This window comes from Zootoca vivipara, chromosome 3, assembly GCF_963506605.1.
Source record: "Zootoca vivipara chromosome 3, rZooViv1.1, whole genome shotgun sequence".
NCBI lineage: Eukaryota > Metazoa > Chordata > Lepidosauria > Squamata > Lacertidae > Zootoca > Zootoca vivipara.
Genome location: NC_083278.1, coordinates 72,809,840 through 72,872,836, shown reverse-complemented (window position 1 = coordinate 72,872,836; position 62,997 = coordinate 72,809,840). Strand labels below are relative to the sequence as shown.

The following is a 62,997-nucleotide window of genomic DNA, read 5'->3' as shown; positions in this document are numbered from 1 at the left end:
GCATATATAGAGTTTCACTCCAAGGAGAACAGGTCTTTCAAAACAGAGGTCCTACTTACATGCTCCTTTGTGAAGAGAATCATGTAGCAACAACAAGTGCTTTTTTCTAAAAAAATGTTTAGGGGTACTCTCATTTTGACTCAAGAAAATCACCATTAATAGTTCAGTTAAGGAAACATAAATACAGTAAATGGACAAAAGTACAAAGATTCACAAAATGTTTAGGGGTATGCGTACCCCTGCATTCCCCCAGAAAAAAAGCACTGGCAACAACCCATTTATGAAGCCCATCGGGGGGCTACTCAGTTGTGTCCATCATATTTTTAAAAAACCACGTTATCCTGATAATTTGCTTTGCTGCATCAGCATTTATATGTGCCAACAAATCACGGTCATAATCTTCCATCTTAATAGTGCCAAAATTATGTTTGGACATAAGACATGTTCAAGCATGAGGCGCCCATGCCAATAATAGCCAATGTGGGTAGAAATGAAGGAACTAGAGGTGTGCATGCCATAATATGCTTGGGGTCACCCTAAATGCTTGACAGAGTCTTGCATCCAAAGCAAACAGAGCAGGTATCTTCAACCTTTGCAGATCCATGACCCACTTTTAACCCATATATTTGTACAGTGATAGGGCTCCAGTTGCGACCCACCTTAGGTCAAGCCGCAACCCACTGAGTTCTGACCCACCAGTTGAAGACCAGTGTCATAAAGGACATTCTCCCGAAGGTGAATGTACGCTTTGGGAAACCAGGAAGATTGCTGTTATGGTCTGGCTTGACTTTTGTATTATTAGTGCTAACAGCACATACCTGTCATTCTGAAAGCACAGTTGCATAACTCAGTATGCGACATGCCTAATAAATCAAGCCCTATAAAAGCACATTTGAAATTAACAGCTTGACTTTCTGTCTTGGTGTGTGTGTGTGTGACCTTCTAATTAGGAAAACTAGATGGCAAAGTCTTGGCAGTGGCTGTAAAATTATGGTTGGTTAATAAACCTACTTTCAATCTACTGTAAGGACACCAAACACCCCCCCCAATATTGCAATTAAAAGTTCTAGTGTTTTTTAAAAATACAAACGCTACAATAATCTAAAACAAATTATGCAAAGATGCATGACTTACATAGTATTGAATGGAGTTTGGTCCCAAGGCTTGGTGGTTGTAAATTGGTACGAAGGTAATAAAATTGTACAACAGTCAACCTATGCAAGCTACAACAGATTTTGCAAGGCGTTAACTTATGTACAGTATGTGTAAAACAAATAAGTTATACAGATTTAAGAACATTTATAAAGCCCCTTAGCTTAGAATTGCTTTCTTCTTTTGCTTGAAAGTCTTAGGTAGACCACACACTGCTCAGTACCTGAAAATGCCAGGTTTTTCCCTAATGGATCAACCAATACATAATTTTTTTACATGTGATAACTAAAAGGGAAAGGAAATAAATTTCCCACCTACAAAGCCTATTGAAAAATGCTTACCTTGCTCCACAAATCGTCGCATACAACCAAGGAATATGAACGTAGAACTCTATGCAAAACAGGCGATCAGCATGATGGGAAATCATAATTGGCGTAGTAGAGACTTGGCTTAAACATTTCTTATCAGTATAAATATGTTCAACCTCAACTACTGAGGAGTTTCTGTACCTGGAGGGCTATTAGTTGGTGAGTAAGCTGACAGCCATTCCTACTATTTGTGGCTTCTAGCCAAAAACATTTTTTTAATTGCAGCTGAAGAGTAGTCTGGTGGGACAGACCCTGGCAGAGATTATTTATGCATTTAATGACACCATCACACAGGAGTTCCGTAATAGTACAGTTTTAGAGTTTGGCACAGTACAAGCAATGTGACATCCAAGACAATGGCATCCATTTTATGTGCCTTTAAAAACCCCACAGCATTAGCAACCCAGCTGCAACGGGGTCAAATTAGGCCCTAAATAGTTTGAGAATGTTTTCTCCAAGAAGCAGAACATGAAGCTCAATACTCCCAAAAGGTATATATTGAATGTGATGAACATATATTTGTGTGTGAGAGAGAGGTTGGGGGGGGGATAGTGTTTTTCCGTGTACAAGACGACCCCTATTTTTTGAGCCCAAAATTAAGAAATAAATATTTTAAACATTCCATGTATAAGACGACCCCCAATTGCAAACTTAAAAAATTTGGGGGGGGGGATACATGGAAAAATACAGTACTTTATCATTACGTTGATACAAGAAGATAGACTACCCGGAGAGACGATGCCCCTGTGATTCGGGACAAATAGAAACGGTAGAGCAGGCATAGGCAACCTCGACCCTCAAGATGTTTTGGATTTAATGAACATATCAGAGTGCTCTGTAGATTGATCGTCTTTTATATATCAACCTTTTATGCTCCTCCACACCCACCCAATGCTCCTATCCCCTCTTTTAGATTCTCTTAAATTCTTATAGGTTTTTATATTTACCTTCTGTTTTAATACCTTTTAGCTTTCCAAAAAGCTTTTTAGATTTTAAATGACTGTATCCCACCTTTTTATGCTGGTCTATGACCGTAATAAAGATTTGTATGTTACTGATATTTTAACATAATTTGGAAATGTCACAAATGGTCGTCTTAACTTTCCAGAGCAGATTTACAGGGGGTCGTAGGGATCTGAGGGAGGGCAGTGCTGAAGATGGCCTCCCTCCAGGGGCGTACCCAGGATCAAAACTGGGGGGGGGGGCAAGAGAGGAGAAGAGAGAGGGAAGGAAGGAGGGAAGAGAGAGAAGGAAGGAAGGAAGGGGTGGGTGGGTGGGTGAGAGAAAGCGAGAAGGAAGGAAGGGGTGAGAGAGAGAGAGAGAAGGGAGGGAGGAAGAGAGAGAGAGAAAGGAAGAAAGAAAGAGGGGGGAAGGAAGGATGGAGCTCCCGTCCGCCCCGCGCCCCCCCCAGCTCAGGCTGCTCCTCCCCACTCCCACGTTCCTGTCGCTGGCTGCAGCCGCGGAGAGGGCGAAAACAGCCCAATTTCCATAACCCGCAGCGACTTTTCCCTTTCAGTTTTCGGAGGGAAAAAGTGTGGGTTATGGTCCATAAAATACGCTAATTTTTTTTTTTTGCTTCGGGGGCAGCTGCCCCCTGCCCCTCGCTGGGTACGCCCATGCCTCCCTCCCCTTTCTGCTGACAGTAACTTTTGCATGATCCCTTCTATTAGAATAGTGAATAAAGTGACACAGTCCATATTGTTGTTTCTTTTCTAAAAGCCAGCAACCAAGGAAATTATTTTTAAAACGTTAGTAGTGGCTTGCAAGATTTGAACCAGCTTGTTTCTCAGTGCCAAACAGGAAAGCAAACACCAACATACTGCTAACCAACCTTACTGTTAAGAGCTGGGTGATCTGCTATGGTTGAGACCTGAGCAATTTTTATCCCTACTATGGCACTCTGGGCAGGGAGGTCTAAACCTGCCCATTCCATGTGACACGAAAAGGAAGGCTGCTCCCCTAACCAACTGGGGTGAGTGTGCCTGGAAATAGAGGGGCCACAGCTTGGATTAGGGCTGTGTGTTTGCACGCCACCAAGTTAAAAGGTTGTGTTTTATCAGGTTTCCGCTTCTGGTTCTCCCCCGCATTTTAACAGAAAGTATTTTTTCCTATGGCACTGCAATTTTAAATTCTTCTAAACTGCCCTGAGTAGGGCATAGGAACTAGAAAGGTGGTACATAAATGTTTATATAAGAAAATACAATAAATGTAGACCATTTGATCAAAATTTGATTTGGAACAGAAACACTCTGGGCTGAAATTTTAACTCCAGTAACTATTTTTTTGGTGTCCACTGAGAACTTGGCTTTAACATTCTAAGAAATGGGTCTGAAATGTTTGCTATTTAAATTATGCTTGAGCCTGTAGACAGACACCGCTTCTGTAAAAACCCAGGGGACTGAGAACATCAGTATCATGCGCTTGCAGAAGAGCTCACCTGCCTGGCTCATGCAGCAGACAGGTGCAACCCACAAGGTAAAAACTTTTTATCTGTTTATGGAAGTCTAAAGCCCATTCAGTTCCACACAGAGATACTAAACCTCTTTAAACTAAATGCTTTAATAGAAAAAAACAAAAATACAAAATCTCTTTCCGGAAAGCAGAAATATTCAGTCTTCTTAGAATGACAAAATTTAAGAGTTTGCTTTCTCCAACCCCAGGTTTTGCATGCGCACACACTTGTATGAAAACTTCATGAAACAACTTAATAGTTCATTAATCAGTGGAAAACATTGGAAGTTGGCAAAGCTGCATCTTCTCAAAATTAATAATTTAGTAATACTACTTTTTTTTCACATCGTCTGCACACCTTTGCCCATATTTATCTGCAGAAAGTATTTTTGGTGAAGTGAAATGTGTCCCTTTCTATTAGGAGTCCAAACATGCTACTATAAAGTCAGCCATATTTTGCTAGTTCTTTTTGGAAGGCAAGCTAGTAGTTATCACCCCAGCCATCTAGTATTCTGCATCACCAGTGCAACCAGATTTGGGGGGGAAACCCACAAATTTCTGATCAAGAAAGAGCTAAAAACATTATATCTAATGGAAGATACCAAATCCAAATTGCATCTTTTTTGCAGCCACTGTCACATTCAAATCACGTTTTTATAATTCAACGATAAAAATAAAAATACTATGCCTTTTATATTAGCAAGCTGGAAACCTGCCTCAATGTTATTTTAAACATTATTTTAATGTTACTTATATTTGGGAGCATCCCTATAACAAAATACATTTTTCTTTCCAAGACGATGGCAAAGATTCTTGTGCCACAGAAACTTCGGTGGGGAAGTATGTAGGTGGAGCTGAACAGCTAAAAGACAGACATATAAACTCCCGGTAACAGTTAAGCAGGATATGCCCATTAATTGCAACACATTCAAGTCAATGATCTGAGTTGCTTGGACTGAGTTTTGGCTATCCCTTCAGAAAAATATTATGTGTAGTTGGTTCCCACCCCCCACCCCCCAAATAGCTTCCTGCCCTTGCAGTGAAGTTCTCCTGTTGTTCTCCCTTTCCTATCTTTTTTGTTTTGTTTTTTGCAACAATACAATACATCTTCAAGTACAGTATTTCCATCATTCTGGACATGTCCACCAATGGGAAAGAAAACATTTTTTTCACAGTCAATTATATATAATCTTAGTTTATAACAGACTCTGGATTTCAACAACACACCCATTTTTTTTCTTTTTTTCTTTAAAAAAAGGTTAATGTTCCTGATTTTCTTGTGCAATTCCAGTCACTAAAAGGAGGTTACAGGCCATGAACTGTACACTCAGTACATTATTTATCTGTCCAGTATATACACCAACCAGTTCACTGGAAGAACCATCGACGGGAGCATTGCAGTAAGTGTTTCGAATATCCCAAACCCGAACAGAATTGTCCATTGATGCAGAAGCAATCAAGCTACTGTCTGGACTGAAAGTAAGGCTGGTGATATTATCCGTGTGCCCTCTTAATTCTTTGTAAAGCGTGCCAGATGCCAGGTCCCACAGCTTTAACCGCTGGTCTTCCCCTGCTGAAGCCAAGTACTTACCATTTGGAGAAAACGCAAGCGACAACACAGGGCCCCGGTGACCTGTAAACAGGCGCACTGTGTTTCCTTGCTGTGTGCTCCAGAGACGCACAGTTTTATCTGTGGATCCTGTTGCCAAGTAGTTAGAATTGGGGTGAAACTTAATGCAGTCCACGTCTGCCAAATGGCCTGCATATATCCTCAGTGGGTACGTCCGATCAAATGACCAGAGTCTTCCTGTGCGGTCATGGGAGCCGCTGGCAAAGTACAAGCTACAAGGACTAATGTCCAGATCCCACACAGGGTAGGCATGCCCTTGGTACAACACAGTGTTTGTGAAACATCCAAGGTCCCAGTATCGGATGGATGTGTCTTCGGAACATGACAGCAGTCCTGAACTGTCCGACAGAAACCTTGTGCTATACACTGGTCCGCAGTGCCCTCTTAGTATCTTCATTTCTGTTCCCACATTGTTATCATCATCTTCACCCTGCAAGGAAGAATAAAGAAGTCAAGTTTGTTCATCTGTTCAGAGGACATATCAGTGAACATTTGAGATATACACTCGAGAGTAGCAATAAGAACATACAAGTCAACAGAGGGGAAATTTCAGGGACCCCCAAGGCTCCACCAGCTTTAAGGGCAGCAACAAACTTTAAAATAGGAAACAGATTAGAATTGCAATATTTAGATGTTTAGGACTACCTATTTACCCAAGACGGTAAATATTCTATTGCAAGTAATGAAGGGCAAACTTATTGCAAGATGGTATAGACAGCAAAAGATACCAGTTAAAATTAACAGCAATGCAAATCAGTGCCACTAAAATTGGTGGATGACTGGTGTCACTCTGTGAACCATTGTCTGCTGGTCCCTGCCAACTCTGCCACAACCCACTACCATCTTAGTAGCTGCTTTTATAACAAAACTAACTAAAAGTGACATATTTGCTGGCACTGCTCTACACTGTTCCCAGTCTGCAGAAAAGAAGGAGCAGGACCAGTTAAGACCCAATTAATATTTTAATGGACAATGGAAGGCTTGCAGTCCTGCTTTTTATACAAGCAGTCTAGGATCTGAAACCTCCCTTTAGGTATTAATGGGGTCCCCAACCCCGTAAACAACTGCAGAAGACCTAAAATCAGTGGTTATAGTAGTTTTACCACCAGCGCTGTTGCTCTTAAAATGTTTTTAAAACTTTTCTAAGAGACATCTCCAATTGCTGCAGCCTTCTTACTCCATCCACAAAAGCTGCAGCTGGTATTCACTGAGAGCTGTGTACAAAAAGCAGTAAGAACTAATATTCTGCTTCTGGATTAGATTAGCAGCTGGATGAATAGGCATTAAATTACATTCAAAATGGCAATAGGTTTGAGTCCTGTATCTTTGCCTGTAGATTCAGGCTGGAAATACTATGGCTGAAAAATGTTATTTACTTAATGTTTCTGCAGTTTCATCTTTTCAGAATAAGATTTGTAGGTAGTGAAAGCACCAGCTAATCAAAGCTTTGCAGCAGTTAGGGTGAAATAAAATATCCCTTTACTTTCAGTGATTTTTCCAAACAGCAGATACTGTACAACTGGTGAAAAAACTACATATCGCTGAACATTGAGAGAAGCTGTCTTCTATAGTTACTGTGGCTGTTATTTTTTTAGCTTCAGAGTTCATGGTTTAAATTTATAATACTATTGTTAGTTATTTTATAATGCCATATCATTTAAAAATTAGAAAGGCAAAAGATGATAAATCTGTTAAAAATGGTAAAGTCTTGACTGCAGGCACTGCACTCTCTCTCACACTCTCTCACACACAATCCCTATTCAAACTAGGTTGTAAAAACAACTTTTTTGAGCACAAACAACTGTGCAAAAATGCATCACAGTGACCCGGAAGTGGCAAGAAGAGAGGATGGAGTGGGGTGTAGCAGACTTATGCGCACTCCGCTATTGCACATGATGACTTGGAATGCCAAACTCTGTGCTAATTGGGGGTTGCCTGTACTACAGAATATGAACACATTGTTATACCAGCTGGAAGCCCAGTAGCATATAATATTTGGGAGGGTTTCTCAGGGGCCACAGAATTGTTTAGATTTTTTGGCTCCAGCAGTGCACTGGGGGAACTACTCTTGGAGAGAGAAATCTAACTGCACAAGCCTTGCATTACCCCCCCTCCCCCCAGTTTGTTTTTTATGCTGAAACAGTACACGGACATGCTGGTAGAAGATGAATCTATAGCCGCCTAGAGTGGCTGTGGAAACCCAGTCAGATGGGTGGGGTATAATTTTTTATTATTATTATTATTATTATTATTATTATTATTATTATTATTATTATTATTGGATCCAAAGCCCTCCTATTCTGCTAACATGTTCCAAGAAGGGAGGAAAATTGGGGGCTGTACCCAAAGCTAGTCATCCTCAGAGTAGAACCACTGAAATTAATAGACACTACCAACATAGGTCTATTAAGTGAAATGCATCTACGTCAGTGAGTAGAATTTACTTCCCCTTTGTCCATGCGGTGTTCTTCTCCAACTATGGCTGTCCCACACTTTCCCCTTCCATAGATCTGGAGACTCCTATGCTTTGAAAATCCAAATGCTACATCAATTGCATAGAGAATCTCTGGATTTAGGGAGGAGAAACTGTAGGACAGCAGCAGTTGGAGAAAATGGTAATTAAAGCATACACAAGGGGTTCACAGTCTGCATTAAGCCAAAGTATCGAGTGGGCCACAGTTCACATTCCTCTGCCTGGGAGCAATGGGAGAGAAGTGTTTTTTTAAAACAACAACAAATGGCTATAGAAAGCCAAAGGTAAAAAGCTGGGCCACTCCACCTTTTGACCTGCTGGCAAGAAACAGAAAAACGTGGTTTATCCTTGCCCTATCACTTGCAGCAGGGATGTCCAACTTCCAAGAGACTGCGATCTACTCCCACTATAAAAACACTGGCAGTGATCTACCCAATGGATTGACCAAAGTTGGGAAGTTAGACCCAAAGTTGTTGAGCTTTTTTTGGGGAGTTGTTGATCTACTACCCTACTACGGGGGATGCTTCAGCAAAGTTCTTGACCTTTTTTTCCTTTTCCTTTTTTGGTCGCTCAATCGACCAGGAATGCCCCCCCCCCCGATCAACAGGTTGATCACAATTAACCTTTGGACACCCCTGACTTACAGCATCCATTAGCTATCCTTAGAGGCTTATATGCACTTACATATAGTTTTCTCCTTGCCTCATGCAGTTTGAACCCCATGATTACACACCTTGGAAGTCAGGGTGCATTCATGTACATGCATTAAGGATGAAGCAGCTTTCCAAAGGAAGGCCCTGGCAATTCCTAGCAAAGATGTAAATACATGTCCATTCTAATGGTAAGAAGCAACGAAGGGCTGATCTGTCACGTTGCGATCAGCACGACAAAGAATAGCAACTAAGCCTTGCATGAATCTTTACCCAGCAAAAGCTGTTGCTCCTTATCACTTTCACCTAGCAGTTACAGCTGATGGGCAGAAGGTGGTGGTGTGTTTTTTCCTGGCTGGAGAGGCTACAGCAAGCTTTGAGGATCTCTCATGTAAAAAATCATTGCAATAAGAACATAAACCAACTCCACCCAAATGTATACTGATAGCAAGATACTCTGACCTCCTCATCCAAGATATCACAAGCCAGGCGGATTCGAGATACGTCTACCAGATGGGGCTCAGATTTCAGCTTTTTGGACCGCAAGCTCCACAGCTTTACACAGGAATTGTCAAAGCCAGCTGCAAGCAGCTTGCTATCTGGCGAGATCTCTGCAGTGTTCAGCAACTGTTCAGTGTTATAGAACGCATAGAAACATATGGTGGTGAGCGAGGGCGGTCCATCTTTGACTCTTTTAATGCTATCCTGCAAGATGTCCAAGGCTGCCTCGTTTTGCAGGATGGAAGCAGGCATGTCGGTGGGCTCCAGGCCATTGCTCTCACTGCGTGAAGAGCCACCACTACCATATAGCTGGTAGTCCATCCTCTTGGCTGGCTGCACATCTAAGTGAATGTGCAAGGAGAGGACTTTGCAAAGAGCATTGTTATCGTCACTTTGGAGGTAGCGAAGGAGGAAGTTGTAGCTGTCTTCTTGAAGGCGGATGACATATTTGTTGTCTAGAAATGCCCGGAGCTGGAAGTTGGATAGGATGTCTTGAATCGTTAGTGTGGTCTGTAGCTGCTCAATGATATCTTTTTGGCTGGCATTCTGCAAGAACATCCCATGAAAGCGACTATAGAAGCTGTCCACTGTGCTCTTTAGGCCATTTTGGACCATGTTAAGATGGAGGTAGACAAAGAGGGGATACAGAAGAGGCATCACTTCATGGCTGTGCTGGGAATCTGAATCTAAACATACAGAAAGAGAGAGAGGGTTCACTTTCTCAGCAGGTATTATTATGGAAGCAAGATAAAACATATTCTAAGGGCACTTGTGACTTCTCTTTCTGTGTTTTAAAAATGCACATCTCATGCCATTCAGTGCAACTTTCACCCCGTCAAAGGATATCTAGCTGCTCTGAAAGTCCTAAAAGCCCGCATTTGTTTTGCTAAGCCATACTTCATTTTAAATTAGGCATGGGGCTCTCCCTCAAAGAAGAGCTTTAGAATAAAACTAGCCCATTTCTGTTAATGCATCATTTAGGAACACACACATTTAGGGACATGGTGTTGACCTGGGAGTGGAGGAAAACACACAGACTAGCAGTTTGGGAAGTACCATAACATGCTAGGCTCTTTCTTCTTCTTTTGTACTGGTTTGCTTGTTTTCTGCTTTTTGGCCAAACTGAATCCCAATGGTAATTTCAAGAGTACATCTGAATATATTATTCCATGTCATATGTAAAACTACCATACCCCATTCGGCCACCTTCCTGGAGCTATTTTTCGACTCTATTCAGGAATAGAGCATATTCCCATTCAGCATAACCCATTCAGGAGAGTGAAATTCAGGCACTATATTTACAAAATGGGACCCTCTCTCCCATTGTTACATGCACCAAGGATGCAGAATTTATAGCTTCATGACTGATGATCCAAAAGCCATTTGAAAAGACCCAGTGAGGGTCAGGGGAGATATGGCACATATGTTTATGAAACTCACCTGTAAGAAAGTTGCGTAATCGCCCAAACTGTACTTCATATTGTTGTGGTTCTGCTAGGCAGGGTGCAGCAGAGATAATGTTGGCACTACCTGATTCAGACTGAACTAAGGGAACAAACAAAGGTTTTAAAAATAGTTTCTATAAAGCACTGGAAGCTGCAACACAACACACCATTCTCACATTGAAACAGATATTTGGAGTGTTTTGACAGAGTTTTTAAAAAGTGCCAAATCACCAACATCATTAGAGCAAACAAAATGTTTGTGCTAAATGACCAAAAGTAATCCTACACTTGATGCACATATATTAACTTTTACATTCAAGACAAGATTTGTGAAATCACTGAAGCAGTCTAGTCCTGCTTGCCTCCTCCCTCCCTCCCTCCCTCCCTCCCTCCCTCCCATAGACATCTTGTTGACCAGTGTGAGAACAGAATGCTGGACTAGATGGGTTACTGATTTTATCCAGCAGGCTTTTATTATGTTATGTATTATTCCTCTGTCAGTGAATGATGGAGATGAACCACTTGTTCATCTTGATACCACAAGCAATAGGGCTACAGGTGCTCAAATAATATACGCTTGTGACAAAGGCATTTCTAGACAAATATCTTCCCTTTAAAATCACACACTGGAAATGGGGATACCTGTACAGTGGTACCCCGACTTACGAAGGTGATCCGTTCCGTAGTGCTCTTTGAAAGTCGAATCCTTTGTAAGTCCATTTTGCGCATGCGCAAAGCGCAATTTTGTGCTTTGCACATGCGCAGAGGGCGTGCGGAGCGAAAATACTTCCGGGTTTGCAGACTTCGTAAGTCGAAACCTTCGGAAGTCGAGGCATTCGTAAGTCGAGGTACCACTGTACAAGTGAATATGTTGCCATTCTACTTCCATGACAGGAGTGAATTCATTACCTGTAGCTGAAATCACAAACCAATGCCACAGAGATTTTGTATCACCTGACATCACTTCAAAAAAACACTTTATTTCAGACTTTGTTCACTCGTAAGTCCAGCGAAGAGACAGCAAAGCAGTATGAGAACCTACTTCTACAGAATGTCAGAAACCTGAATTACCAGACCAACAGTGCAATCGTATGCTTGTCTACTCAGAAGTAGGCACCATTGAGTTCTATGGAACATGGTTATAGAATTGCAGCCTTAGCACTTTAATGCTACATTCTGTGTGGGCAATTGTGCTTTGAAGTATTAGGTACCTCTAAAGTTACACATGACTGTTTGTATTAAATATAACTTCTAAACAGTTCAGTTATGTCTCTGCGGGTCTCCTCTGAATTGATTTAACTTTAACTTTAACTGGGCTTTCAATTAGTCGGAAAAAAACTGATAAAAATAACACATTGCTCTGATGCTTATTGTAAAACATCTAGAACCACAAAAAAGTGTCAGGGCTGTAGAGTTCTATATATAAAAGTTGAATTATTTAGCAGTAATAGTTCTCGTCTTGGCAGAGATGAGCTAGAGAAGGTCTAAATCAGGCATCCCCAAACTTCAGCCCTCCAGGTGTTTTGGACTACAATTCCCATTTTCCCTGACCACTGGTACTATTAGCTAGGGATCATGGGAGTTGTAGGCCAAAACATCTGGAGGGCTGCAGTTTGGGGATGCCTGGTCTAAATCATTTAGCTTCATCTCAGTGAAAAGGCTGTTCTCCTTAAAAACCCCAAATTTACTTATTTAAACATAATTTGTCTGTTAAAGTTACAGGTAGGCAGCCGTGTTGGTCTGAGTCGAAGCAAAATAAAAAAATTCCTTCAGTAGCACCTTAAAGACCAACTAAGTTTTTATTTTGTATGCCATCAAATGCCAACAGTGTCCTTCAGCTCTCTATATTGGACAAACAGGCCAAACCCTACGCCAAAGGATAAATGGACATAAATCTGACATCAGGAACCACAAGACAGAGAAACCAGTAGGAGAACACTTCAATCTCCCAGGACATTCTATACAAGATCTCAAAGCAGCTGTTTTATTACAGAAAAATTTCAGGAACATACTGGAAAGAGAAGTTGCTGAATTGGAACTCATTACCAAGCTTAAAACCATGGAGCCATCTGGGATGAACAAAGACATTGGATTCTTATCTCATTATGCATGATCAAGCTTTCTTTAGCGCCTCAGCCCTTGCTTTTCCCCCGCAGGACCAATTGCAGTCATCAGTCGTTAACAGCCATCTACAGGTTTACCACTCCCATCAGCCCATCACCCATTCCCACCCCCCCACCCCCACCCTCTGTATATACATAAGGGACTGACTTCTGTTTCAAGTGTATCTGAAGAAGTGTGCATGCACACGAAAGCTCATACCAAAATAAAAACTTAGTTGGTCTTTAAGGTGCTACTGAAGGAATTTTTTAAATTGTCCGTTAAAAACACTTCCCAAAAATATTTGGCAGCCAAATCATTTCAAAATATTTGGAAATGGCAGCATTCCTGCTGCACTTTTCATTTTTATTTGTCTTATTTGGTAAATTGCCAGATTACCTTCTTGCTTGCTTATTTATTTGCTTCCCAGCCTTTGGACACAACTGGGTGTTACAGGATCATGAAGCCATTCATGCTTCAGACTGTCCCCAATTGATTGCTTAGAAGTTTCACTCTTTAGTAACTAGAGATTTGCACTTTACTATAAACCAGAAGTAGCCAACAGCGTGTCTTACCAATGTTGCTGAACTACAGCCCCTCCAGCAAGGACAAATTTTAAGGATGATAGGTTTGTAATCCAATAATATCTGGAGGGCACATGTTGGCGACACCTGCAATAAACTCATTAAGAAACTTTAGTAGGTACCTGTTAGATTAGCTGCCATTTCTTCCGCAGTCTGGCATAAGCGAAGCCCTTGTTTCAGAGGACCTTCTGAGTCTACATACTGCCTGCGTTTGAGGTAGCAGGAAACTGCCATCTGAATCTGTTCTGTGCGTACACGTTTCATGACCTCAAAAAGAAAAGGAAGCGCATTTCTTAAAACATGATTTTTGAATTAGAAACCTGTGGGAAACTGACACTCATTACACATTCCAAAAGCTGATACAGTAGAAAATGCACACCTTACTTATTCAATGAAATACCTGCTTATCACTCAGATCATAAAGCATCAAAGCACAGAAGTTTGCAAGGACTGAGGTTCTTTTAGGATTGCAGAGGTTTAGGTGAAAATGGTGCATGTTTCATTAGTGACTTCTTCAGGGTTCTAATGGCTGCTGTTCTCCTTCACTTTTTCTATTTTTATTCCCAAGCACAACAGCAGTGTTTTTAAATATATTACACTTAAGCCTACTTGAGAGGCACTATGCCATCCTGCATAGAACCCGATTAGTGTGCTGCAATTAATAATCAAATGTGATTTTATAAAATTCTACTCTGCACTCTTAATACAATTTTCTGTCAAACATATGAAAAATTAGTTTCAGTTTCGTTTCACTTTTACTAGAGTTAGCTGTCAAAGGCCAGCTATTTCCAGATCATTCTTTTACTTGACATTCTGCCCTACCTTTATACCTAATAGTGCATAACAGCAGTCATCCCTGTTGACTGGAACATTAGTGTAGAACCTTAACTTTTTCCTCAAGCATGGTAGAAAGGCACAGAGTAAAACTCAAAAAAGTGCTGGTTACAGGTAGGTAGCCGTGTTGGTCTGGGTCGAAGTAAAATAAAAAAAATTCCTTCAGTAGCACCTTAAAGACCAACTAAGTTTTTATTTTGGTATGAGCTTTCGTGTGCATCTGAAGAAGTGTGCATGCACACGAAAGCTCATACCAAAATAAAAACTTAGTTGGTCTTTAAGGTGCTACTGAAGGAATTTTTTTATTTTACTTCAAAAAAGTGCATAAGTGAAATAGAAAAGCATTCTGGGTGTTGGTTACCTGCTAAAATCTCTGCTTACTCACACTGATTTATTACATGCATATCTTGCATTTTCTTTAGGAAGATCAAGGCAGCATCCCATCGAAGCACAACAGACCCAAACCTGCCTAATTTCAGAAAGGCATCTGCATTACATATGTACATTGGACCATGGTTCTTATGTAAAAGAGGAAAACACAGAAATACTGAGGGTTTGTTAGCCCCATTGGGAGCAAATCTGATTTCAAGTAATAGCTCATAAAATATTGCTGAACAAAGCTGAAGTTCCAATGAAATAACTTACAGTAGAACTCACCTTTTTTTTTTACTACTACTAGTTGACCTTCCTACCGGTAATGTATTTTAAAAGCATCAGTATTATGAGGTTCCTTGAAGCTTTTCATGCAAAATCAATTAAGGTAGTAGCATCTGCAGAGTTCTGATGTTCACTTTTGTTCCACACAAATGATTTACTACTCTACCAACTGTATTACTTATGGGGGGAGAGGGGAGGAGAAGAAACCCCATGATAGGTATAATTATGCCTTCAACACTCCCCTACAAAGGCAAAAGAGATTTTAGGCTGAATTTGCAATAATTAAGAAAATACAGTCTGTTCCCTTTGAGGATTTGAAAAATACATGCAATTTTGTAAATGTAAAACAAAAATCTTTGTCCACCAAAGTGTGTATATGCAACCAAGTGAGTTATAATTCTCTGATTACTACCAGAGACAAGTCAGCAACGACTGACTTGGGTACATTCTCCTTCAGAGATATGGTATAATACCAACTGTATTTGTCTGTATTTTTAAAATGATGTTTCAATTGTGTACTTTCAAAGGTGGCACAACATTTGCTCATATACCACAGTTGCTATAACTTCTGCTGATAATTGCTGTAGTACATACCTATTTAATTTGTAAACTCTGCATGGGAAGGATAGAAATATCTTGCTTATCCAGCCTGATTAAAAATTCTGCAGAACTTGAAAGCTTGTAACATTTGGGATTTCTTTTTCTTTTTTAAAATTATCATGGACCAAACTACCTTTAAATATATGTGTGTGTGCATTAGCCTGCATAGCAATGATATTCAATTAATGCCACAACGGTAATGCAAACTAGTCAACCCAAACTATTCCAAGTAACTAAGTACAGGACGCCTCACTCTAAAACTCTAAAACGGACCCACGCGGTTCAAGAACTCGAAGTCCCCTTTTGCTCCAAACTTTACCCCATCAAAGCTGCATTCGGCACCAACCCCGCTAATGGGAAGCTGAAGAGGAAGGATGCACAGAGGCAGATGAAGCCTAAGGTCTTCCTGCCGGCAGCTGTATGGGAAAGGCAGATGCGGCGTGAGGATGGGCGGGGGGGGGGGAAGGGAGAGGAGAGAAGACGACGACGCCTCCACCCCGGGAGGGCCCTTCCGCGCGCCACACTTGGCGTAGCCCGTCCTGACGCTCCACCCGCCCGGGAAAAGGAGCCGCCGCTGTTTTGTTGCTGCATGCCGGGGAAGTGGGGCCGGTCGGGCGGGGGGGTTTGAAAGAAGCACTCACTGAAGCATCGCAGGCAGAGGAAGAGAGAGAGAGGCGCTGCGTATGCGCGCGCGCGTGCCTGTGCGTTTGAGCGACTCCCAGTGCAGGCACGAGACGGAATTCCTGGGCTCGCGCCGTCAGTCACTTGCTCCCAGTGGCGCGAGACGCCGCCGCCGCCGCTCCAGCCGCTCGTGCGGATCCCGGCGCGCGCGCGTGCAGCACCTCCTCGCTGCTGGGTCTTCCGCCAAGGAGGCTGCCTTGGGCGTCCCGGGCCGCTAGCGCTGGGGTTGCTCCTGTTATTGCCGCCGCCGCCGCTGCTCCTGCTGCTGCCGCCGCGGCTCGGAGGAGCCGCTCCATGACTGACGGCACTGACACAGAGAAGGAGGAGAGCGGGGCCGGGGGAGGAAGGCGAGCGCGCAGGCGCAGCCTGCCAGCCAATGAGGAGGCTGGCCCTGTCGGCGCTCGGCTAGGAATGCCTGCGGAGCTCTTTTTGCTCTCGCTCTCTGTCTCCTGCAACTCGCTGGTTCGGGGAAAGGTTACGCCGAAGGAAGAGGGAGGAGGGGGGAATCTGAGGATGTGCCGGAAGAAGCAGCACGTGCGCGGACGGACCGGGAGAGGGGGCGGGGCCAGGGCGAGAGCGTAGTGCTGCGCTTAAGAAGCGTCGCCATCTGCGCGTAAGTCCGGGGCTCGCGGGGGGTTTTCGTCCACGTGGTGCTTTTCGGCGCAAGATGCGCGTCTGAACGAACGGGAACGAGAGGGCGGCTGCCGCTGGTTCGGCAGCGCGATCCTCTGCATGCGTTGTTGCTGTGGCTGTTTAAATAAGCAATTCTCATTGAGTTGAGTGAGACACGTTTTTTTGCTGCTACTGCTACTCTTATTTTTAAAGGGAGAGGTTGGGGGCAAGCGAAGAGAGGAGGTACAGACCAGATCTCAAGTGAGATATCTTTTATATACCGAGCCTGAAACTACTGAATGGGCTTCACTGTTAAGAAAGCGTGCGACCTTAATAGCACGCGTGGCACTTGGTTGTGAGGGATCTGTGTCAAAGTATTTAGGATCTTTTTTTGAACGAGAGGTGCCAAAATTTCAAGTTTCCCTGGAAGTCCTGTCATTGCCTGCTTCTTGATTTTTCATACGGCAGGATGTGGTTTCTTGGTAGTGAGGGCTGGATCTGCATTGAAGTCCGGATGTTAATGCTGACCCTTTTGTAGTTGCTCCTTGAGAACCATAAGCAACCCATAACCTGTTCGGAGTGTTGCTTCTGTGATCCTGGGGAATGGAAGGCAGCCTTGCTAGCAGTTGCTATGTTTGGGGAAGATGTTGCGGTTAGTGACATCTAAGCGAGGCCACTCTTAACCCTTCATTAGATCTTTCTTCATTGATGGCACAAAGCAGAATGAATACAGAGAACCTGTGTTAAGGAAGTGCACCTGCATAAAATAATAAATTGTGGACTAGTAGCGCAATTAATGCATACTTCAAATGTTCCTTCTCAAAATATTTTATTTTAGATATTATCTTCATGGCTGCAATTTACTCTGGCATTCACCTGAAGCTAAAAAGTGCAAAGACATCATGGGAGGACAAACTCAAGTTGGCTCAGTTTGCATGGGTTTCTCATCAGTGCTTTCTTCCAAACAAAGAACAAGTAATGTTATTCCAATTTTTTTTTTGTATATAGAATGCCTTGTTTCAGCACAGATAATGTTATTCAAGCCATTTTTTCATATCTAGCTAATACCCAGCTCTAACTGGAAGTGGCAGGGAGTACTTTGGTACTTCATTTTGTTTATTTTTTCATAAAAGGCTGTTATTATTTGTTTGTTTATTACCTGCCCTTCACCCTAAGGTTCAGGGCAGGTTAGAACATTAAAAACAGTTTAAACAACTTACAGTCATACAAATAAGATTTATTACAAGAATGCCATCTTTGGTACATCCTTGTAAATATGTGTATTCTCTCAAGGAAATATGGGTTTCAGTAAATACGTAACAACTACCATATTTTTCACTAGTTTTCGTAGCAGCTGTACTGTCTTGCCTTTCCAAATAATGTTTCATACACATCACAATGGGGGTACATTCTACACTTGGATTTCCAGAGTAGTGTTAGCACGCCTTGATTGCTATTTTATTTCCTAAAAGCCTCAGTCTAGACAACCTTCTAATCTCAGTGGGAGAGTTAAGCACCTGCTCAATTCTCTTGCACTGAAACTAGTGGGACTTGAAAAGAACTTTACTGCTCCTGAAGAGTCCTTTGAGACATCAAAACCTATGAATCCTCAGAGTTGATATGAGGCTTGTTGCGTAAGCTATCAGGACTCGTTAAGTGAATCCTGCCCATAGTTCTGGAGCATATGCAGAATTCCAGCTGAAATTGGAACTTCTTGTTAGCACTCTCAGAACCTTCACTGAAACTCCAGAGTAGCTTACACATGGTTTCTAAGCATTCCGCCCCCCCCCCAATCTGTGCATTATGTGGTCCTCACGCCCTTTCCTCCCTCCCTCCACCCCACCCCATCCCGCCTTTTGTCTTTAAAAGATGTAGAATGGCTATTACTAATGTATAAATATATTTGTGAACACAGGTCTTGCTGGATTGGGTGTGCCATACCCTGGTTTCCTGTTACAACAAGAAACTTGAATTGCCCAATGATATTGTTGAGAAGCTTTGGACGTACCTGGACAACATCCTTCATAGCAGGAAGCTGCAGAGTCTCTTCAAGGATGGAAAGACAATCACCCTACGTTTTTCAATTGCACAGGTAACGATGTACAGGACAGTATGACCCAGTTTATCAGTGGGTAGTGTATAGTCCACGCTGGGCCTTTCTGACTGTCCACCTCTTCCATCATAAGTTCCCCTCTAATTTTCTCTGGTAACCTCTGCTAACTGTTGGCAGCTGTTGCTCACCCTGACTGCCGTATTCCTCTAATATTGCAAATGCGCATGCTGCCATATTTATATGTATTGGCTGCAGCTTGTATGTATATAATTCTCATGTGCATGCGAGAAACTTGGTATAGCTTCCAGTGAGGTCACAACTGCTTTGTTCCTCCCTGGTCTTTTTAAATCCTGTGTTGTACTAGCTAAGACAAGGTTTGACCTAGCATGTTGTCTCTCCTTATGAACCACAAGCTGTCGCCTAAGATTGTCTTACCTGGATGTGTATATTTATTCAGAAGCAAATCCCACTGAATACATTGGGATTTAACTCCCAGTATGATAGGGTTTTAGGATGCGGTGGCGCTATGGGTTAAACCACAGAGCCTAGGGCTTGCTGATCAGAAGGTCGGTGGTTCGAAACCCCGCGACAGAGTGAGCTCCCGTTGCTCGGTCCCTGCTCCTGCCAACGTAGCAGTTCGAAAGCACGTCAAAGTGCAAGTAGATAAATAGGTACCACTCCGGTGGGAAGGTAAATGGTGTTTCCGTGCACTGTTCTCCATTCTAATAATTCTGGTATTTTATCAGTTTTCCCATTTTTCACCACTACGATTCTGGCTGCCGCGGTTGCATAAAGGAATACCGTACATTCCTTTTATCCTTGGGGATGTCACTCATTACTAAACCCAGCAAAAATGCCTCTGTTTTTTTAGAGATTGAACTCCTAAATATCTTTTTAAGCTCTTCGTGTATCATAGTCCAGAATTGTTTCACCACTTTGCACCCCCACCACATATGATACATCGTCCCCACCTCTGTTTTGCATCTCCAACAGAGATATGATTGTTTTTTGTACATCTTTGATAGTTTTACTGGGGTGAGGTATCAGTGGTAAAACATCTTCATTATGTTTTCCTTAATCAAATAGCACGCTGTAAAATTTATATCAGTTTTCCATAGCCTTTCCCATCTGTCTAAGTGAATTGTCTTGCCCAACTTTTGTGACCATTTTATCATTGGTTCTTTTATTACCTCATCTTTCAGTTCCCATTCCAGGAGCAAGCTGTATATTTTCGATATTATTTTCCTATTTGGTTGCAGAAGTTCACATTGTAATTTTGATGTTTTCTGTTCAAATCCTCCCCCCCCCCCCCATCTTGGTTGAAGATATGCAATACCTGGTGATATTGTAGCCAGCTGTTAGAATAGTTCTTAACCTCTTCATAAGCTCTTATTTTTACCTCACCGTGCTCTTTTATTAATAGCTGTTGATATGTTGGCCAGCCTTTCTCCATATTTACTCTTTTCACTGCCAATACTTCACTTATAAATAGCATAATAGAGTATCATTTCTATGTAGAAGATTGACCGTGAATTGTCTTTGCTTCTTGCTTACTCTCCAGGTCATGAATGAAAAGCTTTCCACCTCTTATGCCCAGAAAACCTTGAGGGACGTTGGCACTGTGCTAAGTTGCTGTAGCGGCATCCTGTCTGTGCCCCCTCTCTCGATAGTTTACACTGCAAAATTTGAGCTCCTGGTGGACCTTCTGAGCAAGTTGTCCTGGCTGGTGTGTTGGCAGTTGTCATCGGAAGAGGCCGTGTCACCCCAGTTGCTCGAAGTCCTCCAGCTGACCTTCCGGCAGTACCTCCTGATTCAGAGGCAGCAGGCCAATGCGAACCGCGTATTTGGGCAAGTGACTAAGCAGCTGCTTCAGCCATGCCTGCTGCTGAGGCATTTGCTCACTAGCGGGGCATGGACACAGGCGGAAGACGGCCATCTGCGTCAGCATCAGAGCAAGGAGATCCGGAACAGCATAGAAGCCCTGCTGGTGGCTGGTATTTTCCGGCCAGAACTTTTGTCGTCTTACAGTGAAGAGTTGCTGCCGGAGAAGGAGCCTCACGCCGTAAGAAAAGGGGGTTTGAAACATCTCCTGCTGCCGGCCAGCACAATCCAGGCTAGATTAGAAGATGCTAGTTTTTGTCCTCCGGCTCTTCATGGGAAAGTGGTAGCAAACTCAGTGCCTCTGCTCTTTAAGTTGTTCCTAGAATCCTACAATAAGGCCGAAAACCACCTTGTCTGCTTCCACATGCTCACCAGGCTTTATCGCTGTCTAAGGATTTCCAGCCTGCAAGAGGATCTTTGGAATAGCCAGTTTTCTCCGTCAGAATGGACCTCGGAGCTCCTGGCCATGGAGCAGCTTTTGAACTCGGTGCTGAGCAACGGCATCTATAACGTTGCCGCGGATAGGATTCGGCACAAGGAAGTGCAGTTTCGCTTTTACCGCCAGCTGGCACAGATTCTGGTGAGCCATTCCCAGCCTGCCATCCCTGCCTGGTTCAGGTGTCTCAAGGCCTTGATCTCCTTAAATCATTTGATTGTGGAGCCTGATTTGGACGACTTGGTGGCCTCCGCCTGGATTGATGCAGAGGTGTCTGAGCCGCGTACGAAAAAGGCTCAGGAGACACTGGTCGCGACTCTCTTCCACACTTACGCCAAGTTGCGCCAGTTCCAAAAGCTCTTTGAAGAGGTTCTGTCTGTCATCTGCCGTCCTGCTGCAGAGGAGCTGAGGCTTCCGGTTCTGCCCGCAGGCATCCGGGCCAAGCTCTGCGAGTGCCTCCTAGACCTGCCACCGAATCAGATCCTGGACATTGTGGCGCTCATACTGGAAAAGTGCCAGACTTTCCTTATACCTGATGTCAGAGGAGACTCTGACGTGGCCTCGAAGCTCCAATCCATGAGCTCATTGCTGCACTCTGTTCTGTTCCATATGAGGAGCTTAGATGATTCCACCCCGTTGCCTGTTGTGCGTCGGACTCAGAATCTGATGGAGACCATGCAGAGGGAGGTAATCCGAGCTTTGTTTGACCTGCTGACAGATTGCCAGGCAGAAGAAGCGGAGCTGGAGCTTTGGGCAGAGAAGGTTGGTGGCTCTGCTCTCCTCTTTGCTTGCACCTGGGTAGCGGTTGATACTCTTTTCAGTTTAAACTGCCCAAAGTATGCCTCCCCAGGAGGCAAAACCGCCTTGGCTCTTACTGATTCCACCGTAAGCGACTGGGACTTCTCAGCTGTCCTCCCTGGTTTGGATATGCAGTGCTGGGGGAAGATCACTAAGCTCTTAAGCTGTTCCTGCTCAGGGAGCAGATACTGTACAGAATGGCTGGTGCTTCAGAAAATGAAGATGATGCTGATGCAATCCAGCTCTCAGACAGAGGCATCCCATCGGGCTTTGCAGTGTGCCGGAGCTTTCATCCTTCAGTCTGGAAGATGTTGCACGAATGGAGAAGAGTCTGAGCTCTGGGATGGCAATGCAGGTGCAATAACTAGCCTCACTTACCCTACCGCTCATTGGCACCTCATAGTCTCCAACCTTCCCATCCTGGCCCCCTATCTATCCATGAGCGATACATGGTACATTGCAGGTGTGCTCCTGAAAACACTGTTGGCGAACCAAATGCAGGCAGCCCCTGATGGCGACGGCAGCTCCTTAATCACCGTTGGAAAGGTGTCTACAGATTTGCTGCATAGTCCTCTTCTTCCGGAACTGCGGGCGCTACACTCCTCTTTCCTAAGCCACCTAGTCCAGCACTGTGCGAGCATCGTTGCCAACCAGCCTCTTCAACAGCTGTCTGCAGAAGATGTGCCATGGTGTGAGTTTGACCCTTCTGGTCGCAGTGCCAGCACAGGGGCTAGCAGTGAACCTTCCATGTGCTGGACAGCGATGGAGAAAGCTGCTCAGATTATACTATCGTCAGCAAAGGGGAGGGATTATGTGACCTTGGAAGAAGAGCACCTCCATAGGCTTTTGGCTTTGCTGGATATAATTTCGGCGTTGAATCTGGACAGCCTCTTTCCTCTGGGCCACACGCGGTGCTTCCTTTTGCTGTTATCTTTGGCTGCCAACACCAAGGCAAGCATCACTTGCAGCGAGACCTTGTCTCTGAAGTTCAGGACAACCTGCTACCATCTCCTGGCCTGCCTGCAGACAGGCAGGAACGCAAATTCGTCCTTCAAGGTCCTGCATGCCAGCGATGTTCTCGAAGCCGCCCTCTCCTCTGCGTTTGCAGCCTGCAAGACTTCGGCCGGCGTTTCAGCAGCTGCTCCGTGGGATGAATTTCTGTGCGGGGTCCAGGTCTTTTTGGAGCACTACCTTCAGTTCACTCTCGAGAGGAGGCAAAGTGTGAAGCTGAACCTGGAGAAGTTCATGTCGTTCCTAACCACTTGCAAGCCGTGCGCAGCCAGCAGCGAACATGATGAGAGTTGGAGCCCTGCTGCTGACCAGCTCCTCTTGGTGGCAGTAACAGCACAGTGTCAAGTTCTGGCTTTGCACCTCCAGCACCAGCAGCAGCAGGGGAACTATCAGGCTTCAGGAACGCTGCCTGCTTTGCTGGAACAGGCAGTGCTGCAGACGGGAGCTACCATCCAGCTCTGCCTTAGAAACCACACAAAAGGCCAGCCGTTGCCTTTGGTGTTCCTGCCGTGCATTACGACCCTTCTGAAAGCAGATTCTTTTCTTGCGCATTCGGTGATGGGGGAGAGTGTGCAAAGAAGCCCCGCACAGCCGAGCAAATGCCAGCAGCTGTCTCACCGCGAATTGTACCAACGTTTTTACATCCAGCTCTTGAGAGAACTTGACTTGGCTGGCGGCAACGTCCGGTTCCTTCGCTCCGCGCTGCAGTTCCTAACTGCCTTCTGTTCCATGCCGGAACTGTATCCTGCACAAGCAACTTCCATTGCTGCGTTTCACTCCATCGGAAAACTACTTGCAGGTAACAACTGGTTATCCGTCCTGCTCTCTAAACCCTTTGTTACACATAGAAGCCTTGAGGAAGTCCGTGAGTTACAATGTTGGTACAGACATCCAGCTCGGGGATGGGGAACCTTGAGCCTTCCAAATGTAGATGGACTACAACTCCCCTCAGCTCCAGCCACTGTGCCCTACAGTCAGCAATGATGGGAGTCGTAGTCCAACAGCATCAAAGGGCAGCAATCTCTTTGATGGAAGCTTGTGTGTGATGCCTGTCAAGCCTCTGCTTAAAGACCTCCAAAGGAGGAGACTCTACCACACTCCTTGGCAGCAAATTCCACTGCCGAACAGCTCTTACCGTCAGGAAGTTCTTCCTAATGTTTAGGTGGATTCTTCCTTCTTGTAGTTTGAATCCAAGAAAGAAGATTCCACCTAAACATTAGGAAGAACTTCCTGACGGTAAGAACTGTTCGGCAGTGGAATTTGCTGCCAAGGAGTGTAGTGGAGTCTCCTCCTTTGGAGGTCTTTAAGCAGAGGCTTGACAGGCATATGTCAAGAATGCTTTGATGGTGTTTCCTGCTTGGCAGGGGGTTGGACTGGATGGCCCTTGTGGTCTCTTCCAACTCTATGAAAGATCACACTGGGCAGGAGTAAGCCCTACACAAATAGAGTGGAGTCCCTAAGACGGTTGGATAGCACCTTGTACTCCTCCTTCCAGCAGCTCCTGCAACCAAGCTGGTGCCAAATGTATTGTTCTGTTTTACTTTGGACCATATCAGTGAGCAGTGAGGAGTCTTGCCATCTGAGCAGCCATCCATACATACACTGCCCAGGCTTGCATCCCAGAGAGATCATTTTGGTGCTGCTAATGCAGCAAAAACAATGCGGGAGGCAGCAGTTGTGGGTCTCTGCAGCCCCAGCAGCCCCAGTGATTCTCCAGCAGTTTCATTTCACCCTCAGAGAGGCACTCCATTGTCTCTCGAGACAGATGGATGCCAAGAACTTCAGCAGAAGTTCAGAAAAGCGTTACAATTCATGCAAACCCCTGGAGTTTGGATGATAGTGTCGTCTTTCATTATTGCAGGTCCTGGAGTCACCGTCCAAGTGATTCGAGATCTGGAAGTGCAGCTGACAGAACTGATGGCCCAGCTGGTGGAGAATTGTACCCCTGACGACTTTTGTGCCATGTTGAGGGTGGTGCTTGAGGGATTAGATGTTCGCAATATTTGGAAACAAAATCATGAAGTAGGGGGAATTTATTTACTTACCTTTAAAATTTCTCGTATACATCACAACTGTTCGTTGCCCATCCTACTCCTTGCTATGACATTACATAGCTGCCATATGATAGCAAGCACTTTTTTTTTTTACTACTCTTATGTGGAAAGGAGGTATCGGAATGCGTAGCATTGAAACTGACATGTTTGGGCATCTTAGGCTGGCTTCTACAGAATCAAACTATTTAATCTCAGGATGAGGAACAACCTCTGGTCTTACAGATATTGTTGCTCTCCTCTAACTTCCCTTGGTGTCGGGGATGATAGGAGTTGTAGTTCACAAACATCTGGCGGGCCAATTCCTGATTTAACCAATGTTGCCTTTTCTGTGTGGCGCTGGCTCTCCCAAGATCTTTTCTCAGATCTTTTCTCAGATCTACTGCCTGATGTTTGCTTTCTTTGGAGATGCTGGAAATTGAACCTGGGACCTGCTCAGGACAACACGTATGTTCTGCCCATTGAGTTATGGCCCTTTCCCAAAAGCGCTTTGGCCTTTCATTTGTAAATACTGTAAATGGGGAATTGGACCTCTAGTACAGATCCTACTCTGTTTATGTGCTAATATCTCAAGTCTTGAAGGGCTTGCGCTTGCATTACTAAAGCCACAGGCACAAGAAAAGTGTTGGCAGAGTTGGGGGCAACCTGTGGGGGTTGCAGAAATTAACATATTTAGGGAAAGGAATAATACCCTAAAAGAGCCCAGTAAGGACAGTGTTCAGTGGCCACAGGAGGGAAAGCCTGAAAACCAGTGTGTCTGTGTGGAGAAAGATAGGGGGAAATGGAAATGGAAAAAGGAGGTCTGAGGAAAAGACATATTAAACCAGGCATCCCCAAACTGCGGCCCTCCAGATGTTTTGGCCTACAACTCCCATGATCCCTAGCTAACAGGACGAGTGGTCAGGGATGATGGGAATTGTAGTCCAAAACATCTGGAGGGCCGAAGTTTGGGGATGCCTGTATTAAACAATATTTTACATGTCCAGAAAAAAATGTGTAAAGCAGACTCTGAACATTGATGGACTTAAATTTCTTTAATTTCTATGGAACTGTGATTGTACCTAACTTTCCCGGGGTTGCACCCTTTCACCTTCACGTCTCCTGTTTGTTTTTCTTTTGTGCAGGAAGCATTGTCGGCTGTTACTCTGGTCAAAGTGCTGCTTGGCTGCCCTTTAAGCAGAGAGAAAGAGAAAGCGTTCTGGTTTTCCAGTCCCCGGATAATCACTGCTTTAGTTGTGAGTATCTCTGTAGCCAGAACTGTGGTGCTTCAGGGCCTCTCTGTGCTACCAACACTAATGCACTCCCCACAGGTCTTTTATTCCCAAGGAGTGTGTGGTGGGGAGCTGGTGTTGTTGATCGGACTCCAACTCCCATCATTGGCCAAGCTGGCTAGGGCTGATGGGAGCCGGAGTTCAGCAGTGTCTGGAGCACGACAGGTTCCCCACCTCGCCATGTGTACATGAGTAGCTGGAAAGCGAGGAGCTACACTTGTTGGTGCCATGCTTTTTCCACACTTTAGTTTTGCAACATGGCTGGATTTGTGCTGTTCTGTATGGGATAGATAAGATAAAACTTTATTTGCATTAGCCAATGGCCATAGCAACAATAAAACATTATACAGTGGTACCTCAACATCCGAATGACTCGACTTCCGAAGGTTTCGACTTACAAAGTCGGCAAACCCGGAAGTCTTTTCACCGTACGTGCGTTCTGCGCCTGCGCAGAAGCAGTACGCGGAGTTTGCGCATGCGCAAAACGGACGCTTCAACAACCGAAGACTTTGTCTTACGAAGAGCGCCGCGGAACGGATCGCCTTCGTAAGTCGAGGCACCACTGTACACAGAAAAGGAAATTTGTCTTCTTTATGGGAGTGATAGCACTCCATCTCCAAAGAATCATAAAGGGAGGGGGGAATTGTTTCCCCAAATGGGGACGATGCGTGTTCCACACCTAGGGTTACACAGTGGGAGAATATGAAGCCACTCGGAACATTGGAGTGTGTTAAAGTAGCACTAAGGGGACGTTCTGTCAGCTCAATTTCTCCTTGTGCAAAGGAATCTTAACCCCCTCTCCCCCCACAACTTTGTTTTGTGTGTTTCCCACCCAACCCTCAGGAGCAGAGCAGATTTGGGCACACGGCAGGGTATGTGTCAGGGGAGGAGAGGGGGGAAATAATATTGTGTATGCAATGAATATTTATATATATGAATTGATGAAGCAGTTGCAATTCCAGCAGAAAATAGTAACCCTCCTTTTCACTTTTTTTTAAAAAAAATATCAAATTGTTCACGTGCCCCAGAACTTTGTTGTTGATGTTTAGTCATTTAGTCGTGTCCGACTCATCGTGACCCCATGGACCAGAGCATGCCAGGCACTCCTGTCTTCCACTGCCTCCTGCAGTTTAGTCAGACTCATGTTGGTAGCTTCGAGAACACTGTCCACCAAAACTAAGATACCATAACAGGGGCGTGCATAGCCATGAGTAACATAAAGTAAAATGGGAAAGGTTAAGTACAGTGCTACCTCAGGTTACGAACACTTCGGGTTACAGACTCCGCTAACCAAGAAGTAGTACCTTGGATTAAGAACTTTACCTTAGGATGAGAACAGAAATCATGCTCCGGCAGCATGGCGGCAGTAGGAGGCCCCATTAGCTAAAGTGGTACCTCGGGTTAAGAACGGTTTCAGGTTAAGAACAGACCTCTGGAACAAATTAAGTTCGTAACCAGAGGTACCACTGTATTTACAAAGTGGTACAGAGAGGAGGGGAGGGGAATTGCTGGCCGCATCAGAGACGTTCAATAGGTTCCTGTGATGCAGGTACCGGTACAAATAGAAGTTGCAGGAGTGATGAAATGTCCTTTCTGGGGAAACATCATCTTTCCAAATTCCAAAACCTCACTCATCCAGCGCAAGGGAGATGTAGTATCCCAGCAGGTGGCGTGCAACCTTGAGACGCTTGGTGTGTGTGTGTGTGCAGAAAATAGAGTTACTTCTGTTGAGCTAGAAAGAAATGGTAACACAGAAGGGCTGTAGATTTCTGCCTGTATTGCTTGTTACGTCCTTCTGCCGTAAATGTACATAAACTTTTACAAAGTCAGATTTCGGGTGCCTTGGATGCATAACTATGGATCTGCATTCACGTACCAGTATTACTCCTGTTGGAGAAAACCCGTGTGCCTTGTTTGATGGCAGCAGAAGCTTGCCAGGAAAGGACGTGGTAGACAAACAGGGGTGCACGTCCTTTCCTACAGCTCCTTCTTTCCTTCCTTTTTGACTCAGATGCAAATAAAAGAGGCATCTCAAGATCCAAAGCACATACCCATCCTCACAGTACCTATACTGGAGACAGTGGCAGCCCTCCTAAGGCAAGGAGAAGGGGTTCTCTCCAACCCGCATCACGTCACCCTGGTGTTCAATATTCTTCTGACTGTCCCTCTTGACCAAAGGGAGTATGGGAACATCTTCCTGGGAATTCACGAGGTCCTCTTTTCCATCCTGCAGTGTCATCCTAAGGTAACGAAGGGGGCAGAGTTCATTTGTTGATTTTGGTGTTTTTACCTTTTTTCCCTAAGGTCTAGAAGTTGCCGGGCAACAACTCCCATCTTACATTTCTAGCCCACCTTTTCCCACAAGGAGCTCAAAGTGGCATGCATAGCATTCCTCCCCGTTTTATCCTTGCAATCACCTACGAGGCAGCTTAGCTTAAGAGAGACTGGTCCCAGGTCACCCCTTGAACTTTGTGACCTGCTTGTGTATTGAGAAGGGAAGATGGAGGGATGTTGCATTCAAAACTGGATTGTGAATTTTAGGCCCCGTTAAATATTTTTATGGTTTATTTTCTAGTAGCTTGTCACCCGCCCTATGGTCATATTGCGATGGAAGGGCGGGAGATAAATTTAGCAAATAAATCCGTTTTGAAGTTAAAACACAGATTGCCTTTTGTTCCAGTGCCTCAGTGTTGTATTGAATTGGTTTGCAGGTGATGCTCAAAGCAGCTCCATCTTTCTTGAACAGTTTCCATAGACTGGTTATTTCGGTTATGCACGAGGGGAAACAGAAAGGAGACAAAGGTCTGGTATTTTATTTGTATCCCATTCTATTCCTATCCTGTGACCCTGCCCTATGCATAAATGCTTTTGCATAGTGGAGCCAGCTACATCTTGCAAGATTTGAAGTTTAGCAGCACAAACTGGAAAATGTTTATTCCAAAATATGTCTCCTTTTTGCTCAGTAGGGCTTACATCCTAAATAAAAGTGTGCATCCTAAATTACCGTATTTTTCGCTCCATAAGACGCACCTTTTCCCTCCCAAAAAGGAAGGGGAAAAGTCCATGCGTCCTATGGTGCAAAGGCCAGAGCCAGAGCCCAGAGCCTTCCTTTTCTCTCTCTCTTTCTCTCTCACCCCTTCCTTCCCTCCCTCCCTCTTCCAACTTGAATAAAATATTGTGGGGGGGGGGGCAGGTAAGCCCCACCTCGCATTCCGTATCAGCCTTTCTCAACCTGTGGGTCCCCAGATGTTGTTGAACTACAACTCCCATCGCCCCTAGCTAGCAAGGCCAGAGCTCAGGGATGATGGGAGTTGAGGGATGATGGGAGTTGTAGTTCAACAACATCTGGGGACCCACAGGTTGAGAACCGCTGCAATTGATCTCAAGACAAAGTACATGCACACTATATGAATGACAATGCCCATCAACATGGGGGGGGGACTTCCTCAAATACTTAATGGGGGGGCAAGGCACCTAGGCCTCTAGGAGGTGGCTGCTATGCCTAGGACAATTCAAGAAAGCAAAAAAAAATTTTTTTTTCTTGTTTTCCTCCTCTAAAAATTAGGTGTGTCCTATGGTCTTATGGAGCGAAAAATACGGTAACCAGTGCCATGCAGTGGCTTTGTGAGAGAGAGTGCTTATTTATGGAAAGGTGAATGATACTCAGTACAGTGGTGCCTCGCAAGATGAATTTAATTCGTTCCACGAGTCAATTCGTTTTGCGAAAAATTCGTCTTGCAAATCGCGGTTTCCCATAGGAATTCATTGAAGTTTCTTTTTTTGCCCATAGGAACGCATTAATTAAATTCCAATGCATTCCTATGGGAAACCATGATTCGCAAGATGAATTTTTCACAAAATGAATGCGTCTTACGAGTCACCATCAGATTGCACGACGCATTCGTCTTGCAGGGCATTCGTCTTGCAAGGTTCCACTGTAGTGGGTGGAGCCAATGATCACAGCCAGAACCAGGGGTAGAAGCCTATCCTTGGGGTAGAAGCCTATCCCAACGACCACAACATAGAGAGAAGGGATGATACATCAACCTTTGTCTCTGGTCTCTCATTGGCTTTTCCCGATTGGTCAATCACCTTCCATAGGAAAAAAATGTTTGCCTGCCCCTGGTGTATGGGACTGCAGCCGAGGTCCTTCAGTGAACATGCAAGGACATGTTTCTTTCCGTTCTCCTTCACAGCACTAAAATTTGCCCTGTACAGGTCAGGAGGGAGTTCCTGTTACAAAGCCTCATTGTTTTCATATGCATAGTTTCTATTAAGCCCTCTTATTTCCCTCATTTTGTTAACAGTTTATAACAGGCTGCAGAAACTGTTGTGTTTGGTTGATTTTTGGTTTGTTCCTGTATTTTACTGGGAGGTGGGTGGGAGAATCACGAAAAGATTTAAAAATAAATAAGAAATATCTGACTTTAAACTTTGCTTTCCAAGGGATCGCAGATGAATTTGAAGTTATACTGAAGTGTGCCCACTTGGTGGAGCGGATGTATTCTTATATTGCTGCAAAAACAGAAGAATTCACTGTGTTATCTTCCTTCATTGTGGCCCAGTATGTAATTGAACTGCAGAAGGTAATAATCAGCTATTTACTATTTATTTGTAAGAATGGAAAAGAGGGGAGTATAATGATTACCGTATATGTTCCTTGTGCATCAGATGCCATAAATAGATTGCAAAAAAGATTCCAGAGCATTAAGAGATGCTTGCAATTAAGGTAGGTTTTTTATTAGAATTTGGAAACTAGCCACCAGTCACGACGGCTGCCTAGTACCCCCGCTAATGGAGGCGGCCTATGCTCAGGGCTTGCCACTGTGAGAACAGGATGATGGGATAGATGGTCCTTTGGCCTGATCCATCAGGGCCTTTTCTTACGTTCTTAAACCTCCGTTTAAAGTGGGGTTTCTAATTCTAGTTTGGAGGTGAACTATGGTGTACAGTTACCATAGTTTGACTGGTTCAGGAGCCTTGGCAAAGTGTGGTTACAGCAAACCAGACAGTGCAGGGAACATCGGAAGCTGTCAGGAACATTGTTGTTGATATACTAGCTGTTTTATGGGTCTGCTTCTCGGCAGGTGCTCTGTTGTCTTTCTTTCTCTGCCTTCACTCCCTCTCTCTCTCTCTAAATAAATAAAATAAAATTCATTAACCTCTGATGGGAGGGCGTTCCACAGGGTGGGTGCCACTACCGAGAAGGCCCTCTGCCAGTTCTCTGGAACTTCGCTTCTCGCAATGAGGGAACCGCCAGAAGGCCCTCAGAGCCTGGACCTCAGTGTCTGGGCTTAACAATGGGGGTGGAGACGCTCCTTCAGGTATACTGGGCCAAGGCCGTTTAGGGCTTTAAAGGTCAGCACCAACACTCTGAGTTGTGCTTGGAAACGTACTGGGAGCCAGTGCAGGTCTTTCAGGACCGGTGTTATGTGGTCTCGGCGGCCGCTCCCAGTCACCAGTCTAGCTGCCGCATTCTGGATTAGTTGTAGTTTCCTGGTCACCTTCAAAGGTAGAGCACATTGCAGTAGTCCAAGCTACTACAAAAAAACCCCATCCCTTTTAACATACAGTTCATTAACCAGGTGTTTCATCCCTAGTTTACATACTAATTTGAGCACCCATTTTTCCAGTTCAGGGAGTAATAAGTGAAGGAGGATTCTGAAATTTGTGTGGAAGCAAGCTCTCCCCCCCCAGTCCCCCCCCAATTTATTTTTATTTAAAATATTTCTATACTGCTCTTCTTAAATGTTACCAGGGTAGTCCATAGCAATGCAACAAAATTCTATTGAAATTATTATAATATACATCAGAATCCACGGTACACAAGCTGGATAGCACTCAGGCTCAGCATTAATAACTTTCCAGCACCTGGGTGAACTGAAATGCCTTTAGCAACCATCGGAAGAAGATGGCACTTGCTTTATTCCAGACAGCAGGCAGTTCTGCCATTTGGGTACCATAGTGGAAAAGGCTGTCCCTCTGGGTTGTGTCAGGATAAGACCTCAGCAAGCCGTGGTGCAACAAGGTGAAAGTTCTTGGCATATGGGCAGATCTCTGTTGGAAAAGGACTTCCTTTAGATACCAAAGTCCCAAGTTGTTTAGGGTTCCATGCACCAACACAAGAACCTTAAATCTGCCTCAGTAGCAAATTGGCAGCCTGTGCAGGTTTTGGTCCCCCCCCCCCAAAGCATGTTGCATGCTCATCTTCAGTCGCCCTGCTCAGCAACCTCACCACTAGCCCCAGCTCCTGAAACAGTTTTAAGGGCAGCCCCCTCCCCCCCCGTGGAGCACATTGTAATCATTTATTCGATTTCTTTCTTGCCTTTCACCATAAAGTCCAAGGGCGGGTGACAGCAATTTAAAATACAGTCCGCCCTGCGAATGTTTAGCGTCAGCATGGCAGCTTGCTGCAGTATTTCCAGCTTTAGAGGAAGCTTTTTCAGGAGGGTTTTGTATACTTGAGGCACAAAATAAAGGCCAGTTGTTGGCTGCTGGAACCCCATTAAACAGGTACATATAAAGATGAACCATTTTCATATAAAGATGAAAAATTCTCAGGGACGATTCACACCCCGGCCAGCACCTCTTTAATCTTCTACCCTCGGGCAGGAGATATAGAAGTATAATCGGTCGTACCAAGAGGCTAGAAAACAGTTTTTATCTGTGGGCTGTTAGGCTGCTGAGCGGAAAATAATATAATGCAACTGGCTTTTGGGGTTGGTGTGTTGTGCGATTGAGCGTTTGTGTGGGGGCGGGGAGGGAGACTCTGTTAATTTCATTGTACATTGAAAATAAAGGTATTATTATTATTTATTAATGATTCCCTGGCCATCTCGGATGATGCACGTTGGTCATTTTGTTCTTCGAAGGCAGCTTCCACTTCTCCAGCACTGCTGAAACTGCATGAACTGTCACAGCGATTAGAAGTTCACTTCATTAGGAAAGAGTTTATTACTTGCCTGGGGAAGAGAAGGAAAGCCTGGATTTTAATGACAGCCTCTAGTTTAATTTCCATTATTCTAGGAACTTAGTGCGACAGGTCTGGAAGCATGAAGCTAATTTGGGCTTTTGGCGCATGGAGGGAGGAAAGGAGAGGATCTTTCTGTGGCAGAAAATAGCACGGTCTCCCCTTGGGGCCAGAAATCTTGGCAGCAAGATGCTTCCAGGGTGACATTTGAGTGCAGAGATTGTGCCAGTTGTGGGGAAGGCTGGAAGGGAACAGCCAGCGCTCAGGTGTGGAAGATTTTTATAGCCAGTTCTGATGACTGACAGGCTTAGAAGTGCTTAACAGGATAATAGATAACGAATGCATATCCTGCCTCAGGAGGTGACGGTGGAAGAGTGTGTTTGTGTGTGTTTATGTGCATCATCACTTTCAGGGCTAGAAACTTCGTAAAGCAAAGCTGGTTTATTGAAGTGAATAGTCTCTTCTGCATCTGCTGCCTTCTATATAAAGGATGGCTGTTTTCTCAATTTTTGTTCTATTAGTTGTTACATACTGATGAAACTGCATGTTTTGGATATATTGTCTTGAATTTGAAGGATGATGTCAAAAACAATATACCACTGAGTGAAACCAACATCACGGTCTGCTCAATATATCGCCCAGTCCTATTGCTGAGGAGCTGCCCCAACTGGCTGTGACTTTGCGGCTACTGCATTGCCTCAGAGCTTTTACTTATGAGTGTTGTGTGTGTTTAATAACACGTTTTAATGAGTCATTTGTGTTCCCTCTAGGTGACTTTGCACCCAGCTGTAAAGAAACATCTAACTGAGGGGATTTATCACATCCTAGATCTTTGTGTGGACCGTGATATCAAGTTCTTAAATGCGTCCTTACCAGTGGGAGTGAGAGAAGTTTTCAAGGAGCTGTATCGTGATTATTCTCACTACCACAAAGCTCTAAAGCAAGGGGATGAAAAGTACACAGCATGAGCTACCTATTGTCTACCTGCTGCTTTGAAATCTCACAGAGGACTGTCTTTCAAGGTGATGAGCACTTGCTGTTCTTAAGGTTTGTGTACTTAGTATCTGAAATCTAGAGGCTGTGTTCATCTGGACAGGTGCCCATAGCAACTTCTGCGTCGGTGACTGATGGATGTATGCTTTCTTAATAATTGCAAGCATGATTTGAAGAAGAAATAGTCTTTAAATGTTTGTACCATTTACTGGCCAGATGTTGCTACCTAGTTCCTAACAGTGGAGTCTGAGGTCCTGGCGATCTTTGTTTTTGCTTACACAGTAAAGAGATGCTGGAGTCAGAACCTTCAAGAAGACAACACAGTCTTCTTTTGTTGTAGACAATAGGTATTCATGTAGAACAACATGTGGAAATAAATCATATTTTTGGTTTATATGTTTTTTATATTGAGAATATGTTTTTTATATTTCGAATCCCTGTGATGGGGTGAGCTCCCGTTGCTTGGTCCCAGCTCCTGCCAACCTAGCAGTTCGAAAGCATGTCAAAATGCAAGTAGATAAATAGGAACCGCTACAGCGGGAAGGTAAACGGCATTTCCATGTGCTGCTCTGGTTCGCCAGAAGCGGCTTTGTCATGCTGGCCACATGACCCGGAAGCTATACGCCGGCTTCCTCGGCCAATAATGCGAGATGAGCGCGCAACCCCAGAGTCGGTCACGACTGGACCTAATGGTCAGGGGTCCCTTTACCTTTACCTTTATATTGAGACCAAGAAAACCACTCACCGCATTGTGCTGTAATTGTGAGAGCTTGTTAATTAATTAAATGAATTAATAAACCTAATAATTCTTTCTTTTTTAAAAAAAATTTAAGAGGTGTGGCTCTTCAATACACTTGACACTGGTCTTAATATTTCTGATATGTTATGTGCTGTCTACATGCAATTTTGCCACTGGCCTGTAGTGAGCAGCAGTTATTCTCTGATAAACAGGACTCTCAGACTGGTGTGCTACCCAGGGAACATAGCTCTGTGTTGGCTGCACCTTCAGAAACTGCCTGGTAAGAAAGTCACATTTCTTAGCCTTTCTGCATATCCCTCAGCATTTATGGTTCATGATGTTTCTACTCAGCTCTACAGTCTAGCCATCTGTGCATACCAGAGATACTAATCTTCTTCATGCTTCCATATCTGATTATTCTTGGATAGGACATGAGTCAAGAACGCTTGGATTTAACAAAGGCTTGCCCTCTCCTTCAGCATTTGAGTCATCCCTTCAATGTATAAACAAAGCAGAGAACTGACGTGAGTCAGGAGGTTGCTGTCCCACCAGCGTAACACACCCCAAGGGTTCAAGGAAAAAGGGCAAAAGAAGGAGAAATAAATATAGCCTTACACAGTGTAACGTCTGAGGCAAATAGATACCAACTATTAATTTATCTTGGGACTGTTTTTGTGGTCTTCCACTTTCTCCATGGCCCACTCTACGCTTGCAGCAAAACAAAACGATCACATCACGAAGTGCTAGAGTGGACTGCACAACCGCAGGCTGAAGGTGAAAGGAATGCCATTTTTTATTTAAAAAAAATGTTTTACCCTATTTATCTTCTAGATAAAACCAAGAAAGGCTAGCACATTAGAAAGGGTGGCTCTTACCTTCTTGTTGGGACCTTTTCAGATGGAATTGTTGGCATCAGTCCTGTCTCGGGAGACAACAGAAGAGTGTGCCTTTGGGGGTAAATTCTGATGGTTGGAGAGTTACAGCACCTGCTGTGGCTACAGAGATTAATGCGGGAAAGACAAGTTTGGTTGCAGTTGGGGCAGATGAAGGTGTCTGGTTTCGCTGCTACACGTCACCGTGGCATTCCTTCTCTTTGCGCTTCTCCCAGCGGTCACTCCTCTGGTCACTGCTGTGGATCCATGACCTGACTGTCTGTCTCCAGGCACTGCTGTCGTCTGCAAGGGATTCCCATACGACGGGGTTAATGCTGCTAGCCTTCATGTCATGTTTGCAGACATCTTTGTAAGAGTTGCTCTGCCAAGAGGCCTAGTGCCTAAAGCCATCTCCCCTTACACCACATCCTTGGGGATCCTGCCATCTTCCATTCTGTGGACATGACCCAAGCCAGTACATATAGGCATCACTGAGCTAGGAGTGCAAACATGCTGGGAATGTGGGATTGGGAGAGCACATCTTTGTTTGAAACTCTGTCCTGCCATGCAATGCCCAAAATCTTCCTGATGCAGCGAATATGGAAGGCATTAAGGTGTTGTTTTTGGTGGTTGAAAGTTGCTCACAACTCGCTTGCATAAAGCAGTGTGCTCAACGCTCCAAGCCTGGTAGACTTTTAACTTGGCATAGATCATTAGCATCATGTTTTTCCATACCCTTTTGGAGATGTGAGCCGTTGGCTGTAGCTGCATTGCGAATACGCTCGTGTTGATGCAGAATTTGCTGGTTATGGTGGAGCCCAGGTAGATAAAATCACCTACCACTTCAAGCATGTGGTCATGTGGTGATGCGTAGAGTGCTGGCAACATCCTGGCCCAGGATGTTGGTCTTCATCAGGCTGATGGGAAGGCCGAATTCCATGCAGGTTTGGGCAGAACGGCTGATGACTCTTTGTGGAGCTTTCTTGGAGTGCGGTGTCAAGGCCGTCTTCTGCCAAACAACATCTCTTGTATAAGAACCCGCTGCACTTGTCTTGCCATGGAGACATGCCAAGTTGAACAGACCCCCATTGCTCCTTGAAGGCATGGAGAGCAACAGGAAGAAGAATGTGCCAAAGAGAGTTGGGGTGAGAGCACAGCCCTGTTTCACACTGCTCTTTATAGGGAAGACATCCAAGGATGAACCATCATCCTTGATGATGCCAAGCATGTTCTCATCTTGCAGATACACAGGAGAGCACTCCAGTCCTCTCTGACCTCATTGCAGTCTTCATCACATTACATTGATCCTGTTTTTAATTTGTGCTGCTAATCATAGTAAAGATGGTTGGTTGGCTACCTTGAAGTGGCGTACAGTCACTCTAGCTGTTCTGTGATCAAATTCTGGGTCCTGTTGGCATCGACTTGTAGGGAAAATTAATTCCTACATTGTGTGTGGGTAATTGAGAACTACAGAAGACTGGCAGAGGACAACACAGGGCAAATGGAAACAAAATAGAGTCACACAGCTGATCGAATCCTTGGGTGGCCATTGCAATATAGCAACTTTATCACAAGAGGGAGCCATTGTCAAAAGTTCACTGTCAGGCTGCAGCCTTACGGTGCCAAAGGACATTTCTTTTTTTGTCCTTAAAAAAGCACACACACACTTGTTCTTAAAACATCAAGGGGCTGATAGATGACCTGATTTTGTTTAATCATTCCCTAAAATTTCAGCTGAATGACGATACCCATTTGAAGAAGGGACCTTGAAAGGGTGTGTGTGATACATTTGGATAAATCTGGCAAAACAGCCCTGCTTTCCCTCCCGGATTTCAAATCATGTGAGCAGTGGCAGGCATGTGACTCTTAAGTGTTCAAGAATTCCTTTCACATGCAGATTTCTTTGAAGTTGTGGTTAAGTTGCTCTGCAGAGAAAGGCAATTCCTTCTTCACTGAGAAGCAGTGACTGGGAAATCGTAGCCATGAGCCTCAAGTATGAGCCAGAAAATCCCTGACTGAAACCTGGCCTGTGTCACAAGCTCACAAAGTGTCTTAAGGCAAGCTGCTGTCATCTTGGCCTCGGCTCCACATCGACAAGAAGAGGATAATGTTTTGGATTTTTAGTTGTTTTTAAAGTTTACAATCCACTTTTCTTTCACTAAGGGCTAACAACATAAAAACAGAAAACAAGACTGCTTTGTTAAGGGGTTCCTCTCAGATTTCTGTGAGTAGGTCTGTCCCGTTGGGTTGCCACGAAGAACATTTTCACCCTTCGTTAAACACGCAGTCCTTTTCTGCGCTTTTTCACACACCACTCTGTGAAAGGCTTCAAAACTCTTCACAGATTTTCAGGGGGAGAAGAGGTCTGCATCCCTGTAGGTGAGGGTCTAAACCACGGAGCCTCTTGGGCTTGCCAATCAGAAGGTTGGTGGTTCGAATCCCTGCAACAGGGTGAGCTCCCGTTGCTCTGTCCCAGCTCCTGCCAACCTAGCAGTTTGAAAGCACACTAGTGCAAGTAGATAAATAGGTACCACTGTGGCGGGAAGGTAAACAGCATTTCCGGGTGCTCTGGTTTCCGTCACAGTGTTCTGTTGTGCCAGAAGCGGTTTAGTCATGCTGGCCACATGGACAAAGCTGTCTGTGGACAAACGCTGGCTCCCTCAGCCTGAAAGCAAGATGAGAGCTACAACCCCATATAGTTGCCTTTGACTGGGCTTAACTGTCCAGGTGTCCTTTATCTTTCCCTTTACCTGGGGGGGGGGCTGGACCAATTCCCATAACCACCCAGTGATTCTGTACAGTTGATTAGTTGGGCAGGATGTGGACAGTGGCATGCGTCTGAACAGAGATCCTATTGGAAGTCATACAAGTGCATGGCATCTGGAGTGCATGGCCTTCTGTTCTTAACACATAATGCTGTAGGCCAGGGGTGGCCAATTCCCAAGAGACTGTGATCTACTCACACAGTTAAACACTGGCAGTGATCTACCCCCTTTTTGGGGTTCGGGTCAAAGTTGTTGAGTTTTTTCAGGGAGGAAGTAAAATGTTGAGCTTTTTTTAGGGGAGCCACAGTTGTTCAGCTTTTTGGGGGGGAGCCAATGATCAGTTCGAATCCCTGCAACGGGGTGATCTCCCGTTGCTCAGTCCCAGCTCCTGCCAACCTAGCAGTTCGAAAGCACATCAAAAAGTGCAAGTAGATAAATAGGTACCACTCCGGCTGGAAGGTAAATGGTGTTTCCGTGCACTGCTCTGGTTCGCCAGAAGCGGCTTTGTCATGCTGGCCACATGACCCGGAAGCTGTCTGCGGACAAACGCCGGCTCCCTTGGCTAATAAAGCGAGATGAGCGCCGCAACCCCGGAGTCATCAGCAACTGGACCTAACAGTCAGGGGTCCCTTTACCTTTAATGATCTACCAGTGATCTACCACAGACGTCCAGTGATCTACCTGTTGGACATGCCTGCTGTAGGCCAAGGTCACCAACCCTTTTTGAGTGCATAGGCACATTTGGAAACTGGAGAAACTGTTGTGGGCACCACACATACACCCCACAACCAAGCACACGTGACAACCTATTCTATTTGGTACACTAACATGCTGTGTCTGTGGGCATCACGTTGTCCATGCTGTATGTGGTGACAATTGTGGTGGTTTTCCCAACTGCAGCCACTTCCCCCCAGTCACTAAATAAGTGGAGTGAGGAGAAGCGGGTTGGACTTGGAGAAAATTGCTGGAAGACCATGAGTACTCCTTTCCAAGCATAATCCTAGTTAGTCAACATCTCTTGAATTCTGCAGTTTTGACTGCCTGTGTTGCCTGTTGAGCTAGGCTAGCCTTGACAAAGAGGGCTGCTTTGGCAATTTAGCCTGCAGCCACAGGGACCCAATCAAAAGGAGGCTCACAGTACAGGCAAAAGGGTGTTTTTTTAATATAACCCCCCCACACACACACACAACCAGCATGCTGGGTTCCTGATCTCCTCGCTGGCTACGTTTAACACCAAAACCAAAGCAGCACTTAAGGGCAAAGCTATGTGACCCACAACATCTTGTGTAGTTTAGTGGATTGCAGATTCCTTCCCTGCAGCACTGATGAACTGATCTGGACCGAAAAAGGCACTCCCCCCCCCCCGTCCGCCAAGAGAGGAGAAGAAGGAGGGGGGGACCTTTTTCATGTTGTCAGTGTGTGTTGACTCCTTATACAGCCAGCCCTGGAGTGAGAAAGGCAACGTGAGATGGGTTTTGCGAGGGAGTTTTCAAGTGACATGTGTGAGTGGTTACCCATTTTGGATTCTTATACCCAGATGAACAGTGGGTGTTCCATGGGCAAGGAAGCAGAGAAAAACAAGCCTCTTGAACCGGAAAAATGCAAAACAAATCTTCGGCACAACTGCTCAGCAAGAAAAATATAGTGATCCCAGGCTCATTTGAGACCCCATCTGCACTATACATTTAATAATAATAATAATAATAATAATAATAATAATAATAATAATAATAATAATTGTATCCCGGCTAACGTCATAAAAACAACAAAAATATGCATAAAAACAGACATCAATTAAAATACATCTTAAAATTCAGACAAGTTAAAATCTGGGCAGGTGGCAGTATCATGCCTCTTTAAATGGTCATGACGTCTCCCAAAGAATCATAGGAACTGTAGTTTATTATGGGTGCTGAGAGTTGCTAGGAGACCTCTATTCCCCTTTAAATGTATAGCGCAGATGGGACCTGACTGAAGCAGTCTGTATTGTTTTATGACTGTGCAAAGCAGCCGACTTCCAAATCATATGAACTAGAGAAATCTATTTCTTTGCCTACTATGCCCATTGGGGATGGGTTTCAGCTACGGAGTGGAGTGAAATTTGTCTGATCTGGTATACCGCTGCTCTGCACAAGGTGTGCAGTTATAAGTAACCAAATGTGTGTATAAAATGCACTTGTGCACAAAATTATGGGCCAATTCAAAGTGCTGTTTTCTGAGAGAAACACTGGATGGGGTCCTGAAGATTATCATCCCAAGCATCCAGCATACCAAACTGACATCTTAAGGGGGGGATTCATGCAACCACCATTTTGTTTTTATCTGCAAGGTGGTAATTTGGTATTTGTTTTATTAAGGCTCTAGGATTTGTGCACTGAAGCACACAAAGGGCTTGTTCCTGACCTGCCTGTACAGTGTTTGTTTTGTTTTGTGTTGTTGAATTTATATACTGCCCTATACCCAGAGATCTCAGGGCGGTTCACAAAACAAAATCAAAATATAAAACCACAAAATATATAATTAAAAGAAAAACAACAACCCAATAACAAAACAATTAAGATTATCCCAGAGCATGTTGGGCATTTGTCCTTTAGTCTTCACCTCTGTTGTGTAAGTTATATCCTGGGGAGACTGCTAGTGTCCATCTAGTTCAGCACCGCACCCCACAGTGGCTAGCCACACACCTCTGAGGGTACCTCAAGACCCCACCTATCCTGCCAAGCCACGCCCACTGCATCTTGCTTGCTACATCCTGGCTCAGGACGTAAGGTTCTTGAATGAAAAGCCTCTGCATAATTCAGCCTTCCTGATCTTCCAGGGCTCTAAATTGTGCGGGGCATCTTCAGAAGCAGAGAAGGCTTCCTGCTGCAAAAGTTCACCTTCCCAACATATGGAGGGTGTCAGGGCAATGATGGCATGCCATGGAGCAATGTGGAGCACATCTGAATAGGGCTAGTAAGGTTATCAGCAGAAGGTACATGAGCCAGAGCTTTCAGTGACTCTGTGGTGTTTGAACTACCAGAAACACTACTTTGTGAAATATGGGTGTAAATCACCAGGTTTTCGTGGATGTACACACTTGTTCCACTGTACCTCTGTCAATTGCACTTGCATTGTTTCTACAGAGCTCCACACACCCAGAGTGTTTGCAATGACCAAGCAAGGACCCCAGCACATCCTTTCTCAAGTTTCCTACCTCACATTTTCTCATTAAAATGCATTCATTGACTCATTGCCCTCCTCGACATGTGCGTTCATCTTCCCACTTACTTAAAGCTGCCTTAGCCTCTGGCTGAGGCCTTTTGAGAATGTGTGAGTGCTTCCAAGGGAGGACAGGTATGCAGATGAGAATAGCTATTAGCTAATTTCCATATGCTGACATTTTCAACTTTGGCAACTAATTATTTAATAGCCTAACGCAGAGAGGAGAAGATACAGTATGTGCCTCTCGGGGATACATCCCAGGGAATAAGCGCGCGCGCACACACACACACACACACACTTTACTCGCCAATTGCATTGTGGTGAGCCATGCCATAATGTCAGAGAGATTTTTAAAGCCCATTTATTTTCTTTCTCAGTTTTAAAAAAAGTTATTTTGCTGCTGCTTTGGGGCATATCAGGTCTTTACACCTCTGTCTATTTTTGGATCATGTCGGCGCAAGGTATTTTTCTTCCTGCATGTGTGGGGTTTTTGTTTAGGCATACTCTACAACCAGACTCCAGTATGAGGCATGCAAAGGCTATTATGCAGTCTCCTAATAGAAAAGAACCACGTGGATTCCGCAAAACCTCCATACCACTTTGCTCTGAAACAGCAGTCATTGTCTTTTGTCTACTCTGCTGCTTATTGACCATGATTCACGATCAGTTGATATCAGTTGTCTGGAAGATGTTCCACCTAACCTGCCAAGATAAACAGGACCAGGGGTTGCTACTGTCCAGAAGCTTTGCGGGATTTCCCAGTAGATACTGCTTGCCTTGGGAGAGGAAACTGCTTGAGGAAGGCAGACAGCACTGTCCATTTAGATCCCTCAGCCCAAAGGAAATGTGTGGACGAAAACTACATAAAACATCTGCAAGAAGCAACAAAGAGAATGAACCCAGAGGAGATACTCCACAGGCTGCTTGATTTGGTGGTGCGGTAACCTAATTCAGAGTTTCATCAAGAGAAATGGGTTAACATAAGAAACTTCTGAATAGTTGTCATGTGACTTTGTAATTTGCACAGTTTCAAGCAAACAACAAACATTTCACTGAGAAGAAGCTGGGCGCCTGGTCCGCTGACTGCTGATCTCACATCTATAGAATCTCATGTAACATTCTGAGAAGAACATTTCAGTGAAAGGGTGCTCAATGTGTAATGCAGCTGGCCATGAGGAGCAGCACCTAGTGAGTACAAATTTGGTAACATCACCAACCACACACAGCGGTAAAAGCCAAAATCCGCGTGCCCCCATAGAGCCGCACGCCATGGCCATGCCCCTCTAAAATTATAGAACAAGAATGACCAATGCAGGCATTATAACTTCAATACCAACTCAGCATTTTTCTCACACTATCCTTGCCTTATGATGGACTCTAAAGCTCCCTCACTTTTGGGTAACATATTGGTTGGACATCATAAAGGAACTTTGCAAACATGGCACAACTTCAGCTATGTATGCTAACATAACCTGCCTCTTTATCTACTTAGCTTATTCAGTGGGTTTCTCCCTGAGAAAGCTTTATTTGTCTGGCATGCAGAGGATTGGCAAATAGCACCCTAAAATTATCCCCACTGAGAAATATTTATTAATTATTATTATTAGTAGTAGTAGTAGTAATAGTAGTACTATTATTACTACTCATCCTTCACCAGAAGGTCCCAGGGTGGTTTACAACAACATAACTAATACAGTTTAAATACAATTTAAAAACCATACATATGCAACAATACATTAAGAGTTATAAAACAGATCATAAATGAATTGGAATGTTCCATCCATGCCCATCTTTGCTTGACAACACCACTGGCAACCCTCAAAAGTCTAAATTATTGGGCTACTTGTGAAGTCTTATCACCTGGACACCAAAACCAGACAATATTTATCTATTAACTACTTCTTTTTTTAAAAAAGAAAGCAACAGCCCCAAATCACGCCCCCCCCCGCCCCCGCTGTTGAAGACACCGCTGGTTTAGACATTCCTTCACCCTGAGGAGTGAGTCTTAAGGAACATCACTATAAATTAAAAGAAAACTCTGCTGCTGGCTTCCATCAACTTCTAAGGCCAGAATTTCACCCTTGGCTCTTGTGGCCTTTTTAATCTTCAAAGTGCTTACAAACATTAATGACATTAATTAAACGCTCTCTCCTTCCTTCCTGCTAACAAGGTTTATTAAGCTGAACACATTTCCCCCCCCCTGTGGGCATCTCTGATGAGCAATCAAATGAATAAATTTCTTTCTAAATTTAATAGCCGAGTTGCAAAGAGGAGCAGGAGGTGACAGGAAGAGGTGAAGACAAATGACAATCGGCTGCTGTCGGAGAAGTTCCCGGGCTGCCCTTGTTACCCTTCTGTCATCCAACCTCATTAATCCTATGCATGTTCAGAAGCAAATCCAACCTTACTCATTGGGGCTTTTTCGTAGATCCCACCTGCCCTATATATTTAAGGTCCCACCTGCACTATATATTTAAAGCAGTATCACGACACTTAAAGCAGCCATGGCTTCTCCCAAAGACTCTTGGGAGCTGTAGTTTAAAGGTGCTGAGGGTTGTTAGACTCCTATTCCCTCACAGAATTACATGTTGGCAACTAAAAGCAGGAATTTGCAGGTGAACAGAAGGAGTGTTCTTTTCTCTTGGTGGGTGGGTTTCAGGACTAGCTGGTAGGATGTTGCCTTGATTCCATTAGCATACAGGGATTTCTTTTTTGGCTACTGTCCTTCCAAGAGCTCCTTAACCAGAGACCTAGAGGGCCAGGATGTTATCACGGGTGATGTTTTATCCTGCAAATGCACCCTGTCCAGCTGTTCATGTGCACAACTCCCTATATAACTTTGCTATCTTTGGAGCTCAGTAAATCATACAAGGGGCAGGTGTGGGAGGCTGCTGCCATAGCATAATCCATGTGTTCAAATTTAAGCTGTGAGCTTCAGGGCTTGTTTGTTTTTTGAAGTTCACATATCTTTCCAGTTTTCTGTATTTGCCATTACCTGGATTATTTTTGTGTCCCCTCTCTCCTTGAAAAAGTTTATTTGTAATGTTTTGACTACCTGCCAAAGAAGCACAAAATGTAAATGAAAGCATATCGCCTGCTGTTTGTACGATGTTTGTGCCTGCAGAGGTTTTTGTTGGTCTGTGAAGTGGTGTGTTTGTTCCTCGCTCTGAGCATTACTGTTAGGCATTCGCCTGTGATGACAAAGGTAACTGCATTTGTTTATTTAATGACGGGTGAAGTGATTGCTGTTTACACTCTATAACATTCAGGCTCTTGTGGGTTGGAAGATGCTATTAAATGCAAGGTTTTATTATCAAGGTTCTTAATTACAAGCCTAATCTGAAAATCAATATTTACTGCCTAGCTTTTCACAATATAATAACCTGCCATGGTGTTCTCCTCCTTGTTCAGGAGTTGTCAGACACTGTCAAAAATTGAAACAAAATAAAAAAAATCCTTCCAGTAGCACCTTAGAGACCAACTTAGTCTCTAAGGTGCTACTGGAAGGATTTTTTTTATTTTGTTTTGACTGCATCAGACCAACATGGCTACCTACCTGTAACTGTCAAAAATTTAACTGTGAGTACTGCCAAAGAGGCATATTTCCCACTACCTGTACTCAATAGCACTACTACTGGTGGGCTGAAGCAACTGCAGTTACTGGAGTTCAAGCTGAGATATTGACACCATAGAGTGGAGTCCTCCTGGTCGCAGAAATCAGGAGAGCCAATCCCGTTGCCTGCTATAAAACAGGCCTCAACAGTCTGTGACTATTCAGACTGAAAGTACTTCACCAGTGATGCATGGTGGTTTGCCAGATGCCTGTCAACGCTGCCGTCCCTACAAGCAATCAGTGAAAACAGGAGGTTCATTAAGTCCACACAGGGCTGCCACATGTCTACAAGAAAAATGTGGTTGTGGATTGGAAATGCCGTAGTGCAGCTGATCCCACCAGGGCTAGCTGTCAGCACCATTCATCTGACTGGTGCTGACAGCAAGCATCACTTTCTAAGGAACAGTTGGGAGTGTACTTTAAGGCTCCCAATTGCTCCTTTGCAGCCATATCTCTACCTGCCGTACACCTGACCCTGCAGATGTCAGGTGGGTATGTCTGGCTCTACCATTAGGAAGAGTGAGGCAATTGCCTCAGGCGACAGATGCTGGAAGGCAGCAGCAGGAGGAGCAGCTTCCCCCTCCCTTCCCTTCTTTTGAGCCCCCGGATATTCCATTCTGCTGGTGATCAAAGCTTTTGTGTACCACATGCCTGCCATATGCCCCCTTAAACTACCCTGTTGCAAGATTCAACTGCCATTCCACTCAATTTCTGTACAGGGGCCATCTTGTTGTCCTTTGCCTCAGGCAGCAAAATGTCTTGAGCCAGCCCTGTAGGTGTGAGGAAGTAAAAGGGGTTTGAGGAAACAGCCTTATGGGACAACTGAGACCCCTGCCTGGCCTAATTCGGCCTGTGGGCTGGAGATTCCCCACCTCTGCCATAGGAATAGGTAGGAAAGATGGCTAAAGAGAAGCTAGAGTTCTAGAACCAGGGTTTTGACTCATTCCCCCCCCCCCCTTTTGAGAGAGTGGAAAGGCACCGATGGGTCTGAATGGTTGGCCTAAGGAAGTGGCCAGAGATTCATTCCGGAAGAGGCTTGTTTGTCTTTCTTCCCCCTTCCCTGACTGGAGAGGATATAAACTGGGTGTCTGGATTCAAAGAACAACAGAATGGCAGGTTTGGGAGACACACAGAAAGCCTGAGCTTTAGACTCTGGAAGCTAAGAACATTTGGGAGGCTGAACTTGTGTCCCCCTGGAAATCTGATGTACATTCGGGACACCTGTTGGACTTAAGCTCTATATATTAGTAAAACAAAGGAAGTTTGCATCAAAAACACCAGCAAGCCTCCAGTGACCTCATTCAAAGGAAACCCACCCAGGTTCTGCACTGGAACTCCTGAAACCTCTCAACCCTCAGAGACCGGTATGTGTGCAACAGTATTATTCACATGAGACAGAAATACTTTTATCTAATAATCTGGCTGAACAGTCTTGGCTACATTTAAATCAGTGATCATGTTTCCACTGAGTTCTCTAATTCACATGGGCTTAGTCCATTTCCTGTGCGCACATAATCTGGTGCTAAAAGGCTGCTATCCATATGCAACTCAAGTAGAGAGACATTCAACAACCAGAGCATATCCAAGACATTTAGCTGACCTTAGCACAGAAACAAATGTGCTCCCTGTTAAGTGGAGGTGCGCAGAATCATGGGAACTGTAGTTTACTCCTCACATAGCTACACATCCCAGCTCCCTTAACAAACTACAGTTCTCAGGGTTTTTTTTTTTTTTGCGTGAAGCCATTTGCCTTAAATCGTTAAAAGGGGATGGGGTAATAGGAGGGAAATAGGAGGCATAGAGCTTTGTTTTTCCTGAATCAGGGTTCATTTTTGGATCCTGAGCTGAATCAGGGAGCCCCTGAAGTGCTTTAAACTGAGTCATACTCTTTTCCAAAGCCCTGAATCCAGGTCCAGGCCACGTGTGATGAATTTACCCTAGTAGGAAATATTTTAGTTTCCACCTGTATGAAAAAGGGTTAATACATCTCCTACCTTGAGTGACAGCACATGATTATGGGGGCGGGTTTAAGGACATTCTATAAGGAGGGCAGTTAGTGACAGTTGAGAGAGGGAAGAAGAGGGACGAGGGAGTGAGAGAGTTATAGTGAGAAAATGAGAGGTTTTGGTTGGATACTAGGATCAATTGAATGTACTAGTTTTATGGATTAATCGAATATGTTGAACTAAGAGTTTAAACAAATGAAACCATAAAGAAATATACAAGTTCTCCAGTTAAATAAAGCTTTCATCTATGTTGTGTCAAATTGGATGTTCCTCCTTATTCCAGCAACGTATCTGAACTCAAAAGGGTGGTGACTGAAGAGGGGAGATAAAACTAAACCTGAGGAGTGGATAGTTTGTATCTCAAAGTCAGGCACAGAGGAGGCAAGTGGAGGGAAAGAGTGCCTTGAAGTAGCTAAAGTGCTGAGGCAACAGCTGCTGAGGTGAACCTGAGTTGAGAGGGAAACCTTACTGAGGGCACAAGATTGTTCCTGTAAAATTTGCCTGGAGTTTTTAAGGATACAGACCCACGTTACTTGGAAAGCTGGAATTGTACTCTTATGTGCTAACAAACCCATATATAAACAGGAAGTTTATTTGGGGAGAAAGAAGGAATAGAGGGTTGTTTGATAGTCAACTGAATTCCTTCAACAAACTGTTAGTAATAGAGAAGCGAGGTTCGTTACACCACGTCTTGTGGTCAATGCATGCTCCCACCCCCCCTATAGTTCCTATCATCACAGCCAAACACACTGACCCATTATTGCACCACCACCCCTGACCATTGGTCATCCTGGCTGGAGCCAATGGAAGCAGGAAGGCACCAGGTCAGGGATCATAGGAGAAATATATTCATGTCAGAGCCTGCGATCAACAGCGAGGCAAAAGAGAGGCATGGCTGCAGATAAGACTGCTGTGTTCTGCAGAGAGACTGAAGCTATCTGGTGCTAAGCCAGCAAGGCAGACTGATTGTAAAGATGAAGGCCTTTCCTTCTCTCTCTCTCCCCCCCCCCCCGCCAAACCTCCTTGGCTTGCCTGAGAAAGAAAACCAGCTGTGGAATGAGCAAGAGCAATGAATGCCCTGGCAGACAGTCAAGGCCTGCCTGCTCCAAGAATCGCCCTGCAGACAGTAGAGCTTTCACAGCATTGTAGGAACTAGGAGCACAAGGAGTGCAAAGGTCGAATCAGCAGGCATTAGCATCTCACCAGAAAAGAAATGCTAACAGACAAACAAAGACGGCACTCAGAGAGCACACAGATATTTTCCTTCTAGAACAGGAATTTTGGGCACTGGTGCCAGGAGTGGGCAGGGCTGGGCTGGACTTTCTTGAAAAGTTTCAGTTATATGGCATTATTCTTTATTTTGATTCAGTAAGTCCTGTGATCAGCTTCACATCCCTACAGCTTGACTGTGCCATTCCCTTTTCAATGCTTACCTCAACCACCAGCTTGCCAGGTGGTCTGAGACAAACTACTATTTTCTCCTCCTTGGTTTTTCCATCTGCAAAATGGGAATAGTATTGTAAGAGCCCAATAAGCCATTATTCTAAGCATGCACCTGCCACCATATTGGGTCCCTTCCCCCCCCCCACCAATCATGTCTCTAGCATACGTATTGCAGTTTTGTGGCATTATTCCCCACCACAAGCAGCCAATGATGCAGGCAGGAGGCAGGAAAACACAGGACACTGTGATGAAAAGCCTTAGCTCAGTGACAGATCATCTGCCCTTACGTGCAAAAGGTCCCTTGGTTCATTCCCCAGCATCTCCAGTTAGGGCTGAGAAGGACGTCTGTCTCAAACCCTGGAAAGCTGCTTCTGGTCAGTATAGACAATACTGAGCTAGACAGACCAATGGTCTGACTCCATATAAGACACTATTCTATGTCAGGAAAATTGGTTCAGTCACAGCGGGGGACTTGCATTGTTTTAGTTTGCAGTGGCATTTTTTATTTTAGAGGTGATTGCATTTTTACTCCTCGCTTATCCCGCCCTGGAACCTTTTAGTGACCTGGGTGGGGTGGGAGGAACACATATTCCTAATAATCAAAGGATAAAAATGCAGTTGCCATTTGGGGGTCCAATATCTCCTATCTTGCTTTTCCGGGCTGCCGTAGGATCACAGAGAGAATGCCTAAGGAGCATTCCGGGAGCATGATGTGCGCTACATAAATGCTGCATTTTGTTGCTGTCGAGCTGCAGAGTGAAATGAAATTGCCTTTGTGATGTGCTCTTTTGGTGACATCCATCCAAGTCAGAAAGAAAATCCATATGTTGCATTGCTAAGCAGGCGGGAGAAGCCCGAGAAAGCCCTGACGGGGAGGAGGGGCACATGGGTGTAGCCAAGGGGGGCAGGGGAGGCAGCTGCCCCCCCAAATCAAATAAATCAATAAAAATACTTAACTGAGGTTCTGCCCCCCCTAACATGAACCCTGGCTGTGCCCATGGAGGGACACCCCATAAGAGGGGAATGGGTTGGAGCCAGGCCCAGGGAGGAGGGGAGACTGCCTGTCTCGGGTGAGGAAGGCGGTGTGCACAAACTTTTAACACATCTTTTATATTTAGATACTGTTTTAATTCCAGTAATGTTCAAATGTTTTTTTTAAATGTTTGGGCCCCCCCATTATAATCTATAAGCTGCCTTTAGTTCCTGTCAGTGGAAAAAAAGCAGGATACAGAGAAACATATAATAACAATCAAATATTGATGTGTAGTGTTGAAAGCATATGGTAACGTATCTTAATCCTATTCTTTTGAGATTCGTATCTTTTAAATATGGAAACAGTAAGAGCTTTGGTATCAGCAGCTTTCTCTTCTACTACTTTGTCCAAAGGAAGAGCAAAAAATACCATTAAGAAGCGTAGAGGGAGGGAAACCACACCAATGAAATACTGAGGCAACTTGCCTCTGACTAGAAATGTTCTCAAGAATAAAACAGATGAAGATACACGCAGTAAAAACAGGAATTTCCACATCCCATCAGTCCATTGTATTACAGTATATCCTAGTGGGCCATCTTATTTTATGACTGCAATTGCCTGGCTGTTCTCCTGAATTTCCTATTATGTACAATATGGCTCCCCCTTCCCTTTCTAAGCATAGAATAAAACTGTTTTATGAAATGTTGGGGGGGGGAGAGGCAGGATCAGACACCCACTGAACTGTTGTCATCTCAGCTTAAGCACATATATAAATTAATCAGTTTTTTCGGGCTGATTGCAGCACATGTGCGGTTTTGATTAGAGCCTGGATTTAGGACTCGGCTGCCAAAAAGTCTTTTACAAGGAGAGGCTTAAGGCCTGCTCCAAAGAGAAAGAAAAAGTTCAAATAACTGGAAGACTGACAGAACAGTGCTGTTTGCTTTTAAAGCTATGTATTAAAAGAAGAAGAAAAACTAGTGGGGGGGGGGAAAGAGAATAGTAGTTGATGGCCCTGCATTTCTCTGGTTCCTCTGTCCCAGGGTAATGGGGCAGAATTGCCTGCTTAGAATGTGCCCTTGAACTCCATTCATTCTTCTCATGCCTACACAGGAGATGGACTGGGATGTTTGAGTTTGTGTAGAAACTAGCCCACTGTACAATGCCCAAATTCACATTCATTCCTCTATCTGCTCTTGCTTCTGCCCCCACCCATCAGCAGTATGTGGCCCGTGGAAAGTTGTCTAGAAGGGAATGTGGCCCTCAGGCTGGAAAAAAATGACAACCACCCCTGCTTTAGCAGCGGGTGTCTGTGTGTGATCATGGCATGTGGAGAAGGGGCCACTCCCATGACACAGATCCATACCCCACAACTGTCCCGATTAAATTGGGGCATCCCGTTTTTGGACTCTGTGCTCTCATGTGGGAGCACAGAGACCAAAAAAATATATGCATAACATGACGGTGCCACAAAACGCGTGTGATTCCTCCGGGAGTGCGGCCTGGAAGACACATGCCCCAGCTTTTGGTTGCGATGTTTTTGGAAAGTATACAGTCCTGATAACAGTTCCGCCCACCTCCAGCTGCTATTTGTCATTGTTAAGGTTGTGGCACAGGAGGAAAGGGTTAACTCCCCTCAATTCAAACATGGTTGGTGCTGACCTTTAAAGCCCGAAACGGCCTCGGTCCTTTATACCTGAAGGAGCATCTCCACCCCCATTGCTCAGCCCGGACACTGAGATCCAGTGCCGAGGGCCTTCTGGCGGTTCACTGCGAGAAGCAAAGCTACAGGGAACCAGGCAGAGGGCCTTCTCGGTAGTGGCACCCGCCCTGTGGAACGCCCTCCCATCGGAGGTCAAGGAGATAAACAACTACCTGATATTTAGAAAACACCTAAAGGCAGCCCTGTTTAGGGAAGTTTTTAATCTGTGATATTTTAATGTATTTTGGTATTTGTTGGAAGCTGCCCAGAGTGGCTGGGGAAACCCAGCCAGATGGGCGGGATATAAATAATAATAATAATAATAATAATAATCCTGATCCTATTTGGTACCCACTCACCCCACCCCATTAGCAACTATTTAAATAAAAATAACCACACAGTGCCAAGCTACGTAAAATGTAGTTTGGCTCTGTATCTTGATGGTGAATCTCTGCAGCACTCTATTGCCCGCAAAGCACTTTTGCAGCAATTATCGCAGGAACTTTTGTACAGTGGTACCTCGGGTTAAGAACTTAATTCGTTCCGGAGGTCCGTTCTTAACCTGAAACTGTTCTTAACCTGAGGTGGGCTTTTGCTAATGGGGCCTCCTACTGCCGCTGCGCCATTGGCGCATGTTTTCCGTTCTCATCCTGAGGTAAAGTTCTAAACCTGAGGTACTACTTCTGGGTTAGCGGAGTTTGTAACCTGAAGCATCTGTAACCTGAAGCGCTTGTAACCTGAAGCGTCTGTAACCTGAGGTACCACTGTATTCCCACAAATGCCCCTGGAGTACAGCCAATTTACAAGAGGGTGACTGAGGCTGAGGGAGCGTTGCTTGCTCAAGTCTACCCAGAATGAGAATTTATAAATTGAGCATGAATTTGGGCTCCAGATCTTTGTGGTCCACTTTGTTAATTAGACCCACAACTTTTTGTAGAACTGTAGTTGACAAATACTGGGGGGTGGGTGTGCCAAAGGTTCAAAAATTACATTATGTTTTTTGAATGAATGCTACAGCTCTCTGTTCCTTTACCTCATTATCCATTTTAAATATGTTTGCTTGCAGCTGGTAGCTCTGTAATCTTAGCCGCAGATTTGCATTTCCATAGAAACAATCTTCCTCCTCCCTGGGTTCCTCTTCTTAGCAAGTCCTTCTATTTTGCTTATCCTCTTCATCTATTCATTTACTACCTACCTTGCTTCTCATTATGCTGTTCCAATTCCCCTGCCTTTTTCTTGTGCCACCACAGCAAAATATTTCTTCTATAATCCTATTCCACTTATAGTCTTTATCTTTGTAACTGTCAGAATCCCCTGGCGACTTGTCTTTCTGAAACAGGGAGGGAGGGGAACAGAAATGAATGTTGCAAACATTTCATCCCCTGTGAAATGTGTCCCCAATTTTGGTGATCTATTTTCCCTTTTCTTCTTCTTTTGCACCCTTTCGCGCTAAAAGATGTAAAATTGCTTGCAAGGATGTGCATGTCAAGAGGAAGAGGGAAAACTCCAATCGAATCACGAAGGGTTGACAAGTTGGAGCAGAATGGGGATGCACACCTGAATGTTGAACAGCTGCACTGCATTATTCTCACTGGGACGTTTTCTTGGGTGCACATTCACATCTCCGTCTGCTTCCTTTCCCAACTAGCCATGCAAAACTCACACAATCAGAGTTCAAACCATGCTCAAGGTGGCCTACAACACACATGCAGAAATATATATCTGCAACATAAGAAAAGTAGTCATAAACAATAAAGGAAACATCAGAAATATACAACCAAACTGAACTAAAGGTAAAGGTAAAGGGACCCCTGACCATTAGGTCCAGTCGTGACCTAATATAGCGCATTCTCCGATCGGGGAGAGCGCGGGTTGCGGGAGGGTTAAAATACATCTCCTGGGTTGGGGGTGGTGTTGGATGAGAGGGAGTGCGTGTGATAGGACCCTCCTCCTGGGTTGCTGGGGTAAAAAGCATGTAGCAAATTTTGATTGACAGGAAGGGTCCCTTAAAACCTCAGCGACCAGCAGTTAGTTTCACTTTTGCAAAGTGCTTTGGATCTCCCTCTCGCCCGCCACCTTTTTTCCTAATGGTTTTAGCCTGACATTGCTTTGCCTGTCATGGGGTCACTTGCTTTGCAAGGGCCCAGTAGGAATTTTGCCATTTGGCTGTTGCCATTGGTTTTTGCCTACTGCTTAGCAAATCGTCACAACTTGTTAGGTTGGCGGTTAGGCATTGGTTAATAATTCTGGTTGGTGGAGGGGTATGGCATGGATGTGCCTACCCCTCATTAAAATGCTGCTCCACATAGAAGTATTCCGTTAAAGGAATCCTGGGGCTCCGGGGCTCTAGTTCACACACCCCTGCAATGGGCGGGGCTGGGGCCATTACAGAGCACGAGCCTTGGGGAGCATTTCTGGTCAAGGGGAGAGTGCCTGGACACAGCTACCTCCTCTCCCATGGGGTGTTTACTTGACTTCCCTGTATGGCTAGGGAAGTCGGAGCTGATGTGTCCCAGGCGGGGGACAGATGGATTAACCAATGCCTAAGCCAACACCCACATTTAATTGTATTTAAATAAAGTTGTGGCCAAATTAATGCCAAAACCCAAACTAAAATTCTGTGTGTGGTGTGAGTTATTTAGGGGGGATGTCTGGCAACCTCGGCACGCAAACAACCAAATATACAACCAAACTGAACTACTTCCACATAAATCACAAGATCTAAAATAAAGTTACAAAAAACCACCACCAGCAACCCTCCTGCAAACCTGCACAAATAACACCCCAGGCTACAGACACACAAGGACACACTTTGTTTTGCTGGGTAAAAGTCAGATCCAGCAGAATTAAAATGGATCCTTTCTAATTCTCCTGTGTTTTTTTACATGGCATCCTCCCCCAAATCCATCAAATTAAAGCTTACATCACAGGGCTGGGGCATGGCAGCACCACAGAAACATTGACCCCAAAGCACAGATCCTCACGGGTCTTCGTGATTTGTACATATGATGACTGACCAAACAAAAAAACAAATCAGTGAATCACAGAACACATCTATGGACATAGAAGCAACTTTGATTATGGCTTTGAGGGGCTCCTTTCTAAAAATTATCCAGCATAGCTGTGAGGGGTTTGGATGCTTTCATTTCCATTTTAGATTAACCACAGCTTGTTATGACAATCAAACCCCAAACTTGGAATGTGGTTTATAGAGTTGACTTTGTTAACGCACAACTGAGGTCATGGTTGTAAAACTAAACAAGAAACTGTGATTAATTGAAATCGAAAGCTTCTCTTCCTCAGGACTGCACTGGGGAGAAGAGGGGAAGTGGACCTTGCTAGCCCAGGGGTGCTAGGCTGCTTCCCATCACAATAAACTATAGTTTATGATGATGTCTGAACACAACCGTTGTCTTTTATACATGTCTGGAAGCACGATGCCCAAAAGAGAAAGACATATCTATTGGCCACGTACATGATACTCCCCTTAAATTTTAGTTGATATTTCATGACTAGCAGGGGCCCTTGGGCTATGTTTACAACATATATTTAACAACCTCCCCCCAATGCTCTGTGAGGGATAAACTACAGTGCCCAGAATTCTTTTGCAGGAGGGAAATGTGCTTATAATGTATGCTCTGTAAACAGCCTTTTTAAGCCCAAGTGGTATGTAATTCTGCAGAGAGGATCCAAATCACTATGCATTCTGTTCCCTCTTCAAAAACATAAACTGCAGTACAGATCTGAATCATTGTAAAATTGGTTTATTTTTCTATCATGCCCTTTCTCCCAAAAAACACAGACTTCTTCACACATTGACACAAATCTGAATCACTGTTGCACATACAATTGAATTAATTGCAAAACAATTTGCCCAATTAATCTGCCACAGTTTTTGGTGGGGAATGGGTGGCAAAATCCAATGAACAAACACAGCTACAAACCTGCTATAACACCGAATTTTTAGTGAGTGGAAAATCAGATATATTAACCATATCTCCTAAGTATGGTCAATTTGGTGGCCAATTATGCATTGCCACAAGAGAGGATTTTCATCACCAAAAAGAGAACAAATGAGGACACCAATTCAAATTTCATATTGCATATTATAAATGCAACTTTACAAATACATCCTACTATTTCTATATTATTTTTCTTTAATGAAATCTTCAAATACAATTGTAATTCCTGCTAGTTAAACAGAAATGAAATACATATCACCATTGTGGGGAAGACGACAGATGACTTCTCCACCTGCTGAACAGGTGCTACTAGCTGTTAATGGACAACCTGCCTCAAGGCTCCTGCTTTCCCTTGTTATGGCCCAGTATACCTGAAGGAGCATCTCTACCCCCATCGTTCAGCATGGACTCTGAGGTCCAGCTCCGAGGGCCTTCTGGTGGTTCCCTCCCTGCGAGAAGCGAGGTTACAGGGAACCAGGCAGAGGGCCTTCTCGGTAGTGGCACCCACCCTGTGAAACGCCCTTCCATCAGATGTCAAGGAAATAAACAACTATCTGACTTTTAGAAGACACCTGAAGGCAGTCCTGTTTAGGGAAGTTTTTTAATGTTTGATGTTTTATCGTGTTTTTAATATTCTGCTGGGAGCCACCCAGAGTGGCTGGGGAAACCCAGCCAGATGGGCAGGGTATAAATAATAAATTTGTTGTTGTTGTTGTTACCTTTTAACCAGACTTGGATTGGACAACCCTCAAACACTTTCCAACGGAGGACTGCCTTTTGACAGCCCTTCAGAATAGAGGACTGTGCTCTGTAAAGTAGGGTGTGTGGCCATGCAACTCTCTGCACAGCAACACATAGTTAGGAAGCCACCTTATTTCAAACAGCTGCCTATTTGTCCACTTAGTCCAGCATTGTGTACTTTGACTGGCAGTGATTCTCCAGAGTCTCAAGGGAACAGATCGCCTCCATCACATCCTCTCTGATTCTTTTAACTGGAGAGGGCTGGGATTGAACCTGAGAGCGTCTGCATGAAAATCAGGTCCCAGGTTCAATCCTCAGCATCTCTGGGTAGGGCTGGGGGAGAAACCTTGCCTGAACTCTTCAAGAGCCACTGCCAGCCAGTGTGGCCAACACAAAGGTAGATGGGCAGATTGTCTGACTCAGTACAAGGCAGTTTCCTATGTGCAGAAAACTTCACATGATACCATCTCCCCCCTCCCCCCAGCACCACTTCTCCCTGTTCTGTAGGTTAGCTAAAGGGGGAACTGGGTGGCATGCCAGCCTTTTGGATTAGGCTGTAAAAAATGCAACACACAATACCAAAACATTTTACATGGCTTGGGCTCACCCAATCATAAAAAGGAGAGGGGAACATCCTCATTACAGTAACTGCATTAATAAATATTTTCAGAAACCCCAAGTACAATAAATTTGCTTTCAACACTAATACTGAATTCAAGCGTACTCTGTTTATGGCTTGATCAATATTTGAACAGAATGCGCTAGGAAATTTTGCCATTTCTTTTTGCCTTCATCTGTGTAACTCCATTGATTTCAGCGCAACGACTCCCTCAGCACATTAGTGTAGTGAGAAAAGAATTTTATGTCCAGTATTATCTGTGATATATATATAGGTCTAAGCATTGTTTAGAAGCCAAGTCTTACCAAGCAAATTTTGCTTTAAGAAGGTTTATATATTCTTTGGGAGTTTCCAGAGCTCAGTGATAAAAGGTGATTTATCCTTAAAATATTCATGCTTCCTTTTTCAGGCTCCAAGTCAGCATCTTTTGTGCATTATCCTAAGGCGGTTTCTGCTGTGGTGAAAATGTGTGGGTCAGTTTCTCGCTGATGTACAAATCGACCTATCTGATCTGCACTGCACCATTGAATAGTTTTGGATCGGATGTTTGTGCACAACCTTCACCCCAGCTGTGTGTGAATGTCCTCATGTGTTAAGATCTCTATTGACATTAGAAAGTCTAAGGCCACACTCTTCCTCATTTAAGAGAGATGTTTGCCACAGCCCTCCTTCCACAGTGGACCTGTGGGAATCACTAGTTCAGAACAGCCTAACAAAGCACAGACATTCCTGTGCTTACATTATCATTTTTCTCCTGTGTGCATTGCTTAAAATAGGTAACCTTCACCTCAGATATACCGCTTTGATGTTTGGCCATTGGTTCCCCTCGAACCAAATACTTTCCCAGATGCTCAGCTGTTGCACTGGGCCTGCTAGAATTGCTTCCAGGATCATACACATTAAAGGCCAACCTCCCTGGGAGCTTATGCATTAGGTGCCAAAGACCCTAGGTTCAATCTCCAACACCTTCAGTGAAAGGATCTCTCAGACACTTGTGATTTGGGGAAGTTTCTCCTTGTTGTGGCAGGCTTAGAAGACATAACTCAGAAAGCTGGACCAGAACTTCACAGTCCCCATAAAACAAGAACAGAAAAGTAACAAGAAACTCCTGACTCCATCCAGATCAGTCCAGTGACAGCCCAGGGATGTTTTTTAGACGGAACTTGCTAGACTCAGTTCTGGCACCTCTCAGGTGGGCACCATTGACATTATAAGAGAACAAGGGAGGCATTCATGGTGAGTTCCAGCACCTCTTTTTCTAGAAAAATAGCACTGACATCACCACATGTCTGCCCCTCTTCATTTACTTAGTCTATTTCTAAACTGTCCTTCATTCTGTAGGCTCCCAGAGCAATATACAGAGCAAAAGTTAAAGCCAGACATCAGAAATCAGGTCCTCCTTTAAAGAGGGCACATGTTGCAGTGAGACCTGGCAACCAAACCCTTGTGTTGTGGGTGGGTACGATTGGTCAGCCACAACACCCTATTGGTAGGCCCCTTGATGCTGGGTTCAATCTGACCAATGGGGATGCTAGCCAAAAAGGATCAAGGGACCTATACATGCCAATGAACATGACCCTGAGCTTTCTCTCTTGGTCAGTGCATCGGAATACCTGCCTACCTTTCCCTGTATTTAGGGCTTGCACGCTTGACCTTGCTATGCCGTCGTGTGTCGTCTGCCGTTGGGACAGGGGCATGGCAGGAATTTCCCCCACTTGGCTGATGCCATTTGGGTTTCTCCTGCCCGCATAGCAAATAGTCACAACTTGTAAGGTTGCGGATAGGCTCTGGTTCAGGCTCTCACCATCCCTATGTGAAGGGGTATTCCGTTAAAGGAATCCAGGGACTCAATAGTTTGGTCAACCCTGCGAGGGGTTGTGCCCATGCCTGAGTCCAGGGGGACATCTGGGTGGTGGACATAGTCCGTCCCTGACTTTCCGCTTATCCAGCTGTTCACCCTAGGCTGACCTATGATGGAGCTCTGGGTCAGCGCTACCTGCCACGGTGCAGGGAGCTAGCTGAACCAGAGCCTATGCAACCACTCACTTGCTGTGGCCTAAATTCTGCCCAAAAAACAAACCAAAAATTTGAGTCTAGTGTGACTTTACCGGTATTTAAGGGGGAGGTTTAAAGGTCTGAACACGGAAATGACTTGGATGATAGAACTGAGGTGATGATCACCAAATTTGAACATGACACCAAACTAATGGGTTGCTGATGCTTCAGAAGACAAAATCGGGATTCCAGATGACGCTAACCAATTGGAGAACTGGGTCAAAACTAACAAAATTAATTTCAATAGGGACAAATGTCAGGTTCTGTACTTAGGCAGGAATAACCAGCTGCACAAATATTGTTAAGTATAGTTGTTTAATTGTACATTGACATGGAACTGCCCAGATAAGAGATATTTAGAGGAGGCCTGTCCATTGGGGCACTGTGCTGCAATTTAGCTCTTCTGCTGGTATAGCTTTTTGGTAGAGCAGTGGAGTTTTCTGCCAGCACATCCGAGTTGCTACACCGGCCTGTTTGTCATGGTGGTAGCTGTTCTGCAGGTGTCATGGGACTTCCATCAAATCTTAGAGCCTGTAATTAAAGCATCGGATTCTGCTCTTATTCTGGCTTCTAACAGCTCCAAGTTTCATTCCGATGCAAACCACTCTCCATCTCTATCCCTTGGATTTGGAATGCGATGGATAAACTGGCTGTGATCGTGAAGCGGGGCTATGCATTCTAAATGAACCGCTGATCCACCCTATCACGTCTTTCCATTTTTGCCCAAAGGAAAGGGTGTCAGAAAAGAACCAGACCTATAATGGCTATTAGCCAAGTCTTTAAATGTGTTTCTATTATCAGATGCTCCTATTATATCGCTATGATTCAAATGCCATCGTGCGACCTGGAGACAATAGACACAAGATTTGAGGGTTTTCTGCTGATCGCTGGTGCTGATGCTGCTGTATACATAAGTAATCGCACAAATGAGTTAAGAGAAACCATTTCAAAAGAAAGCGCTGCCAGGTACTTCATCTGCCACATCTTTGATCAGCGACACTTGTCTGACATTGAATAACTTGAAACGAACGCCGTGTTGAATGGAATACATTAAATTTTGTTAGTTTGAGGAGGGCAGAAGAATGATATTAGCAGACAGCAAGCAGAAATGGAGACGTCAAAAGCACCCCATGGAAAACATAAGAAGAACTGTGTTACATCAAGGCAGAAGACGCATCCGGCACAGCATTCTGTTCTCCAAGTAATCCTACAGATGTAACCCTACAGCAAGGATCTAGATAGTTCTGCATTTTAATGGGACTTTCTTAAATTCCCATTGGGTTTTTAAATAAGGAAAACCTATTGATAAGGTTTACTTAGAGTAGACCCATTTATATTAACGAACATGACTAAGTTAGGGCCATCAATTTCAACCGGTGTACTCCAAGTAAAACTTGGTTGAATGTCAGCCATAATTGCTACCGGTAAGTTGTTTTGAACACAGCAAGCTGCCTTTTACTGAGTTTTACAGACCCTGGGTCTGGCTAGCTCAGTGCTGTCCACCCCAAGTGGCCCTGGCCATAGGCACCAATTCCTAGGGGGTCAGGTCCCTTCGCCTCCCCATAAAATATTTGAGCCCCCTCCCCCAGTTGATAAGCATTGCTGCCTTTCTTTCTTTTCCACATTTGGACATCATTTCCCAACGAGCACTGTAAACGAACCATTCGCTTGACTTCCAATGTTTCATGCCCTTATGTTCCATCCGCATGGGAGCATCTCCTGGGGTTGTTGGCCCAATCATGAGGTGAGCTGAAAACTCCATCTCGGACACAAGAGAATGGCTTGGGACATGTGTAGGCAAACTAAGGCCTGGGGACCGGATCCGGCCCAATCGCCTTCTAAATCTGGCCCACGGACAGTCCAGGAATCAGTGTGTTTTTACATGAGTAGGATATGTGCTTTTATTTAAAATGTATGTCTGGGTTATTTGTAGGGCATAGGAATTTGTTCACCCCCCCCCCAAAAAAAATAGTCCGGCTCCCCACAAGGTCTGAGGGACAGTGGACCGACCCCCTGCTGAAAAAGTTTGCTGACCCCTGGCTTGGGATTTAGGGGCAGCAAATCTTGCATGAAAGGTGTCAGCCCTGGGGCTTAACCTCACCAGTGTCAGCCACTTGTCCTGGAAAACAGCTTCTTCTGCTACCCCAGGCATCCCCAAATTGCGACCCTCCATATTTTTGGCCTACAACTCCCATGATCCCTAGCTAAGAGGACCAGTGGTCGGGGAAGATGGGAATTGTAGTCCAAAAATCTGGAGGGCCAAAGTTTGGGGATGCCTGTGTGGTATTTCAAGCAGAGTGAGGAGATGGATTTTCCCAACACATGACTACAGCTGAGGCCTCCAGAGAACTGTTGCAAATCTGTGTCTTTAATTCCACATTGAAGTGGCTTTTTGATACAGAAGCACATATTAGCATACTCTGCTCTGCTTCTCTCCTTAAATATCCTTTGTGTCACATCACACTTAAATACTTATTTGCATTGCTGCTTGAACCGAGTTAAAAGTGCCTATTTGTGTGGGCACAAGCCAGCTAAAATTAAGCATCTTTTGGCTCCATTGATTTCAGTGGGTGAGATTTCAACACATGCTTGACTCTCCCATTGAAACAAATGGGTCTTTTAACTTTGGTTGGATCATTCCCAGTGTTTCCCCCTGCCCAACTCCTGGTCAAATACTCTTGCCAAGCCTTTGCCTTGGAAAAAAACCTTGCCTTTGAAAAGGAATGTCAACTCTAGCCCATTTTCTGCGTAACCTATTAGCTGATGGAAAGCTTCACCTCCTCCATTTTTACTTCTCTCTCCATTTATAGCATGTATGTGCAGATGTAAAACATATGGATTGCAAAAAGAAAGAAAGAAAACACTCCACAAAACCAAGTATATGGGATCATTATTGATTATATGGACAGATTTATGGCCCTTGGATTTTGGATTGAGTAATAGGCACTCACCTTGTGGATATATCATTTTTAATCTGAGTAAGTGTTAGTGGATTGCCCTTGGAAAAACTGTTAACCTTATGAAGGGGATGACATAGTTATTCTGGGTGAAATTCTGATTTCATTGGCAGATGTTAATTCCAGTGATGATAATCAACGACCGTAGTGGAATGAGCATTTAGTTATTCCCAAAATGAGGAGGAGGACTTCGGTTTATGCATTACTTTAATGGCAGTGCTGGACGTTTTAAAAAAAATGTTACTCACTTTTATATATTTATATATTCCCCATCGAAATCAATGCACCTTTGAAGTGTAACAGCAGGATTGTGCCCTGATATGATCTACAAGATCTTCATTATTCTGTATGGCTTTTGTGACAAAGTGCAGGATCAAAAAAGCCTCTTTGCCATTTACCTTCAACCCCCTTGCACAGAAGTTGGAGAATTTTGGAGGGGAAACCTTTTATGGTGAGATCTCCACATCCACTTTGAAGAATAGGTGGCTGACTGGGAACATTTATTTTTTAATGGATAAAAGAAAAAGAAGACTTGCATTGGTCTGCAGTATGTCAAGTCTGTCTCAAAGAAATTGGTTGCCTTTTAGCATACCTGGATAGTTCCTTGCATACTCTGTGCTGCTGAGCCATTCTAAAGCATCTCAGAGTCGGTTTGGCCCCGTATTGGTTACTGTACACAAATCTACTCATGAAGATAAAGCAAGCTGGATCTCAAGGAAGATTTTCCTGAGCGGATGATCAATATTTGGAAAAGTGATATGACTGTTTCCTCTTCTACATGTTACCCCATACTCGTTCCAGAGCAACCTCTAAACTTCAAGCATTGTTTACTCGGAGGAGGCCATATGGGGCTACAGTGGGTGGGAAGTATGAATAGATAGCAACATGGACATCTTATCTGGCTTTCATTCTGCTGCTGGGCCCATTTCAAAGTGCTGGTATTAACATTTAAAGCTCTCCTGAGTTGGGGGAATTCAAGATGGCTGCCAAATGCTTGAAGCAGGGTTTTGAGCTCCAAGGCCAACTCTAAGGCAAGTTTTGCTCTATAATCAACCCTCTCCTGAGTTGGTCTGTGTACTTGAAGGATGGATTTCTTCTCCATATACCTGTATGGACCATAAGATCTTCTTCAGAGCGTCTTCTCCAG

The 62,997-nt window shown here is 44.4% G+C and overlaps 2 protein-coding genes across 5 annotated transcripts; one reads left to right on the top strand and one right to left on the bottom strand.

Moving 5' to 3' along the window:
• Window positions 1-2,932: 2,932 nt before the first annotated feature.
• TAF5L (TATA-box binding protein associated factor 5 like) lies at window positions 2,933-16,267 on the bottom strand. Of its 3 annotated transcripts, XM_060272846.1 has the most exons (6): window positions 16,087-16,267; window positions 14,500-14,657; window positions 13,477-14,280; window positions 10,666-10,770; window positions 9,187-9,911; window positions 2,933-6,031 (listed from the first exon to the last, which is right to left on the bottom strand). In XM_060272846.1, the coding sequence occupies exons 3-6, from the start codon at window positions 13,616-13,618 to the stop codon at window positions 5,231-5,233; spliced, it is 1,773 nt and encodes a 590-aa protein (XP_060128829.1). In that variant the 5' UTR covers window positions 13,619-14,280; window positions 14,500-14,657; window positions 16,087-16,267; the 3' UTR covers window positions 2,933-5,230. The 3 variants fall into 3 exon arrangements, with proteins under 3 accessions (XP_060128829.1, XP_034964358.1, XP_060128830.1); XM_035108467.2 differs by lacking the exon at window positions 14,500-14,657 and having other exon boundaries at window positions 13,477-13,621; XM_060272847.1 differs by lacking the exon at window positions 16,087-16,267 and having other exon boundaries at window positions 13,477-13,621; window positions 14,550-15,881.
• A 160-nt stretch (window positions 16,268-16,427) lies between these two features.
• On the top strand, window positions 16,428-35,650 carry URB2 (URB2 ribosome biogenesis homolog). 2 transcript variants are annotated; one of them, XM_035108463.2, is made up of 10 exons: window positions 16,428-16,739; window positions 17,577-17,713; window positions 18,654-18,830; window positions 20,353-23,716; window positions 24,779-24,939; window positions 26,093-26,203; window positions 28,251-28,484; window positions 28,951-29,041; window positions 30,686-30,825; window positions 33,980-35,650. In XM_035108463.2, the coding sequence occupies exons 2-10, from the start codon at window positions 17,588-17,590 to the stop codon at window positions 34,175-34,177; spliced, it is 4,602 nt and encodes a 1,533-aa protein (XP_034964354.2). In that variant the 5' UTR covers window positions 16,428-16,739; window positions 17,577-17,587; the 3' UTR covers window positions 34,178-35,650. The 2 variants fall into 2 exon arrangements, with proteins under 2 accessions (XP_034964354.2, XP_034964353.2); XM_035108462.2 differs by lacking the exon at window positions 16,428-16,739 and adding an exon at window positions 16,753-16,901.
• The last annotated feature ends 27,347 nt before the right edge of the window (window positions 35,651-62,997 follow it).

Bases quoted from the DNA above. Each gene is read 5' to 3' on its own strand.
- TAF5L (XM_060272846.1), bottom strand. From the start codon at position 13,618: ATGAAACGTGTACGCACAGAACAGATTCAGATGGCAGTTTCCTGCTAC. The intron at 9,912-10,665 runs GTGAGTTTCATA...CTGTATGTTTAG, and splicing joins ATTACGCAACTTTCTTACAG to ATTCAGATTCCCAGCACAGC. The intron at 6,032-9,186 runs GTCAGAGTATCT...TCTTCCTTGCAG, and splicing joins GTGATATCTTGGATGAGGAG to GGTGAAGATGATGATAACAA.
- URB2 (XM_035108462.2), top strand. From the start codon at position 16,859: ATGCGTTGTTGCTGTGGCTGTTTAAATAAGCAATTCTCATTGA. The intron at 17,714-18,653 runs GTAATGTTATTC...TTGTGAACACAG, and splicing joins TTCTTCCAAACAAAGAACAA to GTCTTGCTGGATTGGGTGTG. The intron at 26,204-28,250 runs GTGAGTATCTCT...TTTTTGACTCAG, and splicing joins GGATAATCACTGCTTTAGTT to ATGCAAATAAAAGAGGCATC.